This window comes from Dermochelys coriacea, chromosome 3 (assembly GCF_009764565.3).
Source record: "Dermochelys coriacea isolate rDerCor1 chromosome 3, rDerCor1.pri.v4, whole genome shotgun sequence".
Classification (NCBI taxonomy): Eukaryota; Metazoa; Chordata; order Testudines; family Dermochelyidae; genus Dermochelys; species Dermochelys coriacea.
Genome location: NC_050070.1, coordinates 171,518,288 through 171,590,376, shown reverse-complemented (window position 1 = coordinate 171,590,376; position 72,089 = coordinate 171,518,288). Strand labels below are relative to the sequence as shown.

At 41.1% G+C, this 72,089-nt stretch overlaps 2 long non-coding RNA genes across 2 annotated transcripts; one reads left to right on the top strand and one right to left on the bottom strand.

The window, feature by feature from the left end:
• Positions 1–22,028: 22,028 nt before the first annotated feature.
• LOC122459124 lies at positions 22,029–43,387 on the top strand. The gene is made up of 3 exons (XR_006279591.1): positions 22,029–22,038; positions 26,276–26,282; positions 43,241–43,387. It is a non-coding gene; the product is annotated as an uncharacterized LOC122459124 (long non-coding RNA).
• Positions 22,499–39,768, bottom strand: LOC119853823. The gene is made up of 3 exons (XR_005292234.2): positions 39,705–39,768; positions 28,958–29,048; positions 22,499–22,949 (listed from the first exon to the last, which is right to left on the bottom strand). It is a non-coding gene; the product is annotated as an uncharacterized LOC119853823 (long non-coding RNA).
• Positions 43,388–72,089: the final 28,702 nt, after the last annotated feature.

Genomic DNA, 72,089 nt, shown 5'->3' with positions numbered 1-72,089 from the left:
TAGGTAATTTTCTGCCTACAAAATATTTAGATTTCATTTACATGCATCAGTGTGTATCTGGTATATAATAAAAGAAGTAAGCAGTGATTCTTATACAAAGAAACTACAGTTGATATAAGAGCAAACTATTGACATAGTTATGGCCAGTGGTGATTGCACAGAGTGAATCCAGTTATCAGTTTAGGCATTGTGATATATGGCAATTGTATGCAAATTATGAGTCACTCTTTCTTTGTATGTGAGGAAGTGTAATTAGTTCTATTACAAAGTTATCCAACCGCTTCAAACTTATTAGATAAATAACTTTATTACAGAGTAGCATGCATGACTTAGGCCAGAGAGTGTATTTACAAATCAAGTGGGATCAGCTTTGAAAGCCACACAAATGGAAGTATTTGAAAAACTGCCAGTCGAGATTATGCCAATGTAGTATTGAATTTACATATATGCCAAATCAGCTGCATATATTAAATCCACCTTGTGCTATTGAAGAGATACAGTAAAGCTGTGCCTAGGCTGAGTGTGCCTATGGAATTTTACAACTGTGCTGTTTGTAATTAGCATAAATCATATGAACACCAAACTTAAAAATGGAAAAGATGATGAGGTCATCTGGGCTACACCCTTGCTGGTTCAGGAGTATTCTCCTTTAGTCTTTTTTCCAGCCCATTTTGAAACAATTAAAGTATGAGGACTCCCATGTGGCTGATAGGAGAGAAAAAGTCAGGAAGTGAGATGACCGCAGTTTCTGGGGTTGGTACTGCTAGTACCTGATTTGCTTGAGGGCCCAGCAGTTTTCTATGGCAGGAACTGGCTCCCAAAATAAAGAAGCAAAAGCAGGCTTGAATCAGGAAGGCAACCACAGCAGCTCTTGAGATGCAAGCTCTCTTAGGCTCGTGTTCAGGGAAGCAGGGGGAGGGAGTGTGTCAGTGATTGGGCCCCAACTGCAAGAACACATAGCGAGGGCAGTAGCATAGTAGCAAATAAAGGATGGGTAGCGGCTACAGGTGATTGTTAGGGCATGCCAGCCCTCCTCTAGGTTTCCAGTAGGGACTGTAGTAGCTGAGTCTGAGCACGCATTGGCTGTAATGGAAGTGGCAGCACCAATTGGGGCAGTGAAAATAGCTATAACAACAGTGCTTGGTTGGCATCTAGGACAGAAGGAATAATAGTGGTGGCAGATATGGATGTGGAGGAAACATCAGCTGCAATGCAATCTGGTTATTTTCCTCATTGTGCATATGTAATAGAACCCAAATCTCTTGATTTCTACCAGTGAAAATACTGCCACCCTTCTGTGCATCTGCTTAAAGATTACTCTCAGACACTACAGCGTTATCGGTCTTGACAACATAAAGCACCAGTTTATGACCAAATACTAGTTTATCCTGTTCAGTTATTATATCATAAATCTTATTTTGTTATTTCCTGTGTTCTTGGCCATACGCAACATTAACTTCACTTTGTACCATAAAGTTTTAAGGCTCCTAGACTCAGATTCTATGCTCTCTTTTCAAGTGTAATAACATGGTCAGTAATTATTAGCAAATACTGTAATTTACTTCACAAAAACATTTCTCAGCTTTACGGCTTTCCCTTAGTTCAGTCATGTGAATTAACAATAAGAAGCTAGAAGGCATGATCATCAAATGCTTTTGATTGTGTTTGCTTTGCACTTTAACTTAACTGCCAGGGAAATGTGTTTTCTTATAGTAACATAAGGCCTGAAGCGTTTTATTGTCATTAAAAAATGCAAGTGATATGTTAAAATAGAGCAGGTTCTCGCCTTTCACTTTGAAAAGCAACATTAATTCAAAATGTAGTGGGAATTTCCCTTAGGGGAGGAAAATATTTTTCCCCTGTATCTATACCTAGTCTGTGCAGAGAAAACAAAGTGAATATGAGTAGGTATTTAAATATATACATACTATTGGTCTGATTCTCTGCTTTGTACCTTCTGCACCATTTAAAAGGTGTCTGTGAAAAGTCAGTGCAAAATGTTACCATTTTGATTTGGTAATGTTTCACATCCCCCTTGCACAGATGTAAATAACTATGCAAGGAAATGGAGAATTTGGCCCACTCTGTGTTGTGTGTGTGTGTGTGTGTGTGTGTGTGTGTGTGTGTCTATTTATTTCAACAATTTACACCTCACATATGTTTTTATTGAACCATTGTAACACCTATGTTCAGCTCCTGGCTCTGCCACAGGCTGCCTCTATAACCTTGCGCAAATCACCTAATCTTTCCTTCAGCTCTCAATCTACAAAATGGGGATGATAAGATTTCTGTATTTTAAAGGACTTTGTGTGGATTATTTCATGTAAATTTGTGATGTACAAAGATTTCATGATGATGTGGGTCAAGTTACCAAGAAATATAAAAAGTGAATAACCAAACAATGTTCCAAGCAGTGCCAGATTAAGCTATAAGATAAGTAAGCTACAGCTTAGGACCTCAAAATATGAGGAGCCTCTAAAAAAGAAAAAACTGACTCCATTTCCAGTTTTATCAAATAATAAAGGAGATATGGGAAAAAGAAGATTCTCTTAATATAGACAGTTTTGTTCAAATATATACACATCTGGCTACACAAATACCCTTAACCTTACTCTTACCCTCCATTATTGACAGGAGGAGGCCAGGGCTGAGGAAAAAAAAAACAAAATAAAAAACGATAATTGCACTTGTAAAGTCAGAATTTCTATGAGTAAGTCCGTTATCAGTCTCCCAAGGCAGTGTTTGGTTGGCCAGCTGCTACTGGTAAAATTTCTGACTGTGCCTTCAAAACTCATTTATTCAAATAATCTCACAGCTAATAAAATCGTGACAAACGTGAGTCAGAGACGGCAGTGTCGTGAAGCAATCCTGCCAAGCTCATACTCGTATGTTAGTGGGTTCTTTCTTCTTTTGATCTGTACAAACATACAATTCTGTGTCTTAGTATGCATGCCGCTTTCTGCTTCATGCACTATCCATGCTTCACATGATTGAGTTTGCAGGTGATCGTCTTATGGACTTGGGTCAAGTGGATCTTGAGGAGGATAAATTTGTGTTGGCTTCCCTCTGTCAGTTTTGGGAATCTTCACAGTAAATATCAAACGGTGATGATGAAAGGATAAATAGCGGGTTTTGAGAGAAGTGAAGGAAGATACATATATATCAAAATGTTCTGAGTACCTGGTAAGCAAGTTATTTCAAACTATTTCCATATATGATGTATAGGCTAGTAAAGCCTATAATATTCATTATATTTGCTTAAATATAGGCTAGTTTTTCTCACTTTCTCAATGCCTGTCTAGAGATTACCAGTCTTTTTTCTGGTTTCAGAATAGCAACCGTGTTAGTCTGTATTCGCAAAAAGAAAAGGAGTACTTGTGGCACCTTAGAGACTAACATTTATTTGAGCATAAGCTTTTGTGAGCTACAGCTCACTTCATCGGATGCATTGGGTGGAAAATACAGTGGGGAGATTTATATACACACACACACACACAGAGAACATGAAACAATGGGTTTTATCATACACACTGTAAGGAGAGTGATCACTTAAGATAAGCCATCACCAGCAGGGGTGGGGGGGAAAGGAGGAAAACCTTTCATGGTGACAAGCAAGGTAGGCTATTTCCAGCAGTTAACAAGAACATCTGAGGAACAGTGGGGGGTGGGGTGGGGGGAAGAAATAACATGGGGAAATAGTTTTACTTTGTGTAATGACTCATCCATTCCCAGTCTCTATTCAAGCCTAAGTTAATTGTATCCAGTTTGCAAATTAATTCCAATTCAGCAGTCTCTTGTTGGAGTCTGTTTTTGAAGTTTTTTTGTTGAATGATAGCCACTCTTAGGTCTGTAATCGAGTGACCAGAGAGATTGAAGTGTTCTCCAACTGGTTTTTGAATGTTATAATTCTTGACGTCTGATTTGTGTCCATTTATTCTTTTACATAGAGACTGTCCAGTTTGACCAATGTACATGGCAGAGGGGCATTGCTGGCACATGATGGCATATCACATTGGTAGATGCGCAGGTGAATGAGCCTCTGATAGTGTGGCTGGTGTGATTAGGCCCTATGATGGTGTCCCCTGAATAGATATGTGGACAGGGTTGGCAACGGGCTTTGTTGCAAGGATAGGTTTCTGGGTTAGTGGTTCTGTTGTGTGGTGTGTGGTTGCTGGTGAGTATTTGCTTCAGGTTGGGGGCTGTCTGTAAGCAAGGACTAGCCTGTCTCCCAAGATCTGTGAGAGTGATGGGTCGTCCTTCAGGATAGGTTGTAGATCCTTGATGATGCGTTGGAGAGGTTTTAGTTGGGGGCTGAAGGTGATGGCTAGTGGCATTCTGTTATTTTCTTTGTTGGGCCTGTCCTGTAGTAGGTAACTTCTGGGTACTCTTCTGGCTCTGTCAATCTGTTTCTTCACTTCAGCAGGTGGGTACTGTAGTTGTAAGAATGCATGATAGAGATCTTGTAGGTGTTTGTCTCTGTCTGAGGGGTTGGAGCAAATGCGGTTATATCGTAGAGCTTGGCTGTAGACAATGGATCGTGTGGTATGATCTGGATGAAAGCTAGAGGCATATAGGTAGGAATAGCGGTCAGTAGGTTTCCAATATAGGGTGGTGTTTATGTGACCATCGCGTATTAGCACCGTAGTGTCCAGGAAGTGGATCTCTTGTGTGGACTGGTCCAGGCTGAGGTTGATGGTGGGATGGAAATTGTTGAAATCATGGTGGAATTCCTCAAGGGCTTCTTTCCTTTCTCTTTCGCACATATAGCTTGTTGTCACTATGTGTGTCCGAGGTGTTTACTCGAGGTTAATTAGTGGTCCTGGAGGAGACAGAAGATAGAGAAGCAAATGCAAAGAGATGTCTGCCTAGAAAAAAAAAGATGGATTTTCTGCTTGGTGGGTTTGGAGCATGCAAGATAATAATTTTATTATAGGTAGTATGCTATGTAAAAATTCTTACATACTTATAAATCACATATGTGCATAATACATTGTATTTTTGTAGTATTGCAAAAGAAAAATCCCAACAATTCAATGTTTTGTAGCAAAAATTAAATCGGAACAAACATTTGTGAATATATTTTATATATAATCTGGATAAACTTTGTATTTTCCTAACAAAATTAATTGATTTTATTTCATTTATTCATATGAAAAGGATAATTTTCCTTATTCATGGTGTAAAAAAAGTTATATATCCTCTCTTTTCATGTGAGAGCACAGAAAAAATAGCACTAACTTTCACAGAAATACCCTGGTAAAATACACAGGTTTTCAGCATATATTATTTGTTGTTGTATAGATATATAAATCTCAATATTTATAATATAAAATTAATTTTACTGGTTTCAGTAAAAAACTCTGCTACTAATTTTAGTACCAATATTAGCTAATTCAGCATAGCCTTCTGTAAAAACAAAACAAATCAATATATTGGAAAAATACAACCTGTGTACAATTTTCTGATGGTTTGCTTATTACCTTGATGTAATTCATATCAAAATAATTAATAGCTGAGCTTTAAGCTTGTGGGTTATCCACATCGTATAACCTCTATTGCCTCTTGTATCCTCTAAGAGTCTCATTGCATATTCAGACAAAGAATTCCACAATTTTGATGCCCCAACAGAGAAGAAAAATTTCCTGAGAACTCTAGTAAATTGTATTATTTACTGTATTTTTTTATTTTGTACTCTTTTCTTTTACTTTATTTACATATGCAATTAGTTCAAATAATTTGTCTAAAATTTATTTCTGTCATGATGTCATCGTTACAGAGAGGGCTGATGAAAATGAAGATTATTCTATTTTTACAACTTCACCTTTGTATGTGTGTGTCTACAAACACACTGCTTTTGTGTTTATATATTCAATATCCTTTCTCTGAAAATAATACATTCATTTTTGTATGGTATGGGGCCTCTAACACTTGACATTGTTTAGGGCCTCAGAATGTCAGAATCCGGTCCTGTTCCATGATAAAAAGGTCATTCTGAACAATAATTCATGGGCTACTGTCTGTCTTTGCTTCAACTCCTTGAATAGATAACACTGGGTTCTTCAAGATTTTACTCAATTGTAGTAACAAACTCTTCACCATATTGGAGGCATCACCACCTCACAGTATCTTCATCACATACACACTGCTTCAGTCGCAAAATTTCTCTTTTTTGTAGGAAATCTGTTAACTCGCTTCCAAGCACTGAATTTTCTCATCACAAATTTGGTCAAATAGGATCTATTCCAGATTAACAACATCTCTTTCCAGTATTTCATATAAGACTTGCCTTAACAACAATGCTTTTTTGGGAGGAAGCTTCTGGAAATAATACATGACTCTGACATGTGACTTAATTAGCCTTCCAGAATGACAGACTTGTCATGTCTATAGATATGAAAACAATGTAGTTGTATGACTGAGAAGGCCAGAGGCATATGGAATTTGATGAGGAGACACAGACAAAGGAAAAGGAAGAGGAACTTGAGCTACAGAAAGAAGTGAGCAGGACAACTCATGGCCAACGGAGAAAGACATGTAATTATAGCTATAATTACATCTCCAAATTCTGATGGCAAAGAGAAAAAAAAAAAAAAGACAGCCTTCACTCTCCTGGTTTATGATGTTCTCAAGGCTGCTTTAGGGCATTACAGGCTTGCTACATAACGTTGGTAGAAGATTATTTATTCCTTATAGGCCTTTATTCCTTCACGCCCTATTCAGGCAACATTGCCACCAATTTCAGCTTCAATGGAAGTTTTCTCTAAGGATCAGGATTTGAACAATCCACTAGCCCGGAGAAAATAGGAAACTTTTCACTAGAGAGATACAAATGCCACCTGCTCTAGCAGAATATAAGCTTTCATTTAAACTTTAAAAAAAAAAATACATTTCAGTCACTATGGCTGCTGAAAGAAAAGGAGTACTTGTGGCACCTTAGAGACTAACAAATTTATTAGAGCATAAGCTTTCGTGAGCTACAGCTCACTTCATCGAAATGCATCCGATGAGGTGAGCTGTAGCTCACGAAAGCTTATGCTCTAATAAATTTGTTAGTCTCTAAGGTGCCACAAGTACTCCTTTTCTTTTTGCGAATACAGACTAACACGGCTGCTACTCTGAAATATGGCTGCTGAGAAAACCTTTCACACATGAACTAAGCTCAAACACACCAATCAATGTCTTAAGTCTGCAACCAGTACCAGGGCTACTGCAGTTCTTAAGCGGGGGGAACGTAGGTGCTGCTGTTAGGTCAGTTGGGGTAAGTGTGATGTATTGAAAACTGTGTTAAAAATGTCACTTTAAATGCTATGGGGTTTTTCTGGTCCTGTTTGCAGGAAGGGGCTCTATAGGGAAGCATGCAATCTGGGTCTAGCAGAGTCTGTCTGGAAAGAACCAAAGGGTAGAAGTTGTGCCTCTATGCCTTTAGGAACAGCCTGTTTCATCTCTCTGTTTTTGGTTACTGCATGTTATTGTTCTGGAGTCAAAGAATAAACGTAGTGCTACTTTGCAGCCATCCAGCAAGAATATTTGATATTTTTATCTAACATCTCTGTGCATATGCCATGACTATAACAGGGAACACCCCAGGCACTGCTGCTAGGAGAAAAGGGCTACCAAGACCATTTGCTGGAGCAAGGATCCTCGTGGGGCACAGTAGAGAGCTCTACATGTGTATGGTTCTTTTCAGTAGTACCCTAAAAACACAGCAGGATTCCTGCCAGCTTTTGCCTAAACACCCAAAGCCTTCTGCTGTGGAGAGGCAGCAGGGGCCCTCCACATACAGGACCGCTGCAGGGATGGCAGAAGGGTTTGCCTACAGAATTCTCTGCTTATGTTGGTGGTGTCTGCGCCATCTCTCCCATATAAGAGTCCTCTGCTAAGTTGGTAGCCTCTCACTGGTCATCAGGCTGGCCAAGGCTCTCTGTTCCTCAGTCTACTGCTCCCTGTTTGTGGGCCAGGGGAAAACCCATACCAAATCGTAAACATGTACAAAATCACAGGCATTGTTTGGTAACTGAAATAACCCTTGCTCTCCCAGCGTAAGAAACAGCAACAACAGTGGATGTGCTAAGTTACCAACCCAAAGCAGAGCTTTGTAAATCCTACAAGGCTCCAAGTGTTTTAAAGAAAATCATTTCATATCTTTATGACTCTAGGGAAATATTAAAGTACTTGCTGAAAGAGCACTGGATAGGGCCCTTTGTGTTGCCATGAAGCTTCTGCTCTCTAATGGTTTTTCATGTAAAAAGGATGTTGACAAATTGGAAAGGGTTCAGAAAAGAGCTACAAGAATTATTCAGTGTGTAGAAAACCTGCCTTACAGTGAAAAACTAAAGAAGCTCAATATATTTAGTTTATCCAAGAGAAAGTTATGAGGTAACTTGATCACAGTCTATAAGTACTTACATGGGGAAGAGATTTCTGATAGAAGGCTTTAATCTGGCAGACAAAAACATAACAAGATCCAATACCTAGAAACTGAAATTAGACACATTCAGATTAGAAATAAAGTGCAATATTTTAAACAGAGGGTAATTAACCATTGGACCAGTTTGCCTATGAAGGTGATGGATTCTCTGTCACTTGAAGTCTTAAAATCAAGACTAAATGTTTTTTTAAGATATGTTCTAGTTCAACTAGAAGTTATGAGCTCGATACAAAAATGGCTGGATTAAATTCCATGGCCTGTTTTATGCAGAAAGCCAGACTTGACCATAATAGTTCCTCTTCTGGCCTTAAAAAAAAAAAAAAAAAAACACATCTCTGAATATATGTATTTTAGCATTTAACTTTACTTCCCTCAGGGATCTCAGTAATATTTATATTACTGCACATTTAAACAGCACACATTTTCCCATTCAAACTTTGTCAAATTTCAAATGTTATGGAGCTAAAAAAAAAAATACATGGGAATTTACCATAAACTCCCAGGAAAAAAGTGACAAATGTGCAGCTATTATTCACAATCCACACCACATATTTTTAGTATTGTTAAAAGTTAATTGCAGCAGAACCTCTAATTTGCTAATGACTGAAGACACTCTGGGTGGCCCCAAAAAGCTTGTATGCTGAGGCCTCAAGCCTGCAAATGCCTAAAAAGGCCTAAAAGACAGAGGCAAAGTTGACACGATAATAGTTTACAAGATCCCACATGTAAGTAAGGTCAAAATTTTAAAAAGCAGCCTTTGATAGTCAAAATGTAGAGTCTTCTGAGCCCAGTTTTAGGCATTTTGGGCCTAATTTTCAGTAGTTCTAAAATAAACAGCGTTTGAAATTTGCAGCTTAAGTAGTGAATGCAAAATTATAAAGCAAGGAGATTACACCACAATATGTGCTTTTGCTCCTTTATTATTTTCATAATTTACTTTTAATTATTTATAGTACTTCCTAGTGTTCTGACTCTTCTGTTAAGTCTTTACTGATAAATGGAGAGAGACTGACATATTTTGGTGCAAATTATCAAGTATTGAATGCAAGACCCTTCAAACACCTAGCTTGCACACCTTTGACTTATTTTTGCTCTGCTTGAAAATGATAGACCTTTACTACTGGTTAAAGAGCAAGATTGAAATTACTTGGCAGGGGACTGGATTATTAGAAATTCCAAGCAATGACTTTTCCCAAAAAGGTGTGACTTTTTTCCTCCCAGCTAACTAAATGGATAGACTGAACATTCATGGGTGCTCTGCAATAATGTTCTAATGCCCTTTGTGTAACCAGTCACTTCTAACAGTGGAGTTATCCACATACTAACTATGCATATAAAGAGACAGTAAACAGTATAAAATTTGCTTGAAAACCATTATCTTGAAGATGAATAGAATGTGATTAGAGTATATCCCCTTCTGCCTATTTTCCCATTGAAGATTTAAAAGCTCAGCTAGTAATTCTAACCTGCAAGAACTTTAAAACGTTGTGTGCTATGCCAAACTGGACAAAGTTGAAATGACACTGTGGAGTAAATCATTCAGTACATGTTTAACCAATATACATAGTTTGGTCTCCTGGGATTTATAAATGAACTGTAGGAACATTGAAGATAGAAAGGCAACTTCCAGATCACTGTTGATTTTAGATTATGATTTGAATATATGAAAATACATTAAATATTTCAGCTGTACAACTCTCTAGAGCAATTAAAATAGAAAAGTTTTGAACCTACACCATTAAAAGTTTATCTAGTCAATAAATCTAAGGATGAGGGGGATTGTTAGAGGACTTTTATTGCAATGTTCTTGCTTTTAACTTGAGGATGACTACAAAATATGTATATTCGTTAAAATATATAGCATTTTGGTTAAATCTGATACCAAGAACTGGGTACTGTTTTCATCTGTAGCTGACTATTCATTTTTCTCCAAAACCATATATTTAAAAAATCCTGTTTTATTGAAGTTTCATATTTTACAAGCAAATCCAAGTGTTTTTAAATTATTTACAATTTCCTATGAGTATCTACTATCTTAATGGAAAAGTAAACTGTAGAGACTATAGTGAGTCAAATGTGTGCTACTTATTTAATATCTCACTTTTGGACTTCCCATTGCTGGATATAAAAAGACACAAAAATGCAATTTTCATTAAATAAATCTCAAAATATTCATCTCCGAGAATCCACTGGGGCATTTTTGTAATCAGTTCATGTAACTCCCCCCTTTACTGATGTACATTTCTGCCTCTCATGTTTCTTAAAAATAAACTGCCCACTACTAAAATATAGCTTTTAATTTGTGGAAGGTAAAAATTTAGTGCTTAATAAGCATACTTACCAAAGACTTTTAAAAATTAATAGAAACCAAATAAATCTTGGCTATTTAAAAAAAAAATATCTGACACACATGTTGAGTTATACCAGCGAGCACAAGCACACAGTAAGATTCCAGATGTGCTATTTTCCTGTACACTGACAGCTATCAAACCCACCCCTGCAATAAAAAAAGTCCTGAAATGGATTTTTAATCAGGTTTAGATTTCCATTAGCCCAGGAGGACTGATGTCTGTATTGTGGGTTTTATTCTTTACAGCACATGCCATTGATCTTAATATGCGTTTCCCACATATTAAGTCTAAACCTTCCCAGTCAGCCTCTTGAAATGGAATTTTGTCATATCTAAATTGAAGCCAAATAAATTTTATTAACAGCTATATTTTTACAGAGTTTATATTTTTAACTCAACAATGTTCAATAGACAGTGTGTAAGACTAGCATGTTCTATGCATAGATCAGTGAAAAAAGGCTCTAAAGTAGGGAAGATTCTAGCTGATTCAAACTACAAGATTTTTTTTAAAGCTTCCCTTTGAAAAACATTCAGAGACTGGATTTGAATAAATTCAAGTCTTTCTGGAAATTGTTAGAGGGATATCAGTTTCTTCTCATATATTGATTGTAAACATTTGTACATGATGATCTGATTGTTTCCAGGGAAATCCTATTAGTTACAGTTTGTACAGAATCAATTTCACATAAAATCATTCAGCACAGCTACAGAGGGGAAAAAAATCTGCAAGCATCTAATGTAACGAACAAACCATTGTGGTCTATATCCATTGCAAAACTCTAGCAGAACAACTGGCACCAGCAAAAACATTGCAAATGAGAGATATTAGAAAAAGCTGTTTAGAACAACCAATTCTACCACACTTAAAAAAACAAACAGAAAATTTTAAATGGTTATTATTGTTTGTGCCCTAATAGGATACAATTGTCCTAAATCACTGAAATAAAATTATAGGGACCAATTTTAAGACTTGTTCAAAATTGACATATTCCTTTAATTTGACTAGAGTCTGACATTTTATACCACTGCAGTGCAATGATCATGTATAATTATTGCCAACAAGAATAGACCATTTCAGATTACATGCCACTTTTCTTTTTTCCTTGCACTTTAGAAACTGATCTTATTTCCTCCTTCCATAGTCTAGATCTTTTCATACCAACTTCTAAAAAACAAAAATTAAAGAGCACTAAACTTAACCCCAAAAAAAGAAAAAGAAAAAGCTTACTGGAAATCCTGTGAAAATACAACAGACAAATCTTTTGATGGAAACACCTTCCCAACCTCACTGTAACTAAACAGGTTTTATTATGAAGTTGGCAATATATTTTAGATAGTTTAATATTCATTCTTTAGGATGAACTGTTCCAGCTGGTCTTCTATTTCACTGCACTTCATTACATTGACAAGGTGGATGAGCTAATATGTTATTGGACCAACTTCTGCTGGAGATAGAGACAAATAGCTACTACCTCACCCACCTTGTTTCTTATATCCTGGGACCAACATGGTGACAACACTGCAGACTTCATTAATTCATTCATTCTACAATTTTTTTTGCTGTACACATCACAAAACAGATTGTTTCATAGTCTTGCTCTCTTCCCTGGTCCCAACACCACTCTGTTTGGTTCTCAAAATTTAATTCTTCAAACTACCGGTAAAGATTATGTAGATCTCTGGTGATCCACAGGCCATAACTAGAGGATTAGTATGCTTAGGTGAACACAAGAGTTGAAATCCTGGCTCCATTGAAGTCAATGGCAAAACTACAATTGGCTTCAGTGGGGCCAAGACTTCTCCCAAAGTTTCTAGGCAAATCAATATAAATGGAGTTTTATTTAAGCAGATAATTGTTAACAGAATGAAATAGCAGAGAGAGTGCCTTTATGATCTTTTCTTTCTTTATTTCAAGCATCAGATTCCTTGGGCCACACTATGCCATACAGTTTAAACAGAACTCCCCATTAAGATGAATGAGGCGTTCTGTTTAAAACCTCTTGGGGGTAGATCCTCAGTTGGTTTCAATGGAGCTCTGACAATTTACAGCACCTAGAATCATAGAAGATTAGGGTTGGAAGAGACCTCAGGAGGTCATCTAGTTCAACCCCTTCTCAAAGCAAGACCAACCCCAACTACATCATCCCAGCCTGGTCTTAAAAACCACTAATGATGGATATTCCACCACCTCTCTAGGCAACCAATTCTAGTGCTTCACTACCCTCCTAGTGAAATAGTTTTTCCTAATATCCAACCTAGACCTCCCGCACTGGAACTTGAGACCATTGCTCCTTGTTCTGTCATCTGCCACCACCGAGAACAGCCTAGCTCCATCCTCTTTGGAACCCTCCCTTCAGGTAGTTGAAGGCTGCTATCAAATCCCCCCCTCACTCTTCTCTTCTACAGACTAAACAAGCCCAGTTCCTTCAGCCTTTCCTCATAAGTCACGTGCCTCAGCCCCCTAATCATTTTTGTTGCCCTCCGCTGGACTGTCTCCAATTTGTGCACATCCTGTCTGTGGTGGAGGGCCCAAAACTGGATGTAATACTCCAGATGTGGCCTCACCTGAGGATCTGTTTCATGAAGACTGATTGCTCCTTTTCCCACTTCCTTTTCTGTTGCTGGCAGAAGTAGCTTCTCTACGCCATTGCTTACTTTTCAGGGACTGGTACATTTTCTCTAATTAAGAAGGATAATTTCAATCTATAAGTAAAACATATTTTACTGACAGCACCTTCTCCTGGATTTGACTCCCTTAATGGAAAAATATGTCCTACAAAAATAATCAGGATCCTTAATCCTGGAAGAATGGAGAGAGAAAAAAAAACCCCACCTCTAAGTTTTTTGTCTTGTGTAATTTTGTGCAACACTTAGAGAGATCAGCAGACCGACCTCTTCCTTTGTTTCCCTGCAGTGTGATCAAGTGCATTGGTAACTTGGCTCTCAATATTTAGGGCCAGTCCTGGAAACATTTATGCATGTAATTAGAGTTACACACATGCATGTTTAAAGCACCAGGCCCTTTGGATGATGACCTGGAATAGAAAGCATATTACGTAGTACCTGTAATTTAGGCTATGCTTCTTGGTAAATTCATAGACATCATAATTGTGCCATCTGAAACACCAAAAATGCATAAATAATAACACGTCAAAATAACTCTGAATTTATTCATACTATCACAAGGTATAGGGGAAAACCTGTAAAAGTGTGAACCAAACTCAAGGCAGAATTCTGCACAAAATCAGAAATTACCATGATGTATTTTCCCCTTCCTTTACAATGAATATCATAGAAAAGGGCAGTTCCCACTCACTATTTATATATTTTGCATACAATGGGTCTGGTCATATGAAAAGAAAAATATAAGACTCACAGAGGAAGATCCATTTAATACCTGTTGTATGGAATGAAATAGACCCTTCCTTTACTTCAGTCATTTACTTCATATACATGAAATTCATATCTTCCAATCCAAACTCCAAATAAATAGGTTTGGACAATGAACTAAATGAGGGCAAGAGAGGACAAAATTTGCTTTGTGAACCAGCAGGCAAGCAGTGTGTTCCAACACAGGCCTTCCACTGTTACAGTTCCAACTTATGGACTGAAATAGTGACAAAGCCATTCTGCACTCTCTACAGGAGAGTGTTGGACCCATACATCCAATAGTCCATCCCGCAACATTGCCAAATTAACTGTTCCAAATTCATTAATCAAACCCTATGATTTTCTACTCAGGAGATTTTTTTTAAATAATTTTTGGTTCTGTTTATTTGCCATCTGGTTTCTGAGTCTTTAGAATGCACTTGGGTAATGTTTTAAAGCTTTTCTCTGCAGACATGAAAGTAGACATTTCTTCCCCCCTTGCCCTGTTGCCCCTAAGAAATTTGCAACTCTCATACAATCTCTTCACTCCAGGAGCTGGGGTTTTAAGAAACACCATCAAATATTGCAGAACTCACTATAAAATAGCAAGAGTTTGCACCACTGCTCCCCTGACTCACCCTGAACACTTCTGGCCTTGTCCACACTGGGGATTTCCGCCATTAGTGTATAGCTGCCAGTGTAGCTGCAGCAGAGCAAATTCCTAGCGTTAGCAGGGTCACTCACTGTAAGAGACAATTTGCACTGGTGCAGTTTATTGCTTCTGAAAACTAAGGTCAACTACACTGATGCAAATAAATTATAACATCCTTGCCCATCAATACTAGGGTCTTCCACCAGTACTATACACTGATGACTAAAATTGAGGCATGTCCCCAGCATAGATAAGACCTCATTCAGGGATGGTGTAGAGCCCTCTCTGTAACTCACAGGGGATGTATGTCCACACCTACTCACAGGTGCTGGAAGTAGGGGTGCTGGGGGTGCTGCAGCATCCCCTGGCTTCAAGTGGTTTCCATTATATACAGGGTTTACAGTTTGGTTCAATAGCTCTCAGCATCCCCAGTATAAAAATTGTTCCAGCACCCCTGCATCTACTTTCTCATTCCCCATAGGGCTCAAAAGGAGTGGTGGGCCTTGTGTAAAATCTCCGCACCTGGTGAATTTCATCCCATATGAGTTGGTACTCAGAGCATGAGAAGGAGTTTCTTCTCAGCTTTTGTTGACAGCAATTTTGTTGTTTTAGCTTTAGTCAGATCTATAGTTCCGCGTTTTTATTAAGTGGTAGAATACTATAGAAACACTTATGACATACACACTAATACCAAATGAATTTATGATAATTTATTCTTATTAGAGAAGAATACCAAAGGAATTTTTAATGGTGTTACCACAGAACTTTGGAAACAGCTGACAGCTCAGCTTCTCTGGAACTGAGGAAGTATATTCGGAATCTATAACAAAGAATCTGAGATTTTCATTTTTGGTAAATCACAGCCCCTACAAATACTAAATCAAATAGCCACTTCATTAATCTTTTTAGGGATTTTTCAGCTTTTAAAGGATTTGGGGAAAGTTGTAAATAAAAGTGACTTAAACCAACCTTAAAACCTGGGTATCAGAAATCACTGGCCAATATTTGTGTTTATTTCTTTAAAAACTTTTGAGACCCTTTTTCCAGTCCTACTAAATATGTTTATTTTTTTGTGTGTTCATGACACTAAACTAAATATAGTTCTACTTTAATCCTAGATTTTAAATAAGCCAGAATGATAAAATAAGAGGAGTCAAAACAGGCTTAAGACTCTTAGCCCAGCACAAATTTGTTTTTGCACTGAAGTTAAAGAATCAAATACAAAAATCAAAGAAATGTGCAAACAAACAAATTAGTGATATAAAGCTACATTGCACATTGCTTTGAAAAAGATATTTTAAAGATACCAGCAGCTGAAACTGCATATAGTAATTCTTGAAAATCAATCATATTGTAAAAGCTCTTCTAGAAAATGAATGACATTTTTTCCTTACTAAGGTGAATGTTCCTCATTCAGCTTCCCTGACAAAGTCAACTAGAAGATAGGTCAAACGACGAGAACACTACATTTCATAGTGCAAACCTTCCTACAGTGTCTCAGAGCATGCATTCACCATCACTAAAGTGCCCACCATGCAATGGGCTCCATTCCCCTTAACTTCAGCAGGCCCTTCCAGGCTCCCATCTGACTGGATGGTCCTGTTTTGGGCTTTCTCCATTGACACAGTCAAGAAACTCACATTTCCCCATTTGGAGAGCTGAAGAACCACCCTGAGCTGCATCTCTTTGGGCAAGGCTGCTGTAGGTGGATCTTTGTGGTTAGACTTATGTTCACAGCATACAAAACCAAATACTGTTGCTGAAGGTTGCAACATAATACTACTTTATTTTTTAGAATTCAGAACAACACACAGGAACCCAAAACAGACAGTGACAAAACGGGCTGCTTCCCAAAACAGAGAGGCATGACTTACCTCACTTTACTCTTGGCTGGTTGGCTGCAGACTGAGGTCTAGTCCACACTAGAAAATTAGGTCAGTTTAACTATGTCGATCCGGGCATGAAAAATCCAAGCCCCTGAGTGACATAGTTAAGCTGACCTAGGTCTCTGTGTAGACAGCATTAAGTCAGTGGAAGAATTCTTCCATCGACCTAACTACTGCCTCTGGGAGAATTCCTCCCATCAGTGCAGGTAGTATCTACACTGATGTGCTGGAACAGTTCAGCTGCAGGGGAAAAGTTGTGCAGCTGTAGTGTTTTAAGTGTAGACAAGCCCACAGCCTGAATCACAAATTTTCCTACAGAGCCCCCTTCCTGCAAGGAAAAGGAAAATCCCTGAGAATTTAAAGTGATAGACCATAATCATAACACAATTTTCAATAAACCATATATACCAAACTATAGAGACATAGCCTAGAGAACAGTCCTAGAACATACCCATGGCCACAAACTTGGAGCTAAGGCCAGAGTGATGCTGGGCAGTGCTCTGGTCACCTCCGCTTAGGCAGGGGAGCCTGCCAGCAATAACCAGGGAGCAGCAACTAGGGTTACAGCTGTGCACTCCCCCCAGCCAAATACCAGCAGCCGTAGCTTCCCCCTCCCCAGCACTAACCACCAGCACCCAGAGGTCTACCCCAGCCAGGGAGCAGCAGCCAAGACCAGAGCAGGGGGATCAGAGTCCCACACTTCAAATATGTAACTTCATTCAGGAGGATTGTTTTCTTTTGAATTTTTTTAAATGAAAAAAAGCAAGATGCCTCAATGCAAAAAATATTTGCTCCCCAGGTCAATCATTCACACTCTGCCAATACAGACCACCTGTTTTTCCCAGAGTTGGCTCTTATCCATACTGGCACCCAAAAGGCATCGGCCATGGCCATTGCCTTTTGGAGCAAAGAAGGAAAGAATATGAAATTGCCAAACAGTAACTATTATAGGGATAGATGTTACAAGGTAGATTATAGCAATGCAATACTGGCAGGATTGCCAGATACTGGCTATGCCTCCTCCCCTATTTCTCTTCACCCCCTTTTATTTGCTCTTGGATGGAATATTTTGAGCACAGCCCCTGGCCACCCCAGAGAACAAAGGTTGCAAGTTTGGCCAACCCTCACACGAGAAGGTCTTTAGTCCCTCTCCCCATCTTAGGGCCCGTAAGCATGTGGGACTCACCCCTGCACCACCTCCTGTTGGTGTCTTGGGAATTAGCTCTACTTCCCGCCTTGGAGCATCCTCTGCAGGCCGGTGTCCCACTTATGCCAGGCCCCCTGTGTCCCTCCCAGACTTGATGCCCCTTGTACGCCAGGGTGCTGCCCCCTGGCAGTAACCCCTCACTTGCAGGGTCTCCCAACCCAGGTGAACCCCCTATCCCCACCTCACCTCAGTCTTTGGCTACTGCCCAGTCACTATCTAGCCCGTTCACTTGGGCTGACTGCAGTATACAAGCCACTCATCACAGGCAAGGGGGGGTTGGACCTGCTGCCTCTGCCTACCCATGGGCTGCCCCCTGCAACTCCAGTTCCTAACTGGCCTTCGACTAGACCACAGCCTGGAGGGGTTTCCAGGCCAGAGCTCCCTTGGCCTTCCCTCAGCCCTGCTCCACTCTAAGCACTTGGTTAGGCTCCCCAGCAGCCAAGCCCTTCTCTCTCTAGAAGAGAGAGTCTGTTTGGACTCCTGGCTCGCAGCCTCTTATAGGGGCCAGCTGGGCCTGATTGGGGCGTGGCCCCAGCTGTTGCTGCCTTCCCCAATCAGCTCAGGCTTCTTGTCCCCAGCCACAGGCCTCTCTGGGGCCAGTGGTGAGCTGGAGCCAGTTCGCACCCGTTCACGAGAATCGCTTGTTAAATTGTGAAGCAGTTTTAGAACCAGTTGTTAACCCGCTTCCCTGCAGGGGGCACTGAGGCTTTGATGGGCGCCGGCCGGGAAGTGATGTAATTCCTCCTCCAGCCACCGGGGGCGCGGCGCTGCGGGAGCCATGTGGGCTGCTGCCTGGCCCTGGGCACGAGCCCTGCTGCTGTTGCTGCTCCCCCGACCCTTGATCCTGGGGCTCCCGCTGCTGCCTGGTGTGTCCCCGGCTGCTCTGCTGGGCCTGGGCTGCGTCCTGCTGCTCGGGCTGCTCCGAGCCACCCTCCCCGTGAACACCCACCACCCTGCCTACAGCCAGCCCCGCCGCACGCACCCCCTGCCGCACGCACCCCCTGCCCTCCCCGCAGCCAGCCCCTGCTGCACCCCCTGCCCTGCCCGCAGCCAGCCTCTGTCTCCAGCCACCCCCGCACCCCCTGCCCGCAGCCAGCCCCTGCCGCACGCACCCCCTGCCCTGCCTGCAGCCAGCCCCTGCCGCACCCCCTGCCCTGTATCCAGCCAACCCCTGCCTCCAGCCACCCCCTGCCCTGCCAGCACCCCCTGCTCTGTCTCCAGCCACCCCCACACTACCTGCCTGCAGCCAACCCCTGCCCTGTCTCAGCCAGCCCTGCACCCCCTGCCCGCAGCCAGCCCGTCTCCAGCCAGCCCTGCACTCCCTGTCCGCAGCCAGCCCCTGCCGCACCCCCTGCCCTGTATCCAGCCAACCCCTGCCGCATGCACCCCCTGCCCTGCCCGCACCAGCCCCTGTCTCCAGCCAGCCCCGCACCCCCTGCCCTGCCCTGCCCGCAGCCAGCCCCTGTCTCCAGGCAGCCCTGCACCCCCGCCCGCAGCCAGCCCCTGCCGCACGCACCCCCTGCCCTGTCTCCAGCCAGCCACTGCCGCACCCCTGCCCTGCCCGCAGCCAGCCCTGCACCCTCTGTCCGCAGCTAGCCCCTGCCGCACACACTCCCTGCCCTGTCTCCAGCCAGCCCCGCACTCCCGCCCTGTCTCCAGCCACCCGCGCACTCCCTGCCCTGCCCACACCAGTCCCTGCCGCACGCACCCCCTGCCCTGTCTCCAGCCAGCCCTGCACCCCCTGGCCGCAGCCAGCCCCTGCCCCACGCACCCCCTGCCCTGCCCGCAGCCAGCCCCTGCCGTACCCTCTGCCCTGTCTCCACCCACCCCCGTACCTCCTGCCCGCACCAGCCCCTGCTGCACCCCCTGCCTCCAGCTAGCCCTGCCCCACCCGCCTGTCGGCAGCTGGCCCTACGTCCACTGGTGCCCTGCAGTTCCCAGGGCAGTAACCCTGCACACCTGCTTCAGTGAAGGGTGCAGGGAGCAGCTGGGACCCACACATGTGCACACCCTAGGGTGACCAGACAGCAAGTGTGAAAAATCAGGATGCGGGTGGGGGGGGGGTAATAGGAGCTTATATAAGAAAGAGACCCCAAAATTGGGACATTGGGACTGTCCCTATAAAATTGGGACATCTGGTCACCCTAGCACACCCCAAGGGAGTGGTGGGGACCCACACATGTGAAATAGAGTTCATTTCTAGTTCAGGCCCATCTTTTTAAAAAAAAGAACTTTAGGCAGGGTTAACACACACCTGTATTTTCCCAGACAGGTCAGGCTTTTTGGTTCTTAAATCGCCGTCTGGGAGGAATTTTTAAAATGTAAAAATGCATCCGATGAAGTGAGCTGTAGCTCACGAAAGCTTATGCTCAAATAAATTTGTTAGTCTCTAAGGTGCCACAAGTACTCCTTTTCTTTTTGCGAATACAGACTAACACGGCTGCTACTCTGAAACCTGTCAAATGAAAAAGTTACCTTGCATATCATAGATATTAAGGTCAGAAGGGACCATTATGATCACCTAGTCTGGCCTCCTGCACAACGCAGGCCACAGAATCTCACCCACCCACTCCTGCGAAAAACCTCACCTATGTCTGAGCTATTGAAGTCCTCAAATTGTGGTTTAAAGACTTCAAGGAGCAGAGAATCCTCCAGCAAGTGACCCATGCCCCATGCTACAGAGGAAGGTGAAAAACTTCCAGGGCCTCTTCCAATCTGCCCTGGAGGAAAATTCCTTCCTGACCTCAAATATGGCAATCAGCTAAACCCTGAGCATATGGGCAAGATTCATAAGTTAGTGCATATCATATGTTTAACATGGATTCTGCGTGACACCATTATTGGAAAGAAAGCCACTTTCTATGGATACAGGAGCTGCAGTATCACAGGGCAATACAGATTAACCTCAATCACCTTCCCTTACAATTTACCAGAGTTATGCTTCCGACGTTTATGGGAAACGTGATAGGGCATATTGACATGCAGGCTGAAGTCCATGTCAAAACAGTCACCATTTGTGGGCAAGTATGACTACCTATCTGTTCTAGGCTGACTGTGATTTGAATAAATATAGCTGAACTAGCCAGATATTCACATGATGAACACTACCTGGACATAGTCCTATTTTCAAGGTGGAACTGGGTAGCATAAAAGATATCACTGTAAAGCTAACCACAAAGCCAGGTAGCCAACCAAACATTGCAAAGCATGGACAGCACCATGTACCATCAGAAGAATGCTCTAAGCAGATTTGCAATGTTTAGTCAAGGCAGGAATTATGTGGTTTTTCCTCACAAAGTGAATAGGCAGCTCCTACTATGCAAGTGTTTTGGGAAAAAAGATGGCACCATCAGAACTCGTGGAAATGTCCAAGTGTCAGTAAATGTAGTGCTATGCTCAGTTTGCTCTCAGCACTCCCTTTTGTTGAGAATATGTTTGCATCTTTAGCCACGGACCAAAAGTGTAGCAAAACTGATCTGTGTTGAGCTTAATTGCAAATGGACATGGAGAAAAAACCCTAGGAGTTATACCAACACCACAATTTATCATTTGGGATAATGTCAGTACTAGCATTGTCCCAGACCATAATTTAGATGGGCCATATTTTGAATGGATTGTCAGAAGTAAAGTACTACTTAGAGGGCTTTTGAGTAACTAGCAAGATTAAAAATGAACATGCAATCTTAGAGAGATTAGAGGATTACAGTCAGAGTTCTCAAGGACAAATGTGAATTTTTTCCCACAACTCCATAGATTATTTGGGTCATGTCACTGATACAAAGAACCTTCACAAAGAATCTGCAATGATAAAGGCCATAATGGACACCCTTGTTACTGAAAATATGAGTCAGTTAAATTTTGGGGGACGAGGAAGCGGGGGTCACTGAACTGCTGTGGATGCCACAATTCTCATCTGTACTGAAACCTCTTCATGATCTTCTAAGTCCAGGAAAAACATGAACTTAGATGAGTGTAACAAAACTTTTAAAAGTGGTAAGACTTGTTGCTGGACTTGGAAGTTGGACTTCAACTTTGATTATGATATTAAAGGGAGACTGCCATGTGACGTATCCCTTTAATATCCCAAATTCTTCTTGCCTGGAGAACAAAAGACTGAGTGGTGACATGATAATAATCTTCAAATATGTTAAATGCTGTTATGTAGAAGACGGTGATCAACTGTTCTCCATGTCCACCAAGCATAGGACAAGAAATAATTGACTTAATCCACAGCAAGGGATATTTAGGTTAGGTATTAGGGAAAAACTTTCTAACTATAAGGATAGTTAAGTACCGGGATAGGTTTCCAAGGGAGGCTGTAGAATGCCTTTCACTAGAGGTTTTAAAGAACAGGTTAGACAAACACCTTTCAGGGATGATCTAGGTATACTTGGTGCTCACTGAGCACGGGGGAAGGACTAGATGATCTCTCAAGATCTCTTTCAGTCCTCAATTTCAATGATGCTACATTATGTCACAGAAGAGGAGAACAAAAAAGACACCAAAAAAAAAAGCAGACAACAAATGGAATGGGAAGTATTAGGAAATATCTTCAAAATATGGAAGTTTCATCATAATTTATACAAAGATTCTTGCATCTGACAGATCATTACTCTCACATCTATCTTTGGTCTTCACGTTGATAATTTTTTTTAAACTGTCAGTAGAATGCTGATTGCACTCTCTTGTTATTGCAAGTATGGTTAGACACAGACAGACTGCAATGCGTGGCAATGCAGATGGCTTGTCTAGGTGACCTTTGCCATTCATGCCCTTGAAGGCTTTGCCAGCTGACATTTTCTATTTTGGAGAAAACACACTTGTGAGAACTTTACAAGTAAGAAAATATACACAGACTGTTCCGTCACTATCCTCAATGTTAACATCTTGTTAAATAATAAAACATGTCCAGATCTTATATCTCTAGAATGTCCTGTAGTCTGTGCTCTTTGGGAATGAGCAGAAGTTTAGATAGGAAACAATAGTTGGGTCAGGATTTACAGGTTTTTTTCTCAGCTTCTCTGATGATCAAGCATTCACCCTTCCTCTTGTGTTTCCTGCAAGAGTTAAAAGATGTGGTTCCTAAGAGTTTATCTGATTGTATATGCTCTGTTTGCAGTGATGTAACATTCCCATTATTTCCACTGACCTGTTTTTTAAAGAGCTTTGGGAATGAGTTTATTGTGAAGGTTCTATACAAATTAGCATACTGTGGTTAAATCTTCTTTGTTAGAGTGAAATGAAAACAGACCACCTAGATACTGAACCTACAATTTAAACCACAAAGGTAGATGGCAGGCATTAATTCAGAAACAGGTGGCTTTTTGCTCATAATATTTTATGGTTTTCATTGCTTTACAGTGGAATGAGCTAACCCACAACTCCCCTCCTGACCCACCAACATCCGCACATTTAGTGAAAAACAGGTGTTTGATATCTGGGCTTTCACTGGGAACTCTCACAAACAGAAAGACTCTTTGGATATTGAAAATGGCCTTGCTTTCTCACCAAAACTGGGAAGCAAATAACAGAGTATGTATAAGGTAACTGATAAATATACAACAACCAAAGGCTTTATCCATAAAATGTAAAGTATAACCTCTCATTTTATGTTCTGCACATGTAAAAATGCAAGAACAGAATTGCAAAAAAATGATTTCACAAACCTCACAAGAATCTTAGGGAAACCTCTTACAAACTGGACTACTTGTAAATGATATACAATCTTGAGCTCTCAGTCACCTGGCAAAGATTCCGTGTTTCCCCTATTCCATGAAAAACTAGTATTAAGTCTGAACTAAAACCCCAGATGTAAATACCTCCCCAAACTTCAATGGAATTGAAATCTAAATGGGAATCTGGCAGCTGGGAAATGCTGGGTCTCAACCCACTCAAAAATTGGGGAATTTGGATCCAGATCAGAACACAAAGGATCTCTGTTAAAAATCACCCCGCATTTATCTATTTAATAGGCCTTACCTATAGTCTCTGATTCCCAAGGCCATTTACATTTATGAGGATGTATTCAAGCTGCCTTCATCTCCAGATACCTACTGACTTTCAGACACTGGAATAGAAAGATCTTAAAGGAGGGAAGGGCCAAATCCTGCATGCCTTACTTGCATGAGTAATCCTATTGAAATCAATGAGACTACATGACTGGATAATAAAAGCAGGAACTGGCTAAATAGCTCCAATTGGCCATAACGTGGAGAAACAGACATGAGGAAGGACACTGTTCTCTTAACTGACAATGTCAGGTCAAAGTCTTTACTTTCATGAGTGATGGTGGAGGCTGCACTCAGCCTCAGATAACAGGATTACCTGTTAAATCAGTAAGTAAGATACACAGTATATCTGGGATTTATTTTTCATTTTATTCATTAAATTGGGGGAAACCGTTTTTTCCCCATACAAAAAATCAAAACAGGATTCATGGAAACTATGTCCTGTTAATCATGGCACCATTGATACTTACCATACATGGCCTAGTGGATAGGAGGGAAGCTGTAGATGGTCTATATCAATATTTTAGTAAGGCTTTTGACAGTCCCACAAGACATTCTCATAAGTAAACTAGGGAAATGTGGTCTAGATAAAATTAATATAAGTTGGGTGCAAAACAATCAGTGGTTTGCTCTCACACTGTGGGGGACGTATCTATGGGGTCTGACAGGGGTCTGTTCTGGGTCCAGTACTATTCAATATTTTCATTAATGATTTGGATAATGGAGTGGAGAATATGTTTATAAAATCTGCAGATGACACCAAGCCAAGAGAGGTTGCTAGCACTTTGAACAGGCTTAGAATTCAAAATGACCTTGACAAATGGAAGAATTGGTCTGAATTCAACAAGATGAAATTCAATTAAGATGAGTGCAAAGTATTATACTTAGAAAGAAAAAAACCAAATGCATAACTACAAAATGGGGAATAACTGGCTAGATGGTAGTACTGCTGAAAAGGACCTATGGGTTATAGTGGATCACAAATTGGATATGAGTCAACAAAGTGATGCAGTTGCAAAACAGGCTACTATTCTGAGGTGTGTTGGCAGGAGTTTCATATACAAGACATGGGAGATAATTGTCCTGCTCTACTCGGCACTGGTGAGGCCTCAGCTGGAGAACTATGTCTAGTTCTGGGCACCACATTTTAAGAAATATGTGAACAACTTGGAGAGAGTCCAGAGGAGAGCAATAAAAATGATTAAAGGTTTAGAAAACATGGCCTATGAGGAAAGGTTTTAACACACACACACACACACACACACACACACACACACACCCTGGGCACCTTTAGTCTTGACAAAAGAAGATGGAGGGGAGACCTGACAACAGTCTTCAAATATATTAAGAGTTATTATAAAGAGGACAGTGATCAATTGTTCTCCATGTCCAGTGAAGGTAGGACAAGAAGTAATGGGCATAATCTGCAGCAAGGGAGATTTAGCTTAAATATTAGTAAAAAAACTCACTATAAAGACAGTTAAACACAGGACTAGGCTTCAAAGGGAGGTTGTGGGATCCCAGTCATTGGTGGTTTTTAAGAACAGATTGGACAAACACCTGCCAGGGATTGACTGGTTTACTTGGTTACAGTGCAGGAAGCTGGACTAGATGACCTCTCAAGGTCCCTTCCAGTCCTATATTTCTATGATTTTATATCCCACATGGATGAGCAATAGAAACTCAAATGAATGGTAATTGAGAGCTAGTCATCTGAAGTTCCTATGGCTTCTGTATCACTGCATAATAAAGGCAAAAAAACCCTGGATATTATTTTATGAAATAGGTATTTGGTTTAAAGAGTTTTATTGGATTTATTAGTACATTCACTTTAAAACTACATCATGTACACTGAGAGGGAAAAAACATCTGCCTTCCTCTCACACTATGTCAGCCCACGGGGTCTGTAATTTACAAACATCCAAGCATAATGGAAGGGCTGCCCAAGCAATGTTAAAAGAAAGCAAATGAAATAAAAGCTAAAAAATGCATATACATAAACCAGATCTGTGAGGCTGCAGTGAAGTATTTCAGATTAATGACCAGTTGATTAATGAAGTCAGGAAGAAAAACTCCAGATCAAGTAAAGAGTTATTCATATTTCTTCATGGAGTTCAGGTAACTGCAATGTATTTGTTCTAACTTTCTTTTTTTTCATCCTTATCAATAGCCACATTCAAAACTACGTCTTCCTTTTTTAGCATTTAAAAATAATTTAAAGTTGATTTATTTTGCCCACCATATAAGCCATCATATGTTATGTTTCAATTTTTGTTTTCTACTGAGTGTTTTGCCATTATGACATACAAGTATATATCATACAGGAGTCCATCTGATATAAGGACCAGTGTATAGACATAATACATCAATAATAGAAAAATAGTCTTAAAAGCACTTGAAGATAATCAGAACGTCTACAATCTCACTTTTTCTGAAAGACATATAGGAAGAGTTCAAATGTTAGCTATTTGTGGTAGAGTTCTGTATATATTGAGACAATGACTTATCTGGCTTATGGTACCTACTTTGTAAAAAATTTAAAATATTGGAAACATGCGCTTTCAATCATCAAAAGGAGGCTATATGTGTGTAAACGTACACCCAGGAGGAGTTAAAAGTTGGGAGCTACATCAGGAGAAGTTAATTCCATGTCTTTTCTTCAATGTGTGTGTGTGTGGTGGTGGTGGTGGGGAAGGACAGAAATAAGTGAAAGGGTCAATCCATCAATCACCGGGGAACATGGATGGGGGTGGATGTCCCAGAGAGCTATGTATCAGACGGTTTGCAGTGTAGGGAGTACTTGTGAGGCTACATGTCTTATAATGTGCAGGTGGACAGCAGACTTCTTAAAAAATATGAAGGAGTAGTGAAGGCTGGTGACATCTACCAAGGAGTTATTATTTATTCCTATTTTAGAGTACAGTAGCTCCCAAAAGCCACCCTCAGTATCAGAGCTCCATTGTGTTAGTCACTGCACAAACACACATGAAGACATGGTCCTTGCTCCAAAGCTCTTAAGACAAGCAACATAGAAAGTATAGGAGGAGAGGGGGATACAATCAAATTTGTACTATTTATATACATTTGCAACATTAAAAAAGTTATTATACCAACTAAAGTAAATGCTAACTATCCCCATTATTTCATTCACCTGCTCATCAAGCAGATGGACTCGTGGCAGATGTGGGTCTTGAAAAGAGGTTTGAAGGAGGGGAGTGGCTTTACAGATCAGTTCAGAGAGTGGGTTTTGTATACAACAGACAGCATGAAATAAGGCACAGACATTTTTGTGAGATGTCAACAAATGGACAGATGAGGCTGACTTGGGGGATAGTGCAATGAAAGAGAGGAGCGGACAAGTCCAAAGGGACAGATTTGTGAATGTGAGGAGAGCCAGCTTGAACTTGTAATGCCATGAAATAAGAAAAGGCAAAAGTGACAGATAAAGATGCCCTGTGAATGGGTTCATGGTCCACCATGTAGTGGGTGTAGTCCCTGGCAGCCACCCCACCTAGTGGTTGCAGTTCCCAGCAGTCACTCCACCTAGTGGTTATAGTCTCTGGCCATCACCCTACCTAGTGGTTGCTATAGGAGGGGTAGAGGAACCCAGGCCCTCCACTCCACTGGGTTCCAACTCAGGGCCCTGTCCAGCATTTTCCACCCTCAGGGGCATCAAATCAGCTTCCCTGGGTCCCTTCCTAATTCTGTCTTTCCTACAGCATGCTGCAGTTCGTGCCTGTAAGCACTATTTTGCGCATTGCCTACTCAGCTCTGGCCCACAAGGACTGCCACTCACCGATATTCCTTCTCCCGGTCTGGGTCTGGGTCTGGGTCTGGCTTCCTCTGCCTCCAGAGCACCCAGGACAAATTCTTCTCTCTGCCCTGTCCGTCCCCTAACTGAACCAGCCAGCTCCCTTTTAAACCCTGCCTCCAATTGGAACATGCTCTGCAAGGGTGGAGGGGTGGGCCTCCTGAGCCCAGAACTGCTCTTTAACCCTCTGCTGTCCAGTGAAGAGTTTGTACACCCCTTCACATGCTGCCAACACCAAAAAGGGCTGAGAGTAAAGACTGTCTTGTTAAGGTACCATTAAAAGCAACTAAATATCAAGGCCCTATAGCTGAGACACCCCTCAAAATGTATTCACAGGAAAAATTCTGCTGAAGTTTCTTTGTCATGATTCACAAACTTTAAGTGAAAAACGCATGTTTAAAGAAGGTAAGAAATGTTGACAGTAAAGAATCATCATGTTTTCCATAACTTCCCCGCCCCTTTCTAGTAGATTAAGGATCGCACAGCACAACATGTACTGATTTATGATACTGAAATATAAAATGAAGAATTGTTAATGATAAGATTAAGAGCTTTGATAGCTATATTTTTAATGATTTGTAATTATGGATGGTAAATGAATGCAGATGAGGTAACACTTAGGCCAAGTGCATGCTGGCATAAATGTGATTTTGCCAATTCTTCTTTTACATAGAATTGCTAATCTGCTTAAAATGTTATTGCTGACAGAACAAAGGTAACTTTGTGTTGGAAAATATATGTCCAGACATTGTAATTAACAATAATTCTGTTTCGCATTGTATAAATAAAGGCAAAAATTGATTAACCTTAAATTGGGTGGACTTGGGACTCAGTTTCCCAACTTTTAACCCCCTAACAGTCTTGCCTTATCTAACTTAGATTGAAGCTCCCCAGAGAAGAGATGCTTCTTCTATCTGTTTGTAAAACCCTCGTACTATAGTAAGGAGCCAGAGGAATAGAAATATTAGCTTCATTTTCTGGTACCAGTCTAACAAAAGTGTTTAATTTAGTTTTAGATTTAGTTGGGGATTGGTCCTGCTTTGAGCAGAGGGTTGGACTAGATGACCTCCTGAGGTCCCTTCTAACCCTGATATTCTATGATTCTATTATTCTAATTTAAAAAAATGTCCATTTCAAGGTAGCAAATCAAGCATTATTGTATTTTATCCCAAAATATTTGTAATTATGCTGAGGTAGTACAATAGCCTAAACTGAATGGCTCCTGAACTAAGTATATTGACATTACCGTATTCTTCTTTAGTAATCAGCACAATCCTATTCCCACTGCAGTTCTTTGCATGTGTCCAAGTGCACCCATGTTCAGACAGCTTGCTGTGCTGGAGAATGCAATAGATAAAAAGAAGCATCAGAAAACTGAAGTTATGAGATATCAGATTATTAAATTAAAAGACATTCACATTACTTTCAAATCAATCTACCTAGAGAAATTTCTCTCTCTTTAAACTGTATATCTGAAAGAGCTTTGCTGGAACTACTGTAGTTAAGTCAAGCATTTGCTATGCACTATTTTTTTTTTAATGACCTCCTGATTGGTATACAGTCTTGACTAATTTCTGCAATTAGAGAGGTTCATTTTCAGAGACTGAAATGCTAATATTTTTGAATTTGTTTTTATGGTTCAGAGATTTTAATTTGAGATTTAAAAAATATCACAGCTCACAAAACTAAATAAACTGCAGCTAATGAAATTCACAAAAGTGAAGTACTCACAGAACACTTCTCACTAGCTTTCCTGGATGATTTATTGACAGCTAGTTGTAAAAACAATTTTATTAAAGGTCATAATGTTTGGTTAAAAAAATCAGTTTAATTTATGGCATAATTAGCCTTCCTGCAATAGGCATGATGCCAGACCCATCACTTATGGGCTTTGACTTTGAAATAAGCACTTGGTGTTTTAATTATATCTTCCAGAACATGTTCAAAGGCAAGACTCCAGTGGTGTGGTGTTACTTTCTTTTTATAGCTATTTTATTGCTGTTAAAATAGTCAGAACACTAGGTTTACTTGTATTGATTGACATCAACTAATTATATGGAAGTACCTGATGGAAGAACAGTTGTGATATGTAAAAAGGTAATTGCAAGCCACATCTCTTGTGATGCTGAAATTTGTTTCCTACTTCTTCTAAAAGAAGCTCTTGTTGGACACATTTTGAGTTTGATCCTGCTGCAGCTGAAGACAACAGGCATTTGGGCATTGACCACATGGCAAATATATCCTTTTATAATAAAAAGATAAAATAAAATAATAATAATAATAACAATAATAAAATACTTTATGTTAATCTCTTCATTTTCTTTTGTATTCTTGAAACCCAAAACAGATCCCTGGATCCATACCTTCCTGAACTTTTGGAAAATATGGATTCAGATCAGAAGTCAGAGCTGGTCCCATAGAAAATAAAGTCAACTAGTGAGGTATACCTCTGGTGTTTTAATATCCTTCTCCTTTTTATTCTTCAATCCCCAGCTTTATTTTTCCATTATTGAGTTCTTGTGCCCAAAGTGAAAGTAGTGGTGATGATAGAGGGACCTGTAAAACAGAGCTCATACAAATTGGTTGCTCAGTTTTGGTTTACAGTCTCTGGACTAGATTCTGTCACCCGCACCCATGTGGAGTAGAACCTTACTCTGAGTAGTCCCACTGATTTCAGTGGAGCTAATTCTGAAGCATGGTGCTACTTAGTGAACACCTAATCGTTGGGTGAATTCAGGCCAAAGATTTAGCATTTATAATGAGACCCAAAGACAAAATAGGCACCCTGGTTTGTATTTCTTCACAAAAATTTTGCACAGGCACTTCATGCTTTCTGCAACTGCAGTAGGTGAGCAGAATTCTTGAAACAAGCATTAGAATAGCATTGAGAAACCCAGATCACAGATTATAAAACCAGAAGGGACCACTGTGATCATCTAATCTGACCTCCTGTATAACAAAGACCATAAGACTTCCCTAATTTAATTCCTGTTTGGATTTGAGCATCTCTTACAGAAAAAATTACAGGGAAGGAGCTTCCACAACCTCTCTAGGTTCCATTATCCTACTGTTCTTACAGTTAGGAAGTGTTTCCTGAGATTTAGTCTTAATCTGCTATTCTGTAGTTTGAACCTATTGCCTCTTATCCTGCCCTCTGTGGCAAGAGAGAACAACCTTTTTCTATCTTTTTTATGACAGCTTTTCAAGGATTTGAAGACCATTATCATGTCCCCCACTGCATCTCCTCCTCTTTTCCAAACTAAACATACCCAGTTCGTTCAGCCTTTGCTCATATGGCTTGCATTCCATCCCTTTGATCATCTTTGTCACTCACCTCTGGATCCTTTCTATAGTTTGGTGACCAAAATTGCACACAGTACTCCAACTGAGGACTAACCAGCACCAAGTAGAGTGCTATTATAATCTCCTTTGACTTGCATGCTTTGCCTCTGTTAATGCAACCTAAAATTGCATTTGCATTTTTTTCAACAGCATCACATTGCTGACTCATGTTGAGGTTGTGATCTAGAACCACCAGATCCTTCTCAGCATATGCTTGCTATTCCTACATCCAGGTCATTAATAAAGATATTAAACAACAGCGGACCCAGAACAAATCCATGTGGAACCCCTCTTGATATCTCTCTCCAATCCGACATAATTCCATTAATAGTTACTTTTTCTTTGTGGTTGTTTAATCAATTATGTATCCACTTAATCATAGTTCTGCCAAGCCTGCATTTCTCCAGCTTATCAGAATGTCATGCGGGACAGTGTCAAAAGTCTTGTTGAAGTCCAGGAATATTATGTCCATCACATTCCCCCTAGCCACCAAACAAACTACCCTGTCAAAGAAGGAAATCAAGCTGATATAAATCTCCCATTAACACACTGGCAAACCAGTTAAAGAAGAAATGCTTAAAACACACTTTACCAGACATCATTGCTAACCAGCGATTCTGCTTTCTCTATAGTTTTGTCACTGACAATCCTTTTCAAAATCTGATTGCCAGATCCAGCCACATCTCCTTCAATTGTAAATGAGGCAAAAAAGGGCTTGTACAGAAAACAATTTTGCTATTGAAGGTCTCCCGGCAAGGATTTTAATTTCCCACCATGAGTTTCAAATCAAGTAAGAAGGGAGCACAAAACACCCAAAAGACTCAAAGATGTTAAGGTGAACCAAGTATTAAGTCCACCTCTTGACAGAAACACTGTTGAAGAAAAAAGACTCTTAGCTGTGGAAAATATGAAACTGAACACAGAGCTGAATGACTGTCCAATCAAATTAATATTTTCCTATTCATGACTACATTCATCCTCTTCATAAACCTCCTGACATCAGGGAAGCTGTATTGATGGAATCAATACAAACATCAAGATATGGCCTGAATTAATTTAACTATGAACATGCATCTGTGATGCCTGAGGAAAGATTAACATTCTGTTTCAGGGCCTGATGCACTTCTGTACAACACTGATCACCAGTTCTAAGGATTTCTGCAAATCAAGGTCAGATTCCATCATTCTTGATAATGCTGGGTAATACCTTGCTCTTTCAGGAGTCCCACTGATTTCAACATAAATAAGGTAGGCAAAACCTGGTCTTGAATGAATGGATGATTCTTCCCCACGGTCACAGACTTGCCTTTGGAAGACCTAAAGCCTTGTCTAGACTGAGTGAGGACCAAGGTACGTACATTCCTTTTCTCTTTGAAAAAGTTTTTTCTGCATTTTTGCAAGTTCATTCAGGAAATGTCACTCTATTTCTCTTGCTGTATTTTCTAGCACACGTCATCACTTGGAAGATATGAGCTGGGCCAGGAAATGTGAAAATAGCTCAAGAAAAATAGTTTCTCACAGTGCTATAGAAAACATAAGGCTTAAATTGGGGAAGAGCAGGGGAGGAAACCCTCAAACAGCTGCTCATTAGCTCCTCCCCCTCCCTTCTTAAAATGGCCTATGATTACCAGTTAATTCCTTTTATTTTGCACCCACTAAAATAACACAGTTTAGGTTTTCAGAATGTCATGAGAACCCTGTAATTCAATCTGAAAAAACACATTCTTCATCAAATAAGCAGTCGGTTTCAATGATCTAATAGAGTCCCAAGGGTTTTTATTTTTTTAATTTTTGAATAAAATTATTAAATATTGTTTGGCAGCATTGTGCTTTTTCTGGCTCTGATACCTTAAAAAGTATGTTCCATAATCAACTTTGTGTCGGTCCAGTTAGATGACCTAGAGTTCATTCCAACGCAATGAAATACTTTCCTTGCCCAACTTCTCCCCTCTTGCACAGCTAGGGCTCAATTTTGTGTAGGGCTGCAAACCCTCAGCTACCATTGACTTAAAGGAGGTATCTCAGCCTCTCACATATTGAGGCCCATAGTGAGCTTAACACTCACTTTTATACATTTACTGATTTTGTTTTTTCAAAGCTAATACACGTGATACATAGCCAGAAATACTTATTAAAAAATTAAACCAGAAGAAATAAATAACCGTAGTACACTTCATTTAAAGGAAAATCAGCTAATGTGCTTAATTGGGCTATTTCCCAGGGAGCCAACTGATACCCAATGAAAATAAATTACAAAGCTTAAATCAGTTACTAATTTGGTGTATCGAAATACGTAACCAATACTTACTTTAAATTCCATGAAATGTAAACATCTAAGTACTGTACTCTAAACTGCTACTTTTAACACTGTAAGCAGTTTCAGAGATAAACCTAATAAGCATTTTAAACGTAGAGTGCTATACAAAAGATTTATAAGATTGGTTACATCAGGAGCCGACACTACATCAGTATAGTAAATGGGAAGTAAGCCGTTGACTTCAAGGGAAGCAAGTCACTCTTTAATGAATGAAAAATTCTCACTTTCACTTTTGTAAAAGAGGAGCACATTGCCTGAAAATTTAAAATAATAGAAGCAGCAATACAAAAAACCTGATAACTGAAGATCCCTTAATGATTCTTCCTAAGCTGCTTCTATGGTATGATAAATTATCTATATAATACTGCATTCCCAGAGGTGGATTAAGTTTTATTGGGGCCCTGGGCACAAAGAACATTGGGACCCCCCCCACATGTCCCCCGTCACAAGGCCCTTTCCCTGCTCCTCCCCCTGTCCCAAGGCCCCACCCCCTAGCCTGGTTGGAAGCCAGGACCATGTTAAGAGCTGCCCAGGGATTCCGGGCCACTCTGGGGAGCCCTGAACCCTCCATTGCCCTGGGCAACATACCCAGGGGTGCAGAGATACAGGCCAGGGGCTGCTTTTAGACACCCGGGTCCCCTGTCCAGGGCAGGTGGAGGACCATGGGCTCCACAGAACTGCCCAGGCTCCCTGGGTGGCTCTTACTACCACCGAGGGCAGTGGTCCCCAAACTGTTGGGCGCGCCCCGGTAGGGGGCATGGAGGAATGTTTGGGGAGGCGTGTGAAGTGGGGCCCGGGTCAGCCTCCACAGGAGGTGAGGATGCAGCACCCCTTGTCCTGCTCTGGCCTCAGATCTGCTCCAGCCCCACCCCAGCCCTTCCCCCAGCCCCAGCCATGGCTCTGCTCCTAGGCGCACCCCAGCTGCATCTCTGGCTCCCACTCCCAGCCGCGGCCCCGCTCCCAGCCCCTGACTGCAGCCCACAGCCCCACCAGGACCCCCGGCACCCAGTACCAGCTCTGCTCACAACTCCGGGGGGTGGGGGGAGGGTACCAACCAGATAAGTGGGGGGAACAATTGAAAAAGTTTGGGGACTCCTGGCCTAGGGTAACTATACATCCCATTTTGGCCCTAGATGTCCCAATGTTTTCGGCAAAATAGGGCATTTGTGCTGTTTGCTCTTGCCAACTGATCACCAAACGTCATTCCTCTCAAGACACTTTTCCTCTGTAATAACACCAACCAGTTGATATTATTGTTTTAGTTTACACTTTACTTTTCATCCTGTTTGGCTAGCTATTAGAGATGTGCTCAAGCTCAAAGTTTGGATTTGAATCTGAATCCAAACATCCCAAAGTATTTAAATCCATGGTTTTGGTTTTGTACATTAGAAAAAGTTTGGGAGTGTATGGATCTGCAATTTGGTCTGTGCCCATCTCTAGTGGTAAATAACATCTTTACCACTAATAGAGGCAAGTCTTCAGTACCATTCAGCAGTACACACCACACATTGAAGGTTAGTCCAAGTGAGGGCTTCTGGGTAGAATATTCTCATAGAGAGAGCAAAAAAATCCAGAGTTAATTTTAGTTGGGTATTGGGAATTTTATTTTTCATTTGTTGTTATTTAACTTCTATATCACTCTGCAGTATAACTACAGTATGTGTTATGTTTCCAATATTTGATTGTATTCCTGCTAAATCTACACAATCAAAGACTGCAGGCATTACATAAATCATACCACAATATTATATGGAGAACTAACGGCACCAACACATCTTGGTTAAATGTAAAAAATTGATACAGAAAACAGTGAAACCAAAGTGTGCTGACTCTTTCCTTTCAAAATAATTCATGCAGATTGCAACTATAACCCCATGTTTGCATTGAAAGACTAAAATTTCCCACAATGTGCACAAGTAATTTCTATCTAATGACACTTACTTTTCATCTATCTACAGACCTGGATAAACAAAGACCAAAAGTGCACTAGCTATCTGAAAATAGGACAGCTATTTTTAATTGCAACCCTCCAAAAAAGTAATAAATGTGACACTTGTTCCCAGCTTTAAAAAAATTCCTTACAGGAGTGACAATTTTATTGCTAATTGCACAAGTAGTTTATTATGCAGGACTAGTAAAAAAAAGTCAAGACAAAATTATTTAATTTGGCAAATAACGATGAATCAAGCACTTATTTTCTTGAATTTCTTAAAACTGGGGCTTGTACTATTTTGTATGCAACTCTTCACTGTACAGTAATTCTGTAGTTAGTTACAGGAACTGTTATTTATTTAGGCCTAAATGTTAAAATTTGGGAATCTAAAGTTAGGCCCTTGTATCCACATTTAAGCAGGGAAACGAGTGGCCTGATTTTCAGACCTGCTGAGAACCCACAGTTCCCATGGAGTCCATAATGGATTGAATCAAATCCTGGGATCCAAACACTCCTGATTTTGGAGAATTCAAATCCAAATCCAAACTCTGCAGTTTAGATCAATCTCTGCTTTTAAAGTTTGCAGTAAAGCCATTCCTGCTTCCCAAACCTGGCCTTTCCTCCCCAGCCAGCTTGGCCTGGAGCAAAGAGAAGGGTTGCTGCCAATTCAGCTCCACCTCATTCCAAAGTTCATTGTTTAACCAGACCAAAAAGTTTACTAGCCTGTTTGGTCCTCAAAGGGCCATCCTTCCTACTTTTTCAGGCTAATCAAGTGAATCATACCACTTAACTGTACCTCTCTCTGTGTCATCCAATACTGCCTTTGTCTTCACTAATGGCTCCTCATTTTAAATTATTTTTAATGACAGTCCACATCCATTTAAACTCAGCCATCATCTGATGTTGCAGCATACTGCCTGATAGAATTGCGTGATTTCTTTGCACACAATGGGCCGAGTTCACATCTGGTGTAAGTGGTTCTACTCCACCATTAATGGAGTCGTAATTACTGACATCAAGTCTGAATGTTTTATTCATTTGTTTCATTCTTTATATCCTACATGATGATGTTTAAAAAAAAACAGCCATCATTTTTAATTTTAAGGATCCACTTCCCCTGAGATCCCTTTATTATACTGCAAGGTAACAACAATTCTTCACCTCTGAGGATGACCTGCAAGGATGGGGAGAGGACAAAAGGAGCATAGGGGAGTCAGCTGAGAACTCGACTTCTGGCACCATCCGCTCAACCGCTGTGTGCATAAGAGAGAGGGGAAACTCCCAAGATGAGGGAAACCCAGGCTCCCCTCCGGGGACAGGGGGAGTGGAGGACGGGGGGACCAGAATTTGCCTTCCCCCCCCCAAGAAATATCTGAATTGATGCCACCAGGAACTAACAGCTGCTAATAGTAGCATTAGAAACCCCTTATTGGTGGGGCCATGCCTCCATCAATCATACTGGTCAGCAAACATGGACCAACACAAAGGAGTGCACTTTGTTAAAAAGCCATAGATGGGAAGCTGTAGTTAAGTGCACTACTTCCGAAGGCATTGTGCCTACTTTAGGCACAAAGGCCCATATCTTTAAAAGGACTTAGGTGCCTATCTGCCTCTCTAGGTGCCTAAGTCCACCATTTAGGTGCCACAGACATTTTCAAAGCCACCACTCAGCTGCCATCTAACTCTGTAGGCACCAGAGTCCTTTAGGCTCCTAAAGAACTGATGCCACCCCACAGTTAATGAGTTGCTTGTAGCCTTAGCTGAAGCCAAAGCCCCGGTGGTGCCAAAGAAAGATTCTCAAACCAGGCAGGAGAATGCCTACCTCATCGAGGAGCTCAATTCTGTAGGTATACTCAGAGCACACCTGTCACCTTCTGAAGTAACAGAAAACCCCACATAAAATAGTGCAATGTCCTCACAAGAGGGTCTTTGGCCTCCAGCTGAAGGCCCCTGGTCCTCACACCCTTGCCTCAGGATTTTCTATTGTCCTTGTCCTCTTCTCCGGGGACTCATGTCACCTTTACATTGCTGGTGGGGTCCAGAGCAGAGCAACAAAGTCTTTTGTCCTCTTTAATATTCCATAATATTCCATCTCATGTTAGGTTTCAGAGTAGCAGCTGTGTTAGTCTGTATTCACAAAAAGAAAAGGAGTACTTGTGGCACCTTAGAGTCTCTAAGGTGCCATAAGTACTTCTTTCCTTCATCTGATGTTAATGGGCCTTTCTTGTTTCCAGGACATTACACCTTCTGTTGGACTTTGTACTAGTTAATGTCTCTCTCCTATCTGGTGATTTATATATTCATAGAGGCTTACAATACAAATGCTTAAATATTACTTTACAATATGGGATATAGATTCTATAAGTGAGATTAACGCATGCAGAAGCTCACAAGCATTCCATAAAGTTTAAACACTAAACGCATTCTTATCATCTTAGCGTCTATTTTAACAATACTAATATACAGATGAGCCAGACTGATTCCAGATATGTATTTGTCAGTGTTCAGTTGAGACATGGGAATCTTGACATGAGCTGGCACCTGGTCTGCCAGTTTCACAGCCTGTTCTTTAAATAGGTTCAGTAACAATTGCTCCACGGACCAATTTCTTTAGGGTATATAATACACTGTATATTTTCCTCAAGATTCCAGAAGATTTATTCACATGACAACCACTAATGTTAGTGATAAATCTACATACATTGAGATCAAAGTTCTATATCCCTTAAACCAGTGGTTCTCAACCGGAGGTACATGAGCCCCAGGGGGTATGCAGAGGTCTTCCAGGGGGTATGTCAACTCATCTAGATCAGTGTTTCTCAATCTGGGGGTCCTGAGCCCCAGGAGGGTTGTGGGATGTGTTTAGGGGGGTCACAAGTGTAGGGTTGGTGTTAGGGGGTCGCAAGCAGGGCAATTATCTGATGCCCCACACAACAGGCAGCCCCACAAAGCTAAGTTACATGCTTCAACCCTGGGCAGCGGGACTCAGGCCTCACCTCCTGAAGGGGTTATAATAGTCTGGAGAGGCTGAGATCCACTGCCTTAGACTAGAGCCCTGGGCATCAGACCTTGAGGTTTCCACTTAGACTCATAGACTTTAAGGCCAGAAGGGGCCATCATGATAATCTAGTCTGATTTTGTGCGCACTGCAGGCCATAGAATATCACTCACCCACCCACTCCTGATATAGACCCAGTACTTCTGGCTGAGTTACTGAAGTCCTCTGATCATGATTTAAAGACTTCAAGTTACAGAGGATCTACCATTTACACTAATTTAGACCTTCAAGTGACCCATGCCCCATGCTGCAGAGGAAGGTGAAAAAAAACCAGGGTCTCTGCCAATCTCATCGGGGGGAAATTCCTTCCTGACCCCAAATATGGCAATCAGTTAGACCCTGAGCATGTGGACAAGATCCACCAGCCAGACACCTGGGAAAGAATTGTCTGTAGTAACTCAGAGACCTCCCCATCTAGTGTCCCATCACTGGCATTGGAGATATTTGCTGCTAGCAGTCACAGATCAGCTACATACCACTGTAGGCAATCTCATCATACCATCCCCTCTGTAAACTTATCAAGCTCAGTTAGGTTTTTTGCCCCTACTGCTCCCCTTGGAAGGCTGTTCCAGAACTTCACTCCTTTGATGGTTAGAAACCTTCATCTAATTTCAAGCCTAAACTTCTTGATGGTCAATTTATATCCATTTGTTTTTGTATCCTGTGACAGGTGGGGAAACCCTGTCCAGTGCAGGGTGTGTGTGCACCCAGTCCTCCAAGCTGCCCTCTACCTCAGGCAGTGAGGCCAAATGGCTAGAGTCGATATAATTGCCCCTGCCTCTGGGATGGGATGGCCTAGTGGTCAGAGTCAATTCAGCTGCCCTTGTCCTCAGGGCTAGAAAACCTAACAGTAAGGATCAATACAGATGCCCTCTCCCTCAGGGCTCGACAGCCCAATGGCCAGAGTCAATCGGACTGCCCTGCCTCTCAGGGCTATGTGGCCCAATGGCCAGAGTCAGCAGAGTTGCCCTCATTCGCAGGGCAGTAAGGCCTTGTGGCCAGAGCTAATGGGCCGCCACCTGGGGGTGGGGGGGTAGCCGGGTAGGAAGACCCAGGCCTATCCTGCTCCACCAGGCCCCAGCCCAGGGCCCTAATAGTGGTGGAGTGTTCCACCACTGAGTCAGCAGAGCTCCAACTGAAACACGCCAACTTCCCACAGGACTATAGTTAGTGTCCCATGCCCCTCTCCCCTCCCCCCCCGGGGCCACTTTCTACCAGGTCTCTTGGAGCTGCCATTGAGGCATCGTAGGGGTCTCCAGGCTTCTCATCACATACAGTTACCAGGGACTCTGATCCCTCTTGGGCATCCACATGCAATTGAGCATCTGTGTGGGTCTCAGTACCTTTGACTTCTGCAGTCAGGGGTTCCAACTGCTCCTGGGCTGGAGCCAGAAAAGATCATCCTTCCTGCTCAGCAGTCAACCCAGACTGAGCTGGCTTCTCCCTTTTATACTCATGCTGCACCTGGAGCATGCCCAGTAGGGATGTGGGGACATGGCTTGTTCAGCCCACAGCAAGAAGTTAATCCTTCCCCATCCAGTGCAGGGTAAGTGCACCCCATCACATGTCCACACTGGCGCTTAACTTAAATAACTCTTTTCCCTCCCTAGTATTTATCCCTCTGATGTATTTATAGAGAGAAACCATGTATCTCCCCTCAGCCTTCTTTTGGTTAGACTAACCAAGTCAAGCTCTTCAAGTGTCCTCTCATAAGGTAGGTTTTCCATTCATCGGATCATAGTAGTAGCCCTTCTCTGCATCTGTTCCAGTTTTCTGCTTCTTAACCCTGGACTTTATTACATTTTTCCTAAAGCATTGCAGTAACATTTCTACTTTGATTTTTTTATTGGAGTGCTTGGATACATGTAACACATCATTTCTTTTATCTAAATTGTATAGGGAATTTAGAGCTCATAGTAGATTTTCTGGACACTGAAACTATTTAGCCACAGAATAGACATGGCACAAGGAGAGCAACCATTCAGGTTTTCCCATATTACTATGTGTCTATCCTGCCTGGGGGTATTTCTGTATGATTTAGTTAGGCCTCCACCACACTATGGGGCAGTGAGAGAACAGATTCCGAGCCTATTCAATATCTTAGTTACGCTTTAAGTGCCAGTTAGCACAAAATATACTGGTATTTTTTGTGATGAAGACACAGTCCACTAGGAAGTCCACTGAGAATACCAATTCACTTCACAAAAACCAATGAGTGGCTAGCAAATGGAAACTACTTTCAGACACTAGGTTACTGGATTTTAACCAGTGACCTAGAAACAAAATACACTATTTTTCCACTAGCAACCCATTCCCCATCCCCAAGCCAAAACATTTCTTTTAAGTCATCACTGGCTTTAAACAGTCACCATTTTTTAACTCAAAAAAATCCCATTTCCTGAAAAATCTTTGTAACCAAAAGCAGGAATTTCTTAAGATCCCAATTTGCCTCTCATTGAGGAACTATCTAACAGGTGTCTTCCTCTTCCAACTGTACTGTGTATCTGCAAGTTCAGATTTGCTTAAAAGAAATAGGTTTTTCTATCTGAAATCCTAATAATGGTAATATTCCACCATAGGACTTTAAAACTATGAGACAATTGTTAAAGTGATATTTCAAGCTCTGAACAACAGTCAGCTGTCTTCCAGACTGGCTGTTCAGTGTTACAATACTATTCTCTTTTTAAAACAAGCCTTTACTTCAGTAAACCAGACTTAACTTATTAGCATATAAATCAGCATTTTATAAAATGGAGAGCAAACCTACATCAGCCATTGGAAATCCGATATTAAATGTAAATATGAAAAAAGACTGTAAGGCACAATCTTCCCCAGATACATGCATTTAACTCCCATTAGTGGTAAGGCCTACAAATCATATTTTCTTAAGCTACGTGATCTCAAAAGATCTCCTAAGCAAAGCTGGATCGGGTTTGATCAGCATTTGCACAGGTGGCCTTCAAAAGAAAGGTGATGAATCAGTCATTTCCTTCTGGGTAAGCATTTAACCATTAGTCCAGCACATCTTCACTGTTCATAGTGCCAACAGAGGCCCATAAAATCAATGTTATGTCTAAAGCTTGTCGAAAATTTTCCAAGGGAACAATTTTCTATTGTAAAACCTTGATTCAACAAAATTGAACCATTTTGTGTGGATGTATTGCATTTTTCAGAATTTTCAACAGGAAATTATCTCTGCAGTTTGTTTCAGTGAGGTTGACACATTTCATTTTGACTTTATCATTTTGACTTTTATAATAATATAATATAATGTTTGAAACAAAATGCTTTTCAATATTTTCATTTCACAAAAATTTCTGAGATTGACTTTTCATCCTGATTTGGAACAATCTTAGAAATTCCCATGGGATGGAAATTCTATTTTCAGCCAAACCTACTCATGACCATTTGTGGTGATTAAAATTCACATGTTTCAGAGTAGCAGCCGTGTTAGTCTGTATTCGCAAAAAGAAAAGGAGTACTTGTGGCACCTTAGAGACTAACAAATTTATTAGAGCATAAGCTTTCGTGAGCTACAGCTCACTTCATCGGATGCATTTGGTGGGAAAAAAAAGGTTTTTTTTGCATCCGATGAAGTGAGCTGTAGCTCACGAAAGCTTATGCTCTAATAAATTTGTTAGTCTCTAAGGTGCCACAAGTACTCCTTTTCTTTTTAAAATTCACATGTAACTTTTTACAACACCAAAAATTTTAGCTTCAGTCACATGGCCAAACACCATGTTCAGGAAAATTACAATTTGTTTACCAAAATGTACCCTGTATCTACTGGATAATGTTTTTCTTTCCTCCCTGAAACACTGTGGCTAGTGTAGAATCCCTTGTCCCTCAGAGATATCTGCATTTCAGTAGTAAGTAAAGTGATGCCAATATATAGTTTGCAAAAGATTTGGAATACTTCAGGACAAAAGATACCATACAAATATGATAAAATAAAGGTAGAAACTGAAGAGAAACAGTCAAATGAAAAACAGTCCCATTCAATTACATCACATGAAGACAGGCAACTAAATATTGACAAATTTGATAAGTTATTGTACACAAATGCTAAAGTCTAAATATTGAGATGGGTGAACTTGAGTGCCTGGTATTAGATGAGGAAATTGACATAGTAGGCATTGGTGGAATGATGATAATCAATAGGACATGGTAATATCAGAGTAAAAAATATAGAGGAATAACAGAGTAGTTGTGTTGGTAGAAGGGTAGCACTATATATGAAAGAAAGCATAGAGTCAAAATATAGTCAAAATCTTAAATTAATCAAACAGTATTATGCAATCTCTATGGATAGAAATTCCATGCTTGAATAATAAGGGTATAGCATCAGAAATGCACTACCTACCACCTGACCAGGATGGTGACTGTGATTGTCAAACGCTCAGGAAGGTTAGCGAGACCACAAAAACTAAAAACCCAGTTACAATAGGGGTTTTCAACTATTCAACCCAATATTGACTGGGTACATGTCACCTCAGGAAGGGATGAAGAGATAAATTTTCTAGATACCATTGACTGCTTCTTGAAGCAGTAGGTTCTGGAACCCAAAAGGCAATACCTGATCTAGCCCTAAATTGAACAGAGGATCTGGTACAAGAGGTGAATATAGCTGAACCGCTCTGTAATAACAACCTTAATGTAATTAAATTTAACATCCTTGTAGAGGGGAAAATACCAGAGAACCCCACCATGGTAGCATTTAACTTCAAAAAGGAGGAACTATACAAAAATGAGGAAGCTACTTAAATGAAAATTAAAAGGACCAGCCACAAGAGTGAAAAGCTTGAAAGCTGCATGGAAACTATTTTAAAAAACCACAAAAGAGGCTCAAACTAAATGTGAACCCAAATCAAGAAAACAGCATGCAGACCAAAAATATGTCATCATGGCTAAATAACAGAGTAAAGAGGCAGTGAGAGGCTAAAAGGCATCTTTTAAAAATTGGAAGTTAAATCCTACTGAGTAAAATAGAAAGGAGCATAAACTCTAGCAAGCCAAGTGTAAAAGTAGAATTAAACAGGGCCAAAAAGAATTTGAACAACTAGCAAAACGCACAAAAACTAACAGCAATTTTTTAAAAATACATCAGAAGTAGGAAGTCTGACAAACAAGCAGCTGGGTCACTGGACAATCAAGGTGCTAAAGGAGCACTCAAGGAAGACAAGGCCATTGCAGAGAAGCTAAATGAATTCTTTGCATCTGTCTTCACTGGAAAGAATGTGAGGGAGACTTCCACACCTGAGCCATTCTTTTCAGATGACAAATCTGAGGAATGTTCAGAGATTGAGGCATCAAGAGAGGAGTTTTTGGAGCAAATTGATAAATTAAACAGTAATAAGTCACAAGGACCAGATGGTATTTACCCAAGAGTTCTGGAGGAACTCAAAGATGACACTGCAGAACTACTAACTGTGGTAGGTAATCTATCACTTAAATTAGATTTTGTACCAGATGACTGGAGGATAGCTAATTAACACCTAGTTTTAAAAAAGGCTCCAGAGGTGATTTTGGCAATTACAGGCTAGTAAGCCTATCTTCAGTCAATGGGCAAATAGGTTGAAACTATAGTAAACACAGAATTATGAGACACATAGATGAACACAATTTCTTGGGAAAGAGTCAACACAGCTTTTGTAAAGGGAAATCATGCCTCATCAATGTATTACAATTCTCTGAGGCTGTCAACAAGCATGTGGACAAGGGGGATCCAGTTGATATAGTGTGCATGAACTTTCTGAAAAACCTTTGACAAAGTCCCACACTAAAGGCTCTTAAGGAAAGTAAGCAATTATGAGCTAAGAGGTAAGGTCTTCTCAGGGATCAGTAACTGGTTAAAAGTTAAGAAACAAAGGGTAGGAATAACTGGTTCAATTTCAGAATGGAGAGAGGTAAATAGTGGTGTCACGCAGGGTTCTGTACTGGGACCTGTGCTATTCAACATATTCAGAAATTATCTGGAAAAAGGGGATTTACAGTGAGTTGGCAAAATTTGCAAATGATACTAAAGTACTCAAGATAGCTAAATCCAAAGCTGTCTGTCAAGAGTTACAAAAGGAACTCACAAAACTGGGTGACTGAGCAACAAAATAGCAGATGAAATTCAATGCTTATAAGTGCAAAGTAATGCACATTGGAAAACATAATGCCAACAATAGATACAAAATGATGAGGTCTAAATTAGCTGTTACCAGTCAAGAAAGAGATCTTCAGAGTCATCGTGGACAGTTTTCTGAAAACACCTGCTCAACATGCAGCGGCAATCAAAAAAGCTAACAGAACATGAGAACTATTAGGAAAGGGACAGATAATATGACAGAAAATATAAATCTATGGTATGCCCACACCTTCAATGCTGTGTGCAGTTCTAATCACTGCACCTCAAAAAAGATACATTAGAATTGGAAAAAGTACAGTCATGAAGGAAAATAAATGTGATCAGGGGTACAAGGAAAGATTAAAAAGACTGGTACTGTTCAGCTTAGAAAAGAGACAACTAAGGGATGATATGATAGAAGTTTATAAAATCATGAATGGTGTGGAGAAAGTAAATAGAGAAGTATTATTTACCCCTTCCCATAAGACGAGAACCAGGGGTCACCAACAAAATTAATAGGCAGTGGGTGTGACATTACGCCCCATATTCTTCATAAAAATATTGTTATGATATGAATATGGCATAACTAAGATATGTTTGATGTAAGATGGGTCATGTGAGATATCATTAGAAAGGTTATGATTTACTGAATATGATTATCCTATTTGTATCATTTCTGTATCTGAAGTTAGGAATATTGACTATGTAACAATTACAATGGTGCGTATACTTGAGGAATACTCACCAGACACTATGCAATCAGCCTGGATGGGCCATTAGGAAGGATAATAGGACTTTGAAGATGCTAATCTCCCTCCTTCCTGAGAAGTTTCCTGGATGCTGCCTTCATGCAGTATCATGTCACCTGGTACTAGACATCATTTTGGACTTCTGGTATTTTTTCACTGGAGGGGGTGGGGTCAAAGTAGGAAACAAAGGATTCCTCCCATATGTAAATCCTATTTAAGGCTGGGGAGTGAGTTAATCAAGGCTCTTCTCCACTCCTTCCCTGCCCAAGAAGGAAGACTGCTGAAAACACCTGAAAAAACAAAGGAACTAAGGGCTCATCTACACTGGCAACATTAAAGTGCTGCCGTGGCAGCGCTTTAACGTGGCTTGTGTAGTCGTGGTGCAGCACTGGGAGAGAACTCTCCCAGCATTCTAAAAAACCCACCTCCACAAGAGGCGTAGCTACTAGCTCTGGTGCACTGTCTATACTGGCACGTTACAGAGCTGAAACTTGCAGTGCTCAGGGGCATGTTTTTTCACACCCCTGAGCAAGAAAGTTGAAGAGCTATAAAGTGCCAGTGTAGACCAGCCCTAAAATGGGACAGGGCAGGGGTTGAGTCCAGTTGAGAAAGGTCAGCCTGTGAAGGTATACCTGGAGATTTAAGCTGCAAGCAGTGCAGTTTACCTTCAAGAAACTCTGCAATCTGCATAAAACAACATTTAGGGAGAGAAATTACTATTTGTATCCAATTTCTTTAAGGTATTAAGCCTAGTTTGTGTGTTTGTTTTATCAGTAATCTGGTTTAATCTGTTTGCTATCCCTTATAATCAATTAAAATCTATCTTTTGTAGTTAATAAACTTATTTTTTGTTTAGTCTAAAACCCAATGTGTGCAATTTGAAACTGGGGTCAGGGGGAGCAAAAAGCTGTGCCTATCTTCCTCCACATTGAGGGAGGGAGCGAATTTAATGAGTTTACGCTGTATAGATCTCTATACAGTGCAAGACAATATAATTTTGGGTTTACACTCCAGAGGGTGTGTGCACCTGAGTGCTGGGCAATTCACCGAGCTGAGTCTTCCCACACAGAGCTAATTGCAGACTCTGTGTGATTCTGCAGCTGGGTGTTTGTGTGGGTGGGTGTGTGTGCGTGCACACACTCAGCAGGACAGGGTGAGGGAGCCCAGGCTGGTGGAACGGGCAGGCTCAGTGGGACCCCAGTACATCAGGTGGCACCCCGGAAGGGGGGTCCAACCCATCACAGTGGGTTTAAAAAAAAACATGAGAAAGTATTTCTTCACAGAATGCACAGTCAACCTGTGGAACTTATTGCCAAGGGAGGTGTGAAGGCCAGAAGTATAACTGGGTTAAAAAATAATTAGATAAGTTCATGGAGGATAGGTCCATCAATGGCTATAGTCAAGAAGGTCAAGGCTACAATCCCATGCTGTGGGCGTCCCTAAACCTTTGAGTGTCAGAAGATGGGACTGGACAATATGGGATGGACCACTTGATAATTGCCCATTCTGTTCATTTCCTCTGAAGCATCTGGCACTAGCCACTTTCAGGATACTGGGCTAGATGGACCCAGGATACTGACTCAGTATGGCCATTATTATGTTATGTTAAATAGAGGGCATTGTTAATTGTGGTAACTATGCATGTTCATTGAGTATAATAAACCTCAGTTTGTTACAGTGATCTTCCACATTCTGCCAACAACTGGTGCCCAAGTGCTCTAAGAAACAGCTAAAAGCTATTCATGTTTGTCAATTGTGAAAAGTAGAAATGAAGCTTCAATTTACCAGATGGAAATTTATCTCCAAACTCTGTAGATTGCTGACATGTTATTGCTGCACCACGTTGTCTGTGTATTTGTGTCTTCTGGGAAGGAATGATCAATCCAGTTTAAGCCTAAATATAATTACCCATTAACATTCTTTGATATGAGACTTCTTAATTGTAGTTAAATACAAAATAATTTATAACGAAACTTTATTGTTTTTCCACAGTAAAAATGCAAATTAAAAACATAGTAGCAAATCACTAGGACCAATGCAATTCACTTGTAAAGACTATTTTGTTTATAATATGTTGCCTGGTTAAAAAAAAAATTGAGCTCAGCAGTTTCATTTAAATTAAATCTTTTGCTTTTGGGTGTAAAACAGATCACCTGCTGGCTCCTCAGGAAAGAATTTTTCAAAATGCAACATTAAAAATCAGCTAAAAGCTGAAATAGTGGTTCTTTTCTCTCCATCTGCAACATCCAGAATGACAAATCATAGATTCCAAGAGCCCTTCTGAATCTACCAGCCTGGCCCGCTTCTGCCTCATCATTTCCCGTACCTAGGAATAAGATCAGGGCCCAATTCTGATCTCACACCAGTTTTACCCTGCTGTAATTCCATTGACTTCAGTGGAGTAACTTCTTATTCACAATGGCGTGAGAGCAGAATGCAGACCTTCATGGTTATTTGGGATATGTGTATAAGAAAAAACAAGCTCACATACTCCCTCACCTTTCCTACTTAGGAGACTACTTGAAAGATAGGGGAAAAATGTTCCTTTCTCCTGCCTCTGCCACCTGTCAAATATTGTCCATTAAGAGCTGCACACTATAGAGCAACAGAGATCAAAGACTCTCATTGACTTCAGTGGATGTTGAGTAGGGCCCTAAACATTTCCCCAGGTAGAGTACTTTGTTTAGCTTCTTAAATATCTGAGGTGAGATATAGCTCTACCTTTTGTTAAGTTTGCCATCTTTTTCATATGGCACATTTGGAAACATTAGCTCTTCAGGGCACAAGCAATGTATTATCCTGGTACCAAAACAAATGGCTCTAAAGTTATCACAAATTTATCTAAGATAATCACACAAATATCACAAGATCAGTAGCATATTTGCTCAACATCCAGTAAAACCTGAAATGTTCTAATAGTAAGATAATGAACAATACAAGGTAGCCACAGCCCTGTTGAGTTTAAGGGAGAGAATATCCTGAATTCCCTCTAGTCTAGTTTCACTACTGCTATAAACCATCTCTTGTCTGCTTCCTATGCTCTCTAAGAAAAGGGTAGATTATCTGCATACTGGATCCAAACCTTTCCTGTCATCCAGGAGCCTATACTTCAGGACCCAGGGCCCAAGTTTGTTCCAGCCTAAGCCCTTTATAATAAGTTTCTGCTGGCCCAGATCCCCAGTTCAATTAACAAAGGGATTTTTCTTTCCCAGTCACTTCTCTGAATCTTTAAGCTTTTACATATTCCTCTGGATGGGATAAGAAGAGGAGCAGCAATAACTTCCCTGGGAATTTCTAAAGGAAATTCTGTAGGTTTGCTGAGAAACAGCCAAATAGAATGGCTGGGATTCACCTCTTTCTGGCTAATTACTGTCCTCCCTCAACCTCTACAAAGAACAAGCTGAGCAGTGATCATGCAGAGGGACCGTCACAAGGTTGGAGGGAGGAGGACAATGCCACATTGACTCTGCGGTGCTCTCTCTCTCCGAAATACTTTTGGAGACACTGTAGCAGAATCTCCAGTATTTACCTCCCGATCACAGAAACGGAGGAACGGGAAATAGCATCCAAGCACAAGAGAGAAAAATAAAATGGATAATATCAAATGGTTACAAAACTGAACTGATGAAATGAAAATGTAAATGGCAACTCCCTGTACCTCCAAAAGCCAACTAGTGCCTATACTGTGCCTTAAACATGTAAAGTTCTATGTCTATACTGGCAGAGTTACAGTGCTGGAAGTTACAGTGCCACTCAGAGAGTGCTGAAGGGAAATCGCAGTTGTGTGTTCACACTGTCAGCTGTCTGAGCAATAGCATGTTCATACTTGCAGCACTTGCAACGGTATTCGGAGCAGTGCACTCTGGGCAGCTATCCCACAGAGCATCTCTTCCTCTTCTGCCACTAAGAGTTGTGGTTTGCAGGGCAGTCCTGTCCCAATGCCCCATGATACATTGCTTCACATCCCAGCAATCCCTGTGCTGCCGACCACATTTGGCGCCATCTTTAAACGGTTTGTGTACTGCGTGCTCTTCCTCTTCAGTCTGCAGGACTGGATCCTGCACTGTTCACCAATAAGCTGCTAACTCTGACTAACATATCACGATGGCAGTGGAGTTATTCCTTAAACTAGAAAGGCAAGAGGAGTGCAACGGGTAGTAGCTATGACATGAGATTGCTTGTGGCATTCACAGAGGTGCTGAACTCAGTGCTGAAACAAGCACTGAGTGGTGGGATCACATCTTCATGCACATCTGGGATGACGAGCAGTGGCTGCAGAATTTTTGGATGAGGAAAACTACATTCATGGGAGTGTGTGATGAGCTCACCCTAGCTCTGCGCTGCAAGGACACGAGAATGAGAGCTGCCCTCTCATTGGAGAAGCACATGGCGATTGCACTGTGGAAGCGGGCTACTCCAGACTGCTACCGATCAGTCACTAACCAGTATGGAGAAGGAAAGTCAACCGTTGGACTCGTGTTGACAGAAGTGTGCAGGGTCATTAATGGCATCCTGCTCCAAAAGACCATAACTCTGGACAATGTGCATGACATTGTGGATGGCTTTGCACAAATGTTCTTCCTTGCAGAGGGGCAATAGATGGCATGCATATTCCAATTCTGGCACCAGACCACCTAGTCACCGAGTACATTAATGAGAAGGGGTATTTCTCAATGGTTCTACGGGTGCTTGTGGATCACCGTGGGCATTTCACAGACATTAATGCAGGCTGATCTGGAAAGGTGCATGATGCACGCATCTTTCAGAACACTGGCCTGTTCAGGAGCTGCAAGCAGGGACTTTCTTCCTGGACCAGAAGATCACTGTAGGGGAAGTCAAAATGCCCATTGTGATTGTGGGAGACCCTGCTTACCCCTTAATGCCATGGCTTATGAAGCCAGACACGGGGCACCAAACAGCAGCAACAGTTGAGCAGTTGAACAACAGGCTGAGCAAGTGCAAAATTACTGTTCAGTGTGCTTTTGGCTATTTAAAGGCCCGTTGGTGCTGCCTATATGGGAGGCTGGACCTGGCCGATGACAATATTCCTATGCTTATAGCCACGAGCTGTATGCTCCATAATATTTGTGAAGGGAAGGGTGAAAGCTTCACTCAGGGCTGAACCACTGAGACTCAGCGCCTGGAGGCTGAACTTGAACAGCCAGAGATCCGGGTTATTAGAGGAGCGCAGCATGGGGACATAGGGATCAGGAATGCCTTGAGGCAACAATTTGAAGCTGAAAGCCACCAATATTTGTTGCTATGCTCGGGAGTGCAGTGCTTGTAATGCTAGAAAGTAACTGTTATTGGTACAGATGATGCACTATGAAGATGTAAGAAAATTGCCTGTTGTTTTGCAGGGCTCTGTTTGCTTTCAATAAACAGAATAAAGATTGCTTTCAAACCAAAACAAGTCTTTTATTAAAAAACAAAAACTGGAGGACAGAGACAAACAAAAAAACACATGAGCATTGAGGGGGATGGTGGAAAGGAGGGTCCCAAGAGAAGGTGGGGTCTCAGGACGTTAAAGATCTGCGTATGTCCATGGATCATATCCAACCTTCTCCTTTGGAGTACAATGCAGCGGGTTCTGTACTTCAGCAGGGCTAAACTGCAGAGGGACAGGTGTTTGAGTGCAGTGGGTACTGGGAGTCCTCAAGGCTGGACTGTGAGGGGGCAGGATTGGAATGCAGTGGACACAGACTGAGCCAGGAGGTTGATAACAATGTGTTGGCAGTGTCTGGGGGTGCATGGGAAAGAGTTTTACAACAGTGGCTGCAGTGGAGGGTGGGCGCGGAGTGGCTCGGTTTGCAGTGCTAGTAGTGCCTGGAACATGTCCGCTTGGTGTTCCATAACCTTTAAGAGCCGCTCCATGGTTTCGTTCTGGTGCGCCGCATTCTCCTTTTGGTCCCTCTTCTTACTGACCTGCCACTCCTTCAATTCTGGTTTTTCAGCCACAGAGTGCATGATGACCTCACGCAGAAAGTTCTCTTTAATTCCTCATGGCTGCTTTCTAATTCTGTGCAGCCGCTCAGCTGGTGATAACAAAGAGGGAGGCTGGGCTCCCAAGGTCATCTCTCTGAAGCCAAAACACAACATTTTACAGAAGCAATATTGTTTGCAACACACAGAAGACTGATTTGAAACACATCCACACATACCTGTCACTAACTGGCTGACTCCAGGCAAGGACACATGAGCCACAACATCCCCAAAATGGTGAGTAACCACTGGGACAAGGGAAATCAGTGTTCCAGGACCATACTGTACACTGAGCACATGGCTCTTGGGGAGAGCCAGCACTGTAGGGGTGGCCTTATAATCATTCCTGTCCCCACATTTTCCACAGGCTGTGTTCATTATGAAAGATATTTCGCCACCTAGGGTGAGTAGGGAATCAAGGGATGGTCTTCTCGAAGACTTCTGCCCTGGTCTTTATGCGACTCGCCTCTGTGCAGCAATGGTCCTCCACCTCTCCAGTGACAGCAGAGCAGCGTGGGAAGGTTACCCTTAATGGGGCAAGAAACAAAGCAGCTCTGACAAAGATCCTGTGGCAGCAGACTGCCCAGTATCTCCATGAGAGTTTCCTGGAGATCTCTGAGGCAGATTCCCATGAAGTGAGGAGTCAATCAACAGACTGTTCCACCACTCAGACTAGGTATGTTGCAGTATGCGCTTCATACAGACACAAGCCTGATTTCTGCTACCCACCTGTCCACAACAACTCGCTTCAGCAATTCCCATATCAAAGCCACTTACTGGGGCCTCCTCTCCTGTTATGCGCTTTGCCAACATCCGAGAGCTGTGACTGGCTAGCCTCCTCTGGGGTAGAGAAGAGCTCTGGGCTGCATGCATCTCTGACCTCCGAGTCATCCTCTGCCTCTGGGTCCCCCTTCCCCTCCCCATCCAAGATTTCCTCCTCCTGCCTTGGTCCACTGTTGACTGGCATGCAAGCCACCGAAGCATCCACAGTGGCCTTCACAGTGGAGGCAGGATCATTACTGAGTATCACATCCAGCTCTTTGTAGAACTGGCAGCTCGTGGGTACAGCATCGGAGCGATGGTTTGCCTCTGCAGCTCCTTCACTTTGACCCTGCACTGCAGTGTGTCCTGGTCATGGCCCCTTTCTGTCATGCATTGTGAAATCCGTCTGTAGGTATCATAATTCCTTCAGCTGGAGTGCAGCTGGGACTGGACAGCCTCCTCTCCCCAAATGCTGATGAGGTCCAGCAGCTTGGCATTGCTCCAAGCGGGGATTGCCTGATGCGTGGAGCAGGCCTGGCCACCTGGAAAGATGCACTGAGACCACTGCACATGTCACCGAGTAAACAGAAAGGGGACTTTCAAAATTCCCAAGGAATTTAAGGGGTGGGGATGATGGTTGGTCACCTGAGGGCAGGGCAGTAGAGTTCAAACTGATGACCAGAGAGGCAAGAACAGGCATTGTGGGACACTTTCCGGAGGCCAACTGCAGCACTGAAATCGACCAGGGTGTCTACACTGGCACTGTGGTGCTCTAGTCCCAGCGCACAAAGCTATACGCCTCTTGTCGGGGTGGTTTTTTTACAGTGCTGCAACTGTGTAGTTTCTGCACACTACATGGCTTGGCAGTGTGTACACCTCGGGAGTTACACCACAGAAAGCTGCTTTACTGCACAGAAATGTGCCAGTATAGACAAGGCCTAAGAGTCAGAAAGTTGTCTATGGGGGAATAACTCATGTGGCAGTTTGGTAGCTCTGTCTGGCTCCTCTCATGAACTTTTCTTGATATCATTTCTTAGAGGAGTGAGTAGAAGGGTTTGCCTCTCCCCAAAAACTAGTGGAATTACTGAGACCAACATGGTTTTTAGGGGGGTTCTGTGGAGGTCCTGTGTGTCTCCATAATGTCTCTCTTCCTAGTGCAGCCCACGCCTAATTCAGGGTGCCAGGGATGACTCTATCAATCTGGGTCACTGAACATTCCTCCCCACTTCACCCTGCCCCCCACAAAATGGGCTGGGAAATGTGAGGGAAACAAATGTGAGGGAAACATATGGGCCAGGCCCCATTTGAGATATGGCATTACAACAAAAGAAGATTCTGGGAAAAGGAAAATTATCTTCTTCAAAGTTCCATATCTCAGAAACACTTTGTCCAATTAACCTCAAACTTTCCCCAAACTACTTTCCTCTGTTTAGATTCTACTCTTGAAAAAAATCACACAGAAAGAAGGGTTTGGGGGAAAGTCAAGAGAGGATCTAAATTAGGGTTATAATAGAAAACAGGTTAGAACTTTAACTATAGAGTCATTATTGTTCTTCCATAATACATTCGAGGTCTCAAAATCTGCATGATTTTTCCCATCATACTCATAAATGAGGTATTTTGCTGTAAAACATTTTCCCATGTGCTTCTCAGTGTTTCCCTTATAATGCCAATCATTAGCTATTTATTCCCAGAGCATAGCATGCATCTTCTCAGTTATTAACAAAAATAAAGAACCCACCAGATTAATGAGCCTTCAGACCTGCTCTTTCTGCTGCTGACAGGCTTCTTCATTTTATGCTGACAGCCAAACCTGCCCTTCCTCCTTTCTATTTGATGTTGAATTTATATCAGCCACATGGGAAAAGGAGGAGCAGCTTCAGTCACTGGCTTTAATCTCCATGCAAAAGGAAAGCCAGTGATGGGGCATTAAGGAGCACTGAATTCTTCAGTATAAATGTGGTAGCTCATTACAACGTCCCTTTCTAGGGACAAAAAAAAAATCTTCAAAGGAAAACTGCACCAGTCACACACACACACACACACACAAATGCAAATACACGTCTTTCACAGCTCATACATGTGGTTTCCACACAGGAAACAATTACCATAATTAACAGACCAAAATAACCCCACTGTTCATTTAAAAATGCACTTTAAATTGATGGAAGCATGAAAAAGGTGGCAGGGTTGTGGGGTCTCATTACCAATGTGGACTAAAAACCTGGTTGTGTATTTAGACTGTCAGCTCTATATTTTTCCAGACCTATCACATCAAACTCAAACTCAAGACAAAACTAAACATGTTAAAGATCTGAATTTTCTCATGCAGACACTCAGACGCCATGATTTCTTCCTACAAAACCTAGGACCTTGTTCGTCTGGAATTAAATATATTTGAACGATACTAATAAGACTAATAGAGTGCTTAGATGAGAACTGTTGGTGGCTGATATTGTAGATAGTTCAGACAGTACCTCCTACGGAAGATTATATTAATGATTCTCATTTGCCTGGTTTTGAACATTTACATTTGTCTATATTATTGTTTTTCTTAATAGCCAAAGAGTTATATTATATATTATATTATACTATACTTTGCAAAAACCCTTTCTGATTCTGTTCTGTGACAGACATCAGAAGACAATTTCATATCCTATTACTGTAATGCTTTATTTAATATGACTATATTAGGGAACAGATAACAAAGATTTATATCAGTTACCATGACTTTTTCCTTGTCCCTCTCTAAAAATGTAAGGCCCAAGCATGTATTCCTTGCACACCCTAAATTCCTACGGGACCTAATTCTCTGCTGCCTACTCCAGAGGCATAAAGGGGCTGGAATGCAGTCAGATGTATACCCACCCAGGAATTCCCCCAGCACAGAATAGTTCACAGTCTTCACAGCCCTATGCCAACCCAGTGTAGGGATAGGTCAGGAATGGAAGGGATCATGTCTGAGAAGATATAAGGTCTAACCAGAGCGCTCTACCCATTCTGACCCACAGCAAATTGTGGAGTCAGTGGAACTTCTCACATGAGTAAGGGCTCACCAGGGTGAGTGAGAGCTCCACAATCTGGCCAAAGTGCTGCAAGATCTGTTATAATAACTGGGCTGACAAATTCACCCTAATTGTGAGGTGAATTGTAAATAGTATATGGAAGTTCATAAAATGTTACAATAACCTCTAATGCCAAATGTTAATGGAAAGTATGTTACGTTGCTTTTAGCAATGAATGTTGTAAAGAAGTGCAAGAGAACCAGACAGAAAAACTAAAATTAGTCCAAACAAAAAAGGTCACATTAATATAACTGAAGAACTATGTCAAAATAATGCTTAGTAAAAATAAAAAATGTAAAACCAAAAGCTCATATACCAATTTTGATTTGTTAGATATTATGCCTAATTGCTAGAAAAAATAATGAGGGGATGGGCTATTCCAGCCATCACTCCCTTTTTGGGTCCTTCAAGAAAAACTCATTAGGAGGAAAGGATGGAAGAATAGACAGGCTACTGAAGCAAGCTTCACCAACCCCACTATCTCCAGACCTTCTTCGACCTAATTCTGAGGGAGGTCCTGACTTGACTGGGTCAGAGAAAGGAATCCAAATGGCATCACATTGGATGTAATGTAATGGCATTACTCAAACGCCAACTAAATCCAAAACAGTGCCTGTAATAAAATGAAATAGAACTTTAACTGCAGCAGCAGCAATAACAACAGCTCCGGCTCATCTTAACTAACTTCTTTTACCAAGCCCCTTCCCGCTCCCCCACCACCACCAAAAAAAACAACAGTTACCACCATCTTTAATACCATCTAAAAACTGTCAAACAAGGGTTTGTTTTTTTCCCTTTAAAAATTTTCTCCAGTTAAAGGGAAAGGGAATAAAAAATGTTAAAATAAAAGCCATACTTTACATGCCAGATGCTTTAACTGTTTTTCTTTCTTTTCTGTAACTTTAATATAAAGTGAAAAAAAATAATCGTGTGTTTGCCATAGTACTAGCAGGATAAAGTCTCTGAATACCAAGTCCCAAACTGTGTTTTACATGTTTAATGTTACACAGTAACTAAGTTATGTTAACACCTTTAGCCCATATATTCCATTTAAATTAAAACAACAGATCGCCACATAGACAGTAGTTCTGTTCAGCCAACACCTCAGTTATGATCAGAAAGAAAGAGAGAGCAGAATTATCTGTGTGTGTGTCCAGATAGATAAATCTCCTTGCCCTAACCTTAGAGCATAGAGCTCTTTGTTCTGTGCCTGGTTTGTTGTGCTTCCTGCTAACAAAGGCTGGACTGCTGAAGTATTTCAATTCTTGCATAAATGAATAAAAGGTGAATTTTTTCCTGCAATATTTACTCTCTCCTTCCCTCCATACCCCTGCATCCATTTAATGATTCTGAGCAAAACCAGGACATTTCAACTGGTACAACAACTTGACGTGTTACTCTATTCACATATCTAGCATGAATCATTCATGTAATTAAAAAAATCTTACTTTAGCTTTTCAAAGTAAAGGTTTTGGGTTTTCTTTTTTAGGACCCCTGGGAATAATATGTTAGTTTGACTTCTGGTATTTGTCTTTCATATGTTTCAGTGAAATTAGTTAGATCTGGAAAATGTTGCCCTTTACCTGGTAATTCAGGAAACTGAAGAAACTAATACATTTATCAAATGAACAGAAATGGCCCTCTGGATTTCAACAAAGTTTCCTTTGCTCATGTATACTAAATTCCAGTTAATCAATTTTCTACACATCATACTGTTTTAAAACAAAAGTTGAAATGACAATGAAATTTGATTATTATAGTTCTTTGCTTGTAAAAGAAAGTAAAGAAACGAACATTTTATAGTGTCAATGTACATAGAAATAAATCCCGAGGGGCCTTTTCGACAAGAACACCACAGCAGCTTCACTCTGACAGCTAACAGCTTTTACAGCATGCTAGAAGCCATTATTCAGCAACACTCTTAAACAAAAACATTATGAAAAGCAGAGGGAAATAGTGGGATCAAGAATTATGCCCTTATTCACCTTTAAGTGAAATTACCTCATAATAGGAACTCGACAAAAGAATTTAACTGTGCCAAATACTATCATCCCCTCCCCAGCAGGCATTCCTGAACATCTGCCTTCAAGGGCCTATTATTTATTATCAGAGTAATGCTTTTTCATTTGTATTTTAACCCATAATCTGTGTAGGCAGAGTGGTGTTTTCTGGCAAGCTAGGCAGAATCTCACATACACAAGTCAAAATGGCAGGTGGGGTATTACAAGCCTCCTCATCTGAATGTTCAGACATTAAAGATACCTTCTATAATGCCCATCTGCTGGGGCTCCTGGGTTGTTCATTGATACATGGGGTCTCCTGCCTGGAATCCTAGTATTTCTGCATTAGAGATCCCTATTGAGATGTGTACTACAGAGCCTAGGATAAAGCAGTGTTGCCAACTCTCATGATTTTATTGAGCGTCTCACAATATTTGATAGTTTACCTAAATCCTCAGCTCCTGGAGGCATGTGATTAAGTGAGAACCTCAGGTTTCGGCTTTTTAAAAAAGGAAGTTTCTAGCATTCATGGTTGTGGAGAAAAACTAGAAAACATGATCCTAGTGAACCCTGGAGGCTCAGAAACCAGAAGACAAACAAAAAACAACTCACACTTTTTTTTAATCTCATGATTTGATTTTTGAAGGCTTGTGCTTGACAATACTGAAACTGATAACCTTTCATACCTCTGAAGATGGACGCACTCTGGGGCTCTTCATCTCATAGATTTTTAGGTGGATCTGGACCTGTGGAGGAAAAGTATGCATGTGTAAGAGATTCTGCTTCTGTGATATGATCTTCTTTTCCCCAGCCATGCAGAAACTCTTTCACAGGGAGATCCACAAGCCTGTATGTCCATAGAGTTGGAGAGAGATGGGAGGATCCAGAGCAGGGAAGACAAAATGGTCTCTTCTGGATTCTCCCCATATCTCAAACCCACTGAGGAATGCAGTATTCTTCCGTGCACTGAGGAACCCTTGTGACACCTGCAGCAGGGCCAAGCAGTAAAGCAGATACAAGATCTGTCTGTATGTGTGTCCCTTGCTTCCTGCAATCCACAGGTTAAGCATGGGGCACCTTGGATTCCTCCACGTGTGTGCAAGCCACCCCCCTCCAGCCCACTGATAACAGAATGAGTAGGAAGCTGAATTTTAACTCATGCAGTTTCCTCTCCCTATGCAGGTTCTTCCCACATGGGAATGCAGTAAAGTAACAGCTGTGAATAGTTTATAGAATGGGTATGAAGGAGATTTCATTTTACTTTGGTTTCATTTTTCTGAGTGTAATATTGCCCCAAATGTCTGAGTGGTAAACCCCCCTGTACAGACATATGAATGGTCAGTGGGGCTCCCCACAACTGTCTCTTTGAATGGGACACTGTCTTTTCTTTTTACTCTATAACATTTAACCCCGTCTTAGAAACTTGGAAGCATTTTTTGTTTTATTACCAATTTTTCCTTTTCCATTTGGCAAAATCTGATTTTTAAAATTTATTTATTTTACAGAATTGTATTTCTAATGTATCACGAGCCAACATACTTCTGCTTTGTCTGCTCTTTTGTGGTGGGTCCACAGGAATGTGCAACGCTCACAGAATAAATCTACTTGACAGATTTTTCACATCAAGGTTGCTGCATTTTTCCAGAGACACTGTTAAGCAATTTTATAGGGTTTTCTGTATACGCTTTTCATGATCCACGATCCAACCCTAAAATCTTGAAAATAACATTTTCCTCCCTGATGGGTGACAAACCATGAGCCACATGCTGCCCTCCCATGGATAAAGCTGCAGGAGGGTGACCTGCACCCCATGCTGCACAAGTTAAAACTCGCAGAGTTAAAGGCACATCTTATGAGATAACGTTTATAAAGTATTTTGAATATTAAACGTGCTCCATAAATCCTGTGGATTCATATTATCCAGGGTAATTTGATTGAGCATGGTGGGGAAAGGAGTACAACCAGGAATACCAGCACAATTCATGAACCTTCCAGGGAGTCTATGCAGGACCATATGGACCCTGGCATCTCCACAGATCACCCTCACCATATCCTCCACACTGGCCTCCCTCTTCCCCAATTTAGTGTCACTGGTTCTGGCTCCTGCATGCACCCTCTAAGTACCAAGGCACTATCTGACTCTCTCTTACAAATATCCAAGAACCAGCTTCAGCAGTCTCATCTCCTACATTAAAATGGAGATGTGGCAACAGTTCCACCTCCGAAAGGAATTCATACTGGGAGTGACAGAGACTGAAGTGGGAAAAGCCTCTGTGTGAACTTAGTGGCTATATTAAAACTCAGCCATTAAGCAGCAAGACTCAAGGAAATGAGTTAAGATGTTCAGAAAAAGGAGACATGGAGGACTTAAGATAAAAACCTCCAAACAGAATAGATAACACTCATTCTCCCAAGATAAACAATTTCCATGCCTGTATAAGTACAGCTGCCTCACTCAGATCTGTACGGAGTGGGGGGGGAAATGGGAGGCAGAGACTGAAGGAGAATGGATACCATCTGCAGTGTTTAGGAGATACATACAGGGGATAAGAAGTGGGATTTTAGCGCCAAATGCAACCACATGTACTCAGGTAACACTCCCACTCAACTCCCAAAGACAGGGGGGTGAATGGGGCAAATCCTGTCCCCAGCCCTGTGATCACAGAGGAGAAGCAAAAAGAAAAGGAGTACTTGTGGCACCTTAGAGACTAACAAATTTATTTGAGCATAAGCTTTCGTGAGCTACAGCTCACTTCATCTCACGAAAGCTTATGCTCAAATAAATTTGTTAGTCTCTAAGGTGCCACAAGTACTCCTTTTCTTTTTGCGAATACAGACTAACACGGCTGCTACTCTAAAAAAAGAGGAGAAGCAGAAGCTGTGCAATTCCTTTGCACAAGGGAGGGGTGAATTTAGGGAACTACGCCTGTAGCAGAAAACATGGGGAAGGAGCACTCCAGTGTAATGGAAGGGTCACAGGCCACTGCCACAAAACAAATCCTCTGGTATTCCATGACAAAACCAGAGAGTGTAGTGAGTATGGAGGACTGCTTCTTTCCACTCCACTTCTCCCCTGTATATCCATTCAGTGCCCAGCCCAATCAGTCTAACTACTCTTCAATTCTAGCAAACACTGGTAGCAGTACTTTTCACTTCCGTGTTTACAGAGAAATAGCACAAGAGTGTACAAAGGTAAATAATAGCTTCATTAGTGGTAATAACAAGTGGGGGTATAGTATGCAATGAAAAATTGGAAGTGAGCACTGAATAGCACTAGAAATCTAGGACTGACCAATGGTCCATCTAGTCCGAGTATCCCATTCAGGACCTGGCTAGTAACAAGTGTGCAAGTGGCAGGTGAAAACCCCTGCAATGGACAGTCATGCAACAACATGCCTATGTGGTGAGTTCTGTCCTAATCCCAGAATGTTAGCAATGCTAGATATTCATTATGGGATACACTTCTCCATGGAGTCGGGGAGAGAAGTGAAGGTAGTCACATTAGTTTAGAAACATACACCATCTCAAAAGACCAAGTACATGTAAGTCAGAGCCTCCTCTTCGCTATGATTCCAGTGCTTAATTTGTGCCAGGGCTTGCCAGGGCTGAACCCTGGCACCTCCAGGCTTGGTAGTTCATAGCCCCAACACCTCTGGGCTTGCTGCATCACTTATGAATGTAAAAAAATTGCTTGAGCCCCAGGACCTTTTTCATTACAAATTAAGCACTGTATGATGCCTACAGACAACACAAAAAGGGTCCATTCAGAAGATACCCTGCAAAAACAAAAACAAGGTATGGCTTACGTAAAGTTGAGAAGTGTCATGGAACTATGTACTGTATGATATCCTGGGAAACACCTTACTACATAAAAGACTTGGGGCTGGATCATGTGTCCTAGATCCATACATAGAGGGGACTGCATCATCCGAACCCACGCCTGATTAAAATCCACTCATCGTTAATAAAGCTCTATTACATTCTGCATGGAGCCCCTTTTAAGAGGGACTGCAGAGCTAGCTGGTGACAGGGAAAATCCTGACTTATTGTGCCAGCTTATACCAGGTCTGAAATAAAGCTCCAGAATTGTTATTTAAAAATTCCTATCCTTATTAAAATACACACAATGGAATTTGTATGCATAGACATTTTAATGGGATCTAAGGATATTCAATGCCTTGCAGAATTGGACCATTTTCACAGTTTAAACCATTTAGGACAAGAGTCCCAGCTGGTGTATATTAAGGTAGCGGCACTGAAGTCGATTTACACCTCTAGACAGCCCTTTTGTGATAAGGCAACAATAATTGTCCATATTTCCAGTGCTCGAGTGCTGTGATTTTTCTGTGCACTCCAGAAGCTGGGATCTGCTGCCAATGGAGGAAAGATGGCAGAAGAAAGGAAGTAAACCAACCCAGCCAGAATGCCTGAAAATCCTTCCAGTGGCATACCTGTGTAATTTCCACCACCATGCAGCTGTAGACAAACACAGAAAGATTATACATGTTAGCAGCAGTGGCCTTCCAATAAAAATGAAATATCGCTTGTCTTCTATGCTGAAGGGCAAAGAACTATCATATTAATTCTTCTTATATATATCTCACTGCTCAGTTGTAATCATTGTGTTTTGCTTGGCAAAATGGCAATCTAAATAACAGTGAAACATGTCACTAGAAGAAAAAAAAATCCTAGATCGTGTTTCCCTTGCCATTTCTTCATGATTTCCATTAAAAGTATAAGTCTTGGTAATAAATTATTAAGACCTATAAAACTATCCTAAGACAAATGTATGAGACAGAGAGAGAAAGTACATATAAAGAAAGCTCTTGTATCCAAGATGGTAGAAGTTACTTAAAGGAGGAGAGGGATAAAAAACAGATGAATCTTTAATGTTACAATTTCTTTGTATCTTTACCCACTACCTGAACTAAAAAAATCATAATTCTTTGTTATTTTTTAAAAAGAAAAGAAAATTTCACTTCAGTTATGAGAGAAATTCTGTGAGAACTTTGTAGATCTAAGGCCAGAGAGAAGTCAATTGTATTTTCATTCCAATTGCAGCTTTATATGATTCCTTGCAATTTCCCCATTATTGTTTTTGTTACTTTCATAACATACAAATAGAGAAATTAGGTAAAAATATAAAATACTCTCACCGCAGTTATGGATGCATACAAAGTAAAATTCATCCTTGTGCAAAAGGCCAGAACAAGTCCCACCCATATTTATTATTATTATTTCGTATTACAGTAACAGGTAGAGGTCCCAATCAAGATCAGTCTCCACTGTGCTAGGTACTATACAAAAACATAGTAAAAGAGTATCTGTCCAAAAATTCTTAGAATCCTAATAGACAAGACAGACAAAGGGTGAAGGGCAAACAGAGGTACTGAGTGGTAAAGTGTTTTACCCAATATGGTCACCCACCGTGTCATCAGCAGAGCCATGATTATCACCTGGGTCTCTTGAGCCACAATCTAGTGCCCCATACACTGGACCACGCAGCCACCCAGAGTGACCAAATTCTCTTTTTATGAACTTTGTTGGTATTTCTGTACATTGCTGAAATGTTTTGGGTATTTTAATTAAAATGACAATAAGTAATGCTTGGGGCCATACTCTCTGCTGACATAGAAATACAATGAAGTTACACCAGCAGAGACTGGGATTTAAGAAAATAAGTTGGTTCTATGTAGATGTTCACACAGGGCTGGTCTTGTAGCCCTTAATATTGCAAAACTATCATTGAAATCAGTAAAGATTTTGTCTGAGGAAAGATTTAATCCAAAACTCTCATTCTTCAAGTATTGGATTTCTTCTGATTTTGATTCACAAAATTCTTGTTTTAAATGCAACCCACGCAATCTACTTTTATACTGTGTGAAAGTTAAAAATCATTAAAAGTTATACCAGCGTCAATAATTAAGCACATTACTTGGAAAATATACCATTCCTACTTTCCACTAACAGTGAACACTAATTAACAATATCTACCAGCACTAGCATAAATCAAAACTGTCCCTTTTTCCTCCTGGGCACTGCACTGGATAATATCAAACCAGCATAAATACTTGGAATGTTTCTTATTTTTTTATTAATGATAAAATATTGGATGTCAACATGCAATGCTTTATGCATTGCATCAGACAGCTGTAACTGTAATTGTGACGAATGGGAGTGGAAGGGTCAAGGTTGCAGGCATTTACGAAGACTCTGTGGAGTGAAAATATTAGGATTGATTAAAGGTCAAATACTTATGAATTTATCTGTGTTGTATACATTTTCTCATGAGACAGGATCACTTATATTACCTACAAAGTGAAGTAGACTAGAGCTGCAAACCAGATCATTTTAAAGACTTTAACCCCTCCATAGGTTTAGCCATTTACGGTAATTAATTATACTGAAACATTTTGGTTAGTTGAGCAATAAACTAAAACCCCAATCATCTAATAATTCCTCTAGCCTCACTCAAACTCATGAGTAACAGTCATTCTTGATTAATATTTACAATAGTGTCAGAAAAACACCAAGTAGCAAATAATAGCCCAAAATATAATTTTATTTAAAAAGCTGTACTTAATTATCTAAACAAGGTATGCTTTGGCCAAGAAAATATATTTTATCTGATACTTCACTCCAGGGGTAACTTCTTTTCAAAGGAAAAATTGATTTTACTGTGGACATTAGTATACCTTAGTCTTAGGTGTAGTCTCAGTTATTAGAATCTTTTCAGGGCCTGATCCAGTGCCCAATGAAGTCAACAGGAGTATCTCCATAGATTTCTATGGATATTGGAACTGGCCCTATTGAAACAGGTTTATGGGTCAAGATAAGGGATTCTTGAAAAGTGTCATTTTTTGTTCAGGTTTTTTTAAACATTCCCCTACACAGCCAACAAAGAAGACACCTGATACCATCAAGGTACCATTGATTTCACTGGGATCAGGACTGAGCTGGTAGGCCCTGATTCAGCAAAATACTTAAACACATGACTAATTATAAAACCATGTGAATAATCCCATTGACCTCTATGGGACTACTCATATACTTAAAAGATCTGATCCAAAGCCTAAAAAAAGTCTTTCAAGTGACTTACATGGCATGGGCAGCGAATACCATAGGCTGGGGGAGGCTGTGCCTCCCCAAACAGCCAGGCGTTGTCCCACACCCATGCTCCACCCCCAGACCTGCCCCTGCTTCCTTCTCTGCATGCAGCTCCAGTCCCTATCTGTAGAGGCCTCAGCTCAGACTGAGGCCACACCACTCGCACTCCTGGTGCTCCAGGCCTGGGGGGGCTGCAGCTGAGTGCCGCCTACCCTCCCGGAGCTCTGGGGCTGGGGGTGGCTAGCCTGGGGCGGGGGCCAGTGGCCATAGTGGGGGGGGGTTGTGGGCTCCAGTGGGGAAGGGGTGGGTCTGGGGTGGAAGGGATAGGGCTGGGGGCTAGCCTCCCCCAGCTAGTGGTTCATGCGCCACCCATGTTCCATAGGCTCTGCATCAGACTTCAAGTTGGGTACATGCTTAAGGACCTTGCTTATTGGGCCTTTAGTGTAATATTCTCCTGGTCACATCTGAGTTCAGATCTTGCAGTAGGATGTTAGTCCATTACCTCTTGAGCTATACTAAAACCTTTTGAAATAATTATGGGATCTAAAAAGAAACACAAACCTGTATTAGTAGCTGGAGGACAATATTGTTTCTACATTTGGAGTCCAGACACTAGAACCCAAATTGCAGTCTTTGTTGTGTATCTTGTATGCCGGCAGAGCTGACACTCAAACTAGGGTGGCCTCAAAGGAGCTAACTGAGAGCTATGATAACCTTGTTCCAGCTAACAGTCGTCTTTATGTCTCATATATTTCCCTCCCCTTCTGGAAGCTAGTCACGAAGGCTGATCCTGTCATTAATTGTTGTGTTTGCCAACTGGCAACCAGACAATAGGGACACTTTCCCAGTTAGCAGAATCTCCAAGATGATGGCCTGACTCAGTGAATCATGCTTTATCTAAGACTCAGAATGGAAGCACAGTCAGCAGCTTAAGCAGAGGACCCAAAAGGGAACCTTCCTCTGGGCAAGCCACTGGGAGCTGTGCCAAGCTAGTGTGAGCTGAAAGTTGCTCTTGCAGGAGGTTGATCTAATACTGGTATTCCAATTCTTTAACTGACTATATATTCCCTAGGGGGGAAATCCTGCCCCTGACGACCTTCTGTGGTCTAGAACCACATTCCATGTGGTTTCATGCACAGCAGCACTTGATGGGCTGGTTAAATGGGCCAAAAGTAGGCTAAGATATGGGGGGCGGGAGCCAGAGGATCTGTCATTATGCAGATTCTTTGGTCGTCCATCCAACAATGTATTGTCACACTATCTGGACTAGTTCACAACATGAGGGCCAACCTCAGGGCAGACTCAAAAAGCAGGACAGACACCCCAAATGGACAGTATGTTCTATAACTAGATTTCATCAATACAATAACAAATGTGAAGCTCTGTAACAGGCTTACCATGGAGTCACAGACAGTCCCCTTGGGCATTCCAGTCTATCTTGCCATCAAGGCAAACTGGACTTAGTGATAAATGGTCACTTGACACCAAAGATCACAAAATATTCAGGTTACTCCAACTCCCAAGAAACCTGTCACTTACCCCAGGTCAATTTTTACTTCAGATCACACACCAAAGACAACACTTCTAGCCAATGCTATAGTAAACTAACTAAAGGTTTATTGACAAGGAAAAAGTTAATTACAGGTTAAAACAGGCAATGTATATTACAAATTAGTTAAAGTCTATGGTTCAAAAAGGTGATGGGGCAGTAGTAATCTGTCAGCAATGAATGTCTTTCAGGACTAATCCAGGCTGACACTGGGGATCTCTGCTTTTGTTTCATAGCTCCTCCCTGGGAGAGTCCAAACAGCAAAGAGAAGAACTATTTTCATGTCAGCTGTCTTTATTTCCTTCTTTCAGAAGTGAAGTTGATGGGATAAGCTTCCTTGCACATAGCACCTTTACGGGTGTGAGAAGGCCATTAGTCCAATCTTTGTATCATGCTGTGTCACAATGGCCCACTTAGTTTTGATAATCCTTCTTGCTTGATGGGGGAACACTATCTGAGTTCACAAGTACAGAGCAGGCATTTTTACAGTTATAAAACAAAACTTACACATTACCTTATATCATGGGATACAGACATGACAAGTAAGATTAAGTCATGCAGGAACTTACAAGCGTTTTACAGAGTCTAAGATCTAAACCCCTCCTTACAAATCTAACACCTGTCTTAAACAATGCTAGCATACAGGTGAGCTGGTCTGGTTTCCAGCTATGAATTTGTCAGTGCTCAGCAGACACCTACAGCCTTGGCAAGAGCTGGCACCTGGTCTACTAACGTCACAGTTATTGCTAAGGGCACAAGGGCACATTGTGACAACAACAACAGCCTCCACAAAGAGCTCCACAACCGCTCCACTGCCAGAGGAAGGAAGACTCCTTGTTTGGCCACCCTGTAGATCTGCCTAGCCTCGTTACTCAGGCTAGTCACAGCAATAAGGATTTGGCCCTACACATCCCTGGCTCACAGGACAATTTGGAAATGAATCTTTTCACATAAATGCCCCTATACTTATGCAGTGTGGCCTCTAGTGTCTGCCAATTTGTTTTAATCATGATTTGGTTAAACTGGATAGTAAGTTCCAGCAGTTGTCATAGGAAAACTCAGAACTGTTTCTTGGGCAAGGAGGCTTTTTAAGACTAACACCCATTTTATAATTTAACATTTGATTAGGAATGGGGTCACTTATCCCAACTGTAAAGGTTAAATACAGGCATGTGTGTCACATATGAGGTCGTGAGTAAATGATGTAATGTTGATGGCTCCATAACAACCAAATACATTTCAGTGCTGCATTTTGGCAGAGGTCTGACTCCATATGAAGTCTAATGAAATAGAGATACATTTCATAGGGTGTTAATCAGTGCACTGTAAAATAATATATTATTTATTAAAAACTTTCCAAAAGGTTTAATTACATTAAGAAACTATTGTTCTGCCTTTAAATTAGCAATTTAATTAAATGGCTTGCAGCAAATAGTTTAGCTTTTATAATTTTATTTCAGCAAGGTTACAGTATGAACTAAAGGCCATTTCAACTGCAATATTTTAAATTTTCCCTACAGCAAAATCACTGATTGTGTGGCAGAAATTTTCCAGCCTTGAACTACATGCAGCCTTGCTCTTCACTAAGGATAAAATGCACCCCTTTGCAGAGTGCTTGCACAAGGTCTATTTGCCACTTAAACCCTCAAAATATGGTTTAAATGGGACTTGAGTAGTGTAGATCTTTCACAGGAGTGAATTTCACTGTAAGGGCCTGATACTTGGAAGAGTTGAGTGCCTCCTGCAAGGTGCCTTTAATGGAAATGGAGTGCACTACACACCTAGCAGATAGCACTCTGCTCAGTCTCTCTATATCCCATTAGTATCTCAGTAACAGTTCAAGCCATATATATTTTTTCCTGACTCCAAGAAATGGATTAAAAGTTTGAAACTGATAAATGTTTGTAGAGAACTACTGACAAACTAATAGTCAATCACAAAGAGGAAAAAAATCAAGTAAGGGAGTTAAGTCATCTACCGTGGGACTGGTATCAAACATCTGTATACACTCTAAGCCCCTCAAAGTTAACTGAAACAAACTAAGCTTCAAAAGACACTACACCCATTCTACATATAGACATTGAAGAGCTTCCAGATAAATACATTTCCAGAAGTGTTTTTTGGTAAAAGATGAGCTGAATTTTTTTTTATATCAAGTCAAGATTTGTAAAGGATACAGACTCTTAAAAATTGAATACTACCAGTAAATCAAAGCTCTTTTAAAGAAGAAAAGCAAACCCACAGAACCATTACATTTAGGAGACAAAACTGTTGCTGCAAGTTGGGTGCTCAAAAATGGATGAATCCACGGTACGTTTGAGAAGGTTGGCCCTAGCTACTAATGAGAATGATTAAAGGATTGGGAAACATGCCTTGCAGTGAAAGACACAGCACTCAATCTGTTTAAGTTAACAGAAAGAAAGTTAAGGGGTCACTTGATCACAGTCTGTAAGTACTTACATAGGGAACAGAAAATTGATAATACAGGGCTCTTCAAATTCACAGACAAAAGTATAACAACATCTGATGTCTGGAAGCAGAAACTAGACAAATTCGGACTGGAAATAAATTGTACGTTTTTAACAGTGAGGGTAATTAACCATTAGAACCTTTTACCAAAGGTTGGGTGGATTCTTAACCACTGGGAATTTTTAAATCAAAATTAGATGGTTTTTCTTGAAGATATTCTCTAGTTCAAACAAGAATTAATTCAGGGAAGTCCTATGGCCTATGTTATCCAGGAGGTCAGACTAGATGATCGCAATGGCCCCTTCCTGGATTTATAATCTAAGGATCTAGGAATTTGTACACACAATGTGTTCCAGTGAACTGTGGAAGCAAGACTGCACCTGCAAAAACAAAGACAGAATTGAGCCTAGATGAAAACTCCCTTCAGTGTCAGGCACACAGTCAGGACAGTGTGAAAAAGCCTACATTACACTATTGTGTAGATTAGCATAATTGGTAGCTAGCTAGGGAACTTCAATCCACTATTTAGAGTTGTCATTCTAACATCTTTCACAAGCATTAAACTCACTTTGAATGAAAGCAGACCTAATGGGAGGAAATGATCACATCTAGTAAGGAAGTTTTATCTCTTTTCCTCTTGAAAGACTGATATCCTGCAAATTGTCCCCATAATAAATAGGTTGTATAATTACAACAAGACACTTATATAGTCCATACAGTTTTATAGATACTGACACTGGTTATGCCAGTGTGTTTTCCCTTGTGAAAATGATGACCTTCAACTGAATCTTTTCCACGTTGAGATTTGAATTAAATATGGAATCTCTGAAATACAATCTTAGCTCCTCAGGACCAGATCAATGGCAAGAACCTCAGTGGCTGTGAACCACCTTTGCAACTCCTGATCTTCAGGCTGCTGGCTCAGCCTAAGGACAATTTAGAGCAGTCTCAGGGTTGTTATGAGATGGGATGACCCAGCAGAGTCTGCATCCAGATACTGCCAAGTAAGAATTTGGGCAGTGGGGGTGGAATTTTCCATAGGACCACAAATGCCACTGAAAGTCAATGGGATTTCTGCTCCTAAATCACTATGGCTCTTCAGAAAATACCACTCCTGAAGGCTGCCAGGATCACACTGAGATCTGGCATTGGTAACAAGATGGCAGAAAACTCACAAGAACACCTCAAAGCATGATTTCTGCTATTTCCATCTGCTAGCTCCTTCCTCCTCCTGTTCTCTCTCTTCTAGCACCATCCTTATATGTGGGGTTCCCATTAGCTGTTGCTCTCTGGAATTACCTTTGCCCTAGAATCATAGAATATCAGGGTTGGAAGGGACCTAAGGAGGTCATCTAGTCCAATCCCTACTCAAAGCAGGACTAACCCCAACTAGATCATCCCAGCCAGGGCTTTGTCAAGCCGGACCTTAAAAACCTCTAAGGAAGAAGATTCCACCACCTCCCTAGGTAACCCATTCCAGTGTTTCACCACCCTCCTAGTGAAAAAGTTTTTTATAATATCCAACCTAAACCTCTCCCACTGAAACTTGAGACCATTACTTGTTCTGTCATCTGCTATCACTGAGAACAGTCTAGATCCATCCCCTTTGAAACCCCCTTTCAGGTAGGTGAAAGCAGATATCAAATCCCCCCTCATTCTTCTCTTCTGCAGACTAAATAATCCCAGTTCCCTCAACCTCTCCTCATAAATTATGTGCTCCAGCCCCCTAATCATTTTTGTTGCCCTCCGCTAGATTCTTTCCAATTTTTCCATGTCCTTTTTGTGCCCAAAACTGGATACAGTACTCCAGATGAAGCCTCACCAATGCTGAATAGAGGGGAATGATCATGTTCCTCAATCTGCTGACAATGCTCCTACCTATACAGCCCAAAATGCCATTAGCCTTCTTGGCAACAAGGGCACACTGTTGACTCATATCCAGCTTCTCATCCACTGTAACCCCTAAGTCCTTTTCTGCAGAACTGATGCCTATCCACTCAGTCCCTAGTCTATAGCAGTGCATGGAAATCTTCCATCCTACATGCAGGACTCTACACTTGTCCTTGTTGAACCACATCAGATTTCTTTTGGCCCAATCCTCTAATTTGTCTAGGGCCCTCTGTAGCCTATCCCTACCCTCCAGTGTATCTACCACACCTCCCAGTTTAGTGTCATCTGCAAACTTGCTGAGGGTGCAATCCACGCCATCCTCTAGATCATTAATGAACTTTTGAACTCTTCATGAGGGCATTGGCATCTGACATTCCCCCTAAACCCTCACACACACAACCTACCCCCATTCCCTTTTTAAACTATAAATCCCTGAAGCCTTTGCAGTTCCCCAGATTCTAGGACTTGTATATTCTAGGACAGGGTTGTCTCACTCCTCACAGGATGCTTTGACTGGGAAGTGTCCAGCTGTGTCCCCGAAGGAGCCCAAAAGGAAGGGGATGTGAAGTCTCCTCCTAGATGACAGCAACAGTAAGCGTGGGGACTAGAGTGGGAGGACAAGTGCTTGGGGTTAATCACATTTTTCACCTCCAAACTCCAGAAGGGCAGTTCACTTTTTCCACCCTTGAATCTCACTGGATCTAAAATCCAGATGATAGATCCTTATCAGTCACCCCAAAGACTGAGCCTGTCTCTAGTCACTTCAAAATTATTTCATGTTATTTCACCAAGAAAGGATCAGATGAAGACTAAAATGAATCCCATGCATAGCAGAATGCAAACCTAGCTCATGATTGCTTTATTAGTATGGTTTCAGAGTAGCAGCCGTGTTAGTCTGTATTCGCAAAAAGAAAAGGAGTACTTGTGGCACCTTAGAGACTAACAAATTTGTTAGAGCATAAACTTTCGTGAGCTCGATGAAGTGAGCTGTAGCTCACGAAAGCTTATGCTCTAATAAATTTGTTAGTCTCTAAGGTGCCACAAGTACTCCTTTTCTTTTATTAGTATGGTTGCAGCTAAACTCAAAGGAAGATGATGCATGTCAAAAAATGACTCCCAGGTCACATGTTAATTATATTTATTCCATGCTTTGTGTGAGCTATAGATTTATACAATAAAAAACAACACTTACAAAGCAATTTTCAGAAAGAAAAGTTTTGGATTCTGATGACTGATTGGATCAACAAATCTTTAAACTTCATATCCATAGGGTGGTATCAAAATATGTAAAATGGGCATATTGAGTGACCTGCAGCCTGCATCCAGTACCAGAAAGCAGATCTTAACCAACATGGGAACACAAAGAGTGCTCTTACACTACCAATCTCATATGGTGCATGATTAATACATTTCTTTATTTTTTTCTAATAGGCTTGTTCTTTTATGTTACTACAACGCTCCAGAAAATTTCAGCATCTAGGGGGAAGTTAAATGTTTGCTGTTCTGGGACCATTTGAAGTCATATAGGCAAAGAGGACAAAATCACTTAAGTCTGCCTGTAGGAAACCTATCTTGGCAACCAGACAACTAGAATTAGTTATTAAAGGCTTGTCAGATGAATAAAGATACCTCTGTAAGGAAAACTGCAATAAGCATTTACTTTTTCTAATATGAATAGCGTGTTAATACTTAATAAGCTTTCATTTTCTACTCTCCCTTCACCTCCTGGACCAGTAAAGACAGATCCAGTAAAGACAAATACAAGTGAAAACGATTTTGGTTTTTTGCATCTATTACAAATTAAACATCCTTAGCAAATGTATATTAAATAGCACTGCCTAGAATTTAAGCAAACTCGAATACTCTGATGTGGCAATCTCCTTGTGGACTGGATCATTGAAAGGCAAAGAAGTCTGTGGTATTAAAAATCAGGAGGCACACTCACACATACCAAAAAGAAGCAGAAAGATATTTTTCCTCTTAGGAGAAAAAGAGGTAGAGGAGAGGAGAACTTTAAAGTTCTGTAATTAAAATTAACAGTAA